At 49.3% G+C, this 71,689-nt stretch overlaps 2 protein-coding genes and 1 long non-coding RNA gene across 4 annotated transcripts; 2 read left to right on the top strand and 1 right to left on the bottom strand.

Moving 5' to 3' along the window:
• The first annotated feature begins 25,007 nt into the window (after window positions 1–25,007).
• On the top strand, window positions 25,008–43,044 carry LOC144093454 (protein argonaute-2-like). Of its 2 annotated transcripts, none has more exons than XM_077626852.1 (4): window positions 25,008–25,205; window positions 29,682–29,829; window positions 37,410–37,827; window positions 42,418–43,044. In XM_077626852.1, exon 4 carries the CDS (start codon window positions 42,537–42,539, stop codon window positions 42,921–42,923), a length of 387 nt encoding a protein of 128 aa, XP_077482978.1. In that variant the 5' UTR covers window positions 25,008–25,205; window positions 29,682–29,829; window positions 37,410–37,827; window positions 42,418–42,536; the 3' UTR covers window positions 42,924–43,044. The 2 variants fall into 2 exon arrangements, with proteins under 2 accessions (XP_077482978.1, XP_077482987.1); XM_077626861.1 differs by lacking the exon at window positions 25,008–25,205 and adding an exon at window positions 27,139–27,335 and having other exon boundaries at window positions 29,682–29,803.
• Window positions 43,045–44,845: 1,801 nt separating this feature from the next.
• On the bottom strand, window positions 44,846–50,917 carry LOC144093447 (uncharacterized). Its single transcript, XR_013306278.1, has 4 exons — window positions 50,572–50,917; window positions 49,323–49,450; window positions 47,388–47,567; window positions 44,846–45,000 (listed from the first exon to the last, which is right to left on the bottom strand). It is a non-coding gene; the product is annotated as an uncharacterized LOC144093447 (long non-coding RNA).
• Window positions 50,918–65,375: 14,458 nt separating this feature from the next.
• Window positions 65,376–69,554, top strand: LOC144093445 (protein argonaute-2-like). The gene is made up of 2 exons (XM_077626831.1): window positions 65,376–65,762; window positions 69,181–69,554. Exons 1-2 carry the CDS (start codon window positions 65,749–65,751, stop codon window positions 69,500–69,502), a joined length of 336 nt encoding a protein of 111 aa, XP_077482957.1. The 5' UTR covers window positions 65,376–65,748; the 3' UTR covers window positions 69,503–69,554.
• Window positions 69,555–71,689: the final 2,135 nt, after the last annotated feature.

The raw sequence follows: 71,689 nt of genomic DNA, 5'->3' as shown, positions 1-71,689 counted from the left end.
TTTAAGTGAGAAAACAATTTTGTAAGTGGAGTCCCTGCGTTTGAACATCTGACATTTCTCCGTGCCTTCTCCTCATTGCGACACATTTTTCTGCCGGCTGCAAATATACACACTACCAGACCCTCCACTACTCGAATACAATGGTATGCTGGGCTTCAATTCCGCCAGGTTCGGCAATACAGAAACCTGCAGAAGGGTAAATTTATAAAAAGTAAAAATGAAGTGGGCGGATGGCAGAACTGTTAATGTTTCCCAACACAAACAGCACTGAGCCGGGAAGCACATTTTGCGGTCTGACCAAGCAATCAGTTAAAAGCCTCTACTACCATGAAAATGATTTCAATTCTTTGAAATGAACTTTTCACCACATCACATGCGAAGAGTCCTTGTGACTGCACTGGAGGAACTGTGAGGCCATTGGCAGCAGCAGAAAGTACTCACAGGCCATTCAAAGGTAAAATACTGCTCTATGAGCTGTTTACATGGGTGAACGAAACTAGCAAATGTTTTGTAGCCCTCTGGGTGCTCCAACATATGATTGAAGAAAACGAAGGTGGACTCGCTAGGCGGTTTACAAGAGCACTACCATTAAGAGGAATACGCAAGTTTCACCATATAGAGCCTTTATATCTCTCTCAATGGTGCATGCTGGACTTACATCATGATCGAGTTGAAAGAGACAACATGTGAATGAACATGCCAGCGGACCTTTCAAATTGCAAATATGAGTAGCATCCACCCGGAGCACTGTGCAATGGTGGGATTGAACACAGGGACACAAATCGCAAATTTATTTCTTGCTTAAAACAAAAATTGTTCCAATTAAAGTTATAGAAATAAACCCCACTGCCATTAGAAAACAAATGAGGACTACGTCACCTTGTAACAGATGGCTGAATATGCCTCAAAACTTGATTTTTTTGCTGACATGGCTTACATTTTTTTTCATCTCTGAAACGTTTTTATCAGGTTCTTTGTCTTTTGTTGTTGTTGTGTTCGGTTTTATGTCAGATAGGAAACCGAGAACTTTGTGTGCCAAGGACAAGGTATTGTAAAAGTTTTTTGGTGATTGTTGGAGAAATATAAAAAAAAATCATCCACATATTTGGCACTTATTTGTTAATGCAGGGTTACAGGAACGTACGTTCAAGAACACACAAATTGGTTTGCAATAATCCTGCGCTGAGTACCAACTAGCAAGGATGTATACAAATGCATGAGGGCACAGTTTGGCTATGTACCGTGTTTCATGAAGCCGCTTGAAGAATAAAAGAAGGGAAAAGGACACAAAAGAGAACCTTACATACAAGATGAAAAAAAAAAGCTTGCTGAAAAACTTAAACGCACCTTTGCTTCCATACTGCTCATGAATATTTCTCAGTGGCAACAAGGTGAAAGCTGTGGGCTCCCATGTGGATGTTTCCACTGCAGACATCCATTTATTACCATCATGATTACAGACAGCCAAAATTTATTAACTATGTCACTCTGGCAAAAAATGAAATTTTAAGAATTTGCAAAAGCAAGCTAAATATACCTAGCTTGAACCGCACAGGATTCCTTAATCTGGGTGTCGCTCTAAAAACAACTAAAAACAAAAACAGATGGCAGCGTCACCAAATTGCATATGTGCCTGATGCACAAAACGACCGGCAGTCAGCACCTGTGCAGCAGGCAAAATTAAAAGTTTATCTCAGACGTCACGCTTACGCAATGCATTTTACGCAGAGATACGGCACAGTCCCTACACGCAGCTGCAAAAATCACCACGCACGAATAAACCGTAGGGCAAGAGATTTGACGAAATAGAATTAAACGGCTTTAAATTTTACAGAACACACATAGAGGAGCTCTTAGGGCGATTTCACACTTGTCCGAAAATCCGGCGAGTGAAGCGGATTCGCTCGCCGGGAAAACTAGGACCTGTTCTCATCTGTTGACGCCCGGGAGAGGCGGAACCGCCGCGCCGCTGCTGTTTGTCGCTTTTTCACACATTTACCGGCCACCACGTCACCGCTCGCGGCGTACACAGATATGGTTAGAAAAGAGCATAAATCGATGCTGTCTGTGTACCATAACCGTATGCACGCTTGCGTACGTAAACGCAGGCACATTCCCATTTTTAGTTCAGCGTATGGAAACAGACTCGCAACGAAATGCCCAGCGTAGTGGCGCCATCTGCTCGTCAGGACAGGAACAAGTGCTGTCAACAAAACCGGCGCTCCTCTTAAGCCTACTAGCGGCAGAATCGTCACTCTAAGTAAAAAATAATGCAAATTTATCACTTCTACTTTTGTTTATAGGTGAGGTGAGACGAAGCGATGTACCGGTGTCCGATTTATGGCCAGTGAACGCGCAGATAAAGGCCGCAACAACGACGAATTCATTCCGAGGTGAGGGGTACTACGTCGAAAAGCGCCGCCATGGTTTTCGCCGCCCCGGCGGCGAACGCGAAAAATTTGGGTCCAGCCCGATTGTCCTCGCCGCGCCGCTTTCCGCCTTACTCGGCGTCAAAAGCGGCTGAATCCGCTTCGCTCGCCGGATTTTTGGACAAGGGTGAACGTGTCTTAAGCAGCATGCGGCAGCACACTGCAACATTCGTCTCGTCAAAACAAAAACAGCTGTGTGCACAATTATTCTCGGCGAACTCTGTCCAGCGCTGCTTCTCTTCCTAGGATACAAGGAAAGAGCGGCCTTTTGCACTGCAGATCTTGGCAGTTAGGCACTTAGAAACGGCAAGCCCTGAGACCGCTCTTCCATAACATATCCTTTGTAAAATGGAAACCAGCATGCATGAAAAAATAGGATTGCTTACCATTCGAGGCAGGTGCGTGGTAGTGCCGAGCTGCTCTACGTCTCCGCATCACGGCAACGCTCGTCTTTTTCACTAACGTCGACTAAAGGACAACAATTGCTACATTGCAAATAAATTCTGGCGCATGAACACGCGCACATAATAACACTGCCCGTGCTTTCTGACTTCTGATCTTTACAATGTGATCTTTACACACACACACACACACACACACACACACACACACACACACACACACACACACACACACACACACACACACACACACACACACACACACACACACACACACACACACACACACACACACACACACACACACACACACACACACACACACACACACACACACACACACACACACACACACACACACACACACACACACACACACACACACACACACACACACACACACACACACACACACACACACACACACACACACACACACACACACACACACACACACACACACACACACACACACACACACACACGCACACACACACACACGCACACACACACACACACACGCACACACACACACACACACAAACACACAAACACACACACGCACACACACACACACGCACGCACGCACGCACGCACACACACACACACACACACACACACACACACACACACACACACACACACACACAAACACACACACACGCACACGCACACACACACGCACGCACATGCACGCACGCACACGCACGCACGCACGCACACGCACACACACAAGGCGGCGCAGCATACACAGCGATTGCTAACAGTTGCAGTTATGGAAAATAAAAAGCGATTAAACATGTTATATTTCTTCGGATTAAAAAGTTACCATGAACTGGCCTCCTTTCTGATTTTTTTTACTTTCACTCCACCAGCTGCATTTCGATGGTGGCAAAATATATAACAAAATTGTAGCCTATGTCATCGTCGAAAGAGGAGGGGAGAATAAAATGTATGGCAGGCAAAGCTTAGCATATTCTAGGACGGCTCCCTCCCGAACAGATATCCCGAAATGCTCCCGAAGAAGTTGGGACGTTGTCTTTGAGACCGGCTTGTTCACTAGTTCTACACATTCGGCGGCAGTGTTGACACGGGACAGGTGTAGTGTGGTCGTACGGCAGCGTTCGTGCGCACACGCGTAACATGGATCTGTGGCATGCACTCAGTGGCGGTGTTGTGTAGTATTTCATGGATGCGTCATGTCTGTTTGCTGTTTACCGCACGCGCCTTCTCAGCCTCCCGTCTGTACGCGCGTCGTCCTGGCGCCGCGGCTTTCGAGCGGAGAGATCGCTCGGCTTACGCGTTTGCGCTTGTAACCCGAGCAACCTTCGAAGGCCCGCGCAGGGACGGTGACAGGGCATTCGTGGTGAGGTGGTTCAGAGAGGCGGGAGAGGGGCTCGAGGGTGCCGTGTTGTATGGACATCCTTCACCCCGCGACGTCACGAAGATGCGGTGGCGCTGATGTTAGCAGCGACTTTCGCATGGTAGGCAAAACAGGTTCCGCTTGCCCGTGCCTACCGTAGCTGCCGCAGCTACCGGCGGCTGCTTCAAGCCTGTGCACTGCAGAAGCAGCATGTATTGACCAGCTGCGTCACTGCTGGATCAGCGTAGTAGCATAAAAAATATTAAATTAGCCTCGATAGGTTTCTCGCGCATAAATGCCGCATTCGGAAACTGGCTAACAGGCATTGGGCCATGGTAGTAAAGCGCGAAGTCTGGGAGTCGATAGGCACTGCCACTCAATGCACTTAATAGCATGCAAGTTACTGCGTTCATTAACCTGAACTTCAGTATAGTATGCTGATAATTGCTCAAGGAAAAAAAAAGACATATGCAGCTGCACACGTACTTATCACCTTGAGCCGGAGTGCACGGGGCGCCGACTAAGTTCACTCGCCCCCAAGGAATGCGTTTTTTTTTGTTAATAGCACACCATGTTTTAATGGCGCGTTTTATGACATTTAATATTCACTTGAAACTGTTTCTTGATATGACGACGTAATTATTTCATTCGAGTAGAAAGAAGTCTGGTAAGTTGTGTCAATCTTGCGCGGTCGTTGGTGTGCTTAGAATAGCGTACCTTAAGTGTGCTAAACGCCATATGCTTTTTCATTGCATCATGCATGTGTCATGTTTCATGAGGTAGTACATGATCGCGAAGCTTGTTTGGAAAGAAGCAGCCGCAGGCGTGCTACTAACAGACACGTGGCGAGATTGAGAGGGGACGCGGCAATGAAAAGTGTTTTCGTTTTTCCTGCATGCGATATGTAACTAAACTTGGTGCAGATGTGAAATTCCTACGCTAGTTTCAGTAATTCTTTTTATTTATAGCTATACCTGGTGCAGTTCTGGGTAATTATAATTAACACCGTCGTCAAGTCCCCCCAAGGTCTCAAATAATTGAGTAGATAGTGCGCAGTTTTTTTATGCCAGCATGTAGATAAAGCCCTGTTCTGTACGATGACGCGATTAGTTCTTTTTCTATATGATCAGTACTTATGCATGCATAGTTACATGAAAACTTTTCTTACAAGAAATAACTAACACAGTACTTACTGCACGTGTAGGGAAAAAAATCGAGAGATTTATTACGCTCCTCAACGTCTCAGGAATAGTTTGCGACAAATGGAATCATTTGATTTTCATGCGAATTACGAAGGTGAGTGATCCAGTCGCAGAAAATGTGAGAGGTCACAAAACGAACCTTAAAGTTTATTCCCTCGTTTATGGCATCTTCGCTTTCGTTTTGGTCAAAGAAATGCGGCACTGAAATCAAAGAAGTTACCTCACAATTTCTGACGACCACACTTCTAAAAAGCGTAATTTATAAATTTGTATTCAATATTTTGCTATAATTTTTCGTCACAAAACTAGACTTCAGGGCTAGGAAAGAAAATAATTCTAGAAATCTAAAATTTTCACCAAATCGACCAGCTTAACAAGAGGACAAGTCGGCCTGGCTGGTGCGTGGTCATGCGGCTAAAAACAGCGCTAAGCGAAACAGGAGATCAGGGACACGACGCTGTCCTCACTTTTCGCACAGCGCGACACGTACGTATGTCAGCAGACGATGAGCGCATGTCTGCTCCGACGAAACAAGGCCAGCGCTTCCCCTCACTATTGTCCGAGTGCAGAGTGCAAAACTAGTGCAGTGACACTAGTGCAGAGTGTCGAAACTTGTTTTATTCAATGCCTAGCGGATAAATAAACGGCAGGAACGCTTTCTACATGTTTACTACTAACCACATATACAATACATATACAATACAGTGGCAAACCATTTCTCTTTATAGGCCGCACGTGGCCAACGCGAGCTCGTGTACTTCAACAAATTACAAGTTGGAAGCATCGACCATTGCTATGATTCGCAGAAACTGGAAACGGGCCTACAAGCCTTGAAAACCCGCGCTCAACACCTATCCGCGACGCCACTCCCCGACCTTTTGCCTACCACGAGATCGCTAGCGACTGCAGCGCCACCTCGTTTGTTTACAAACATGCAGGAGGTCTATAGGCATAATGCCCCTAGGTCTGCAGCATTGCTCTTCATAAAATTAAATGAATCAACAAAACGCAGCGGTGATTGAGAGCAACACATACCGAAGAGAGGGCAGAATGCGGACTGCAGGGTCGGATCGAAACCATCGAAACGCTCGACAGATGCTTCTGCGGTCCAGTAGACCTTCGGCTCCCCTTGGCGCCCTCACGGCCCGCACAGCGTGCTTCCACTCGCAGCGCGCCGGTTCCGAATTCAGTGGGCGGATGGAAATGATCGCTTCAGGTTCTAGCAGTTCTAGCTCCGGTTATGTGCCCGGTGCGCTGCGATGCAAAGACCATGTTCGCGAGTTTGCCCAGAATGGGAGCTGAAAGCACTAAATGCCTAAAACGCCCATGTGTTGTGCAATGCAAGTGCACGTTAAAGGACTCCGGATTGCCGAGAATAGTATGGACCTTTCCCCTACAGCGTGTCTCCGATAGCCCAGGTTTAGCTTTCGGATATGAAACGCCGCATATCGCAGCATTTTCTTTTTAGGGGTTGCAAAGGCACCTCCTGCTACTCGTTCAGTCTTGGGGAGCTACGTACGTCGAGGCAAAATAAATTTTTTGTTTTTCCCACTATGCACTTAGGGTTTCTCAAGCCCTTCTCGGGACCTAATTAACTTCAGGTCTCAGCTGCCTTTCTTTCAATTGACACAGTAGTTGCTTCAAGAAATAGCTAAGTTTGGTCCTGTTTCTTGTGCGTGATTTGGTGTGTAAAGCAGAATGATTTGGCGCAGGCAATACTCCGATTGAAACATATTGTCGCAAGACTTCAGTGTAATGATTTCTCAATTCACTACGATGCAGTCGTAACTGCTTTGCCTAGATTGCATTCAGCACAGGACCACGCTATGATCTAAACAATCAATGAGCCCCCATATTCACGGCATAGGTATTATTACAACAATTTTTTTTACATTTGTTCACATTTTTTATGCTGCAAGTTAACCAAATTTTTCTTTCCGCTGCATGTATGTTCTCGGCTGCTAAATATTTAAACCATGCCTCAAACTGAAATCCTAACGAGCGCATACTATTGGCACCATCAGCGCGTTTGTATTGCTTTCATAATTAAGTTTTATCGCCATGTTGAATGGTGCAGTGGCGTGGAAGCATTAGTAAAACGTGGAAAGAATGCCGAACATGCATCTTACTGCTTCACATGGGCATGTGATGTTGTAGCAGGAACTACACTAGCATATTTTGTTCCGTAAAGCACATGAGCTAGGGCTGTATTTTCTGTTTTTCTTTCATTTTTTCTTCCTCATTTAGCCGGACATGCAGCACTGAGGTGAAGCCAGCTTTACATTTTTGATAGGAACACCCTTGCACCTCGACGGCACTACCAGGAGTATTATGGCCACATGCACCAGTCCATGCAAACTTCTAAAATTCATGGGTGCTGGATGGGAGCATGTGTTCCTTATTTGTGAGGTGTAAGGGTGCGCATGCAATTATGCTCCCTTTAAAGGTGTGACATTATATATATTTAAAGGTGTGACATATATATATATATATATATATATATATATATATATATATATATATATATATATATATATATAACATAATTCACCTGTTTTCTGATGTCTGCTAAAACTCGTGTTAAAATGCCGCAGAAGCATCTCAAAACGTGTTTTTTTATTTATTCTGGTTCACCTTCGCAGGAACAACAGGTGTAAAGATTCTCCTGCCTTTAAGGGGCCCTGAAACGTCTCTGAAATGACCACAGAATAGGTCTTGGTATAGTCTGATACAACTGCCCCTCAACAAATACAAGAAATGCCCCACAATTAAGGCGGCCAATAGCGTCGACCGATTGTCAAGATTCCGCTCTTCACTTGTGGTTAATCCCATGTCATGGTGGCGGACATGGGGGATTTACCTAGTGTGAAAGGGAATTAACCACGGATTATCCACGACGTCATGAGAACCAGCCAACACCATTAACTGGAGGGCCTCCTTTGTAGGGCATTTTCCGTTTCGTTCTTGCGCGTAAAACAGTCCCGAAATGTTTTTTAACGCACAGCACGAACGCAGAAATTAAATTTACAACATTTTCTTTTTGCAGTTCTCCACGCAAACTCCCTCGACGGCGTAGCTGGCAGCATTTTCTCAACGTGCCGGGCGATGAGCGACCAAAGGATGATTTCCTGGCTTCGGAGGGAGGCGACTGTCACTGAGCCCATGTTCTGGAGCAGCAGCTTTCCATGTGGAACACAAGGTTGTGTGTAAACCAACAAGAAGGTGAAACTGAACTGAAAATCGTTCCTTACGAAAAAGTCCCCTTCGCAACTGACAGGGCGAAGGCAAGTGCACGCCTTCTGTTACTGCTTCGCTGTGCAAGAAAGTGTGACGGGGCAGAAGGAAGGACAGAGCGGGTGGAGCTCATTGCCGGTATCCGCGAGCCAACAAACAGGAAGGAATAAAAAGCATTGCTTTGCGCTGCCTAAGATTCGGTCACCTGCACTCCCAGAATCGATCATGCATGTCCTCTGTTTAACTCACCAAGATCGTTGCCGTTGCCATTTCGTCACCGACACAAATCCCAACGTAGGCGCGTCGATCCCTGGCGACGTTTTCTCAAGTTTCTCCGGGGCATGGGGCATGTTGCCATGCGGAAAGCCCTCAGGCAAACATACCTCGACGATACTCGCGTCTCTGTCGTATACGGCTCCCAAACTGCAGCTACAGCAAGACCTGTCAGCGATCTTAAATGCGGTGTTTGCACTTAGAGTACATGGACGATGAGACCAGACTCCAGAATCTATGTTTTGATGTCAAGAACAATGACGGTTAATGTTCGCTTTCGCTAAGCAAAAAAAAAAACAGAAAAGGGCGAAATCAGCTTTCGGTACGTTCCCACATAAATATTGCTTTCCTTAATGTTTCGGTTCGGTTCGGTAAAAACGCTGCTATACTCAGCGCGCACGGTTGCCGTACGTCTAATTTCCCCGCCACCCTTAGAGTGACTCTAATCGCCCTCCTGCTTCTATATACAAGCGAACCAGGACGGCAAGTAGAGTCCTTGTAGAAAACGCCAGATGATTTGCTTATAAGACAGCAATGACAAAATCATTATGGCGAAAGAAAAGCGCGATAAGCCCACGTCATGCAAAACAGGAGCACGAACTTTTTTTTATCAAACGGAACAGTAACATGTGCAGGGTCGTCCACTGTTAGGGTGAACACGCGAGTGCGCGGCCGCGCTACTCGGAGCGCCAGCGCGTCCGTCGAAGCCGCGCATCGAAGAGGCAGACGACGCAGAGCCTCTCTTCAAGTCCCTCTTAGCCTGTGTCACCTTACTTTCATGCACGGCCGAGTTGAAGCGCGTAGCCGAGCACTCGCGTGTTCACCCTAAGAGTGCTAGCGCATTTTTGAAAAAAACATATTATAGCTCGAGCTTCGATCGTTGGTGAAGAGGCGAAGTCGACGAGATCAGCCGCCGCAAGACGGGGGAGAGTGCTAGTGTGAGTAATTGCAATTGCATGAAATGGTGAAAATGAACTTTCGACTTCACGTGTAGATGAAACAAATGCATTTTAAAATGTGATGATAGCGAGGACGACTAGCAACTTTCATACCGGCGCCTCCATGCTTCGGGTGACTAACGTACGAACGTTAGCGGAACAAGCACTCTTTTTCACGAAGTCACTGGCCTCCAATAGTTTTTCCGTCTTACTCTTCCGGACGGTGGTGCTTTCACAAAGGTCCTGGAATCGATCGATTTTAATCTATAAAAGTACCGAATTTTGCGGAATATGGTCCGCGGACTATGCATGTTTAAAAGGTGACATTTCGCGCTGTGCGGACTGTCTGTGGGAGCGGACTACACATGATATAATTTTTTAAGATCATTTGTCATATCAGAAAAACGCTAGCTTGGTTGTCGAAGTAAAAAAAAGAAAAAAAACGGACCCGACTGCAGCTGCGACATTTAGCCGTGCTAAATCGCATAGCGCAATCAGGACCAATATGCAATCAATTTCGATATACAAGCGAATGCTGCTGGCGGAACTGAGAGTGGCTACTTTCAGTGTTTGCATTTGTGGGCACACGCGAGAAACTTGTATGAATGACGTCGAAGGCGTCGAAGTCCTTCTTGTAGAATGGTTGCGGTGGCCACGAAAAGATGAATAGCCTTCCTGGCAGCATTCGAGCACAGTGTGGGGGAGCGTGCGCGAGCGGTAAAGTCGAACCGAGCAGGAGAGAAAGAGTCTGACGTCAATGAAATAAGACCACCGATGTAAGCTGCTTCTCAGTAAGACCTGAAAAAATACTTTGGCTGCTTCTTTGAAATATCCGCGGACAATATAAAAAACTTATTTTCAGCCGAAATTCGCCCCGAGTGCGGACTCCGAGTGCGGACTACCTAGGCAAAAGGTTTTTTATTTCAAGACAATATTTGCCCCTTCGGACACCGGGTGTAGACTATATAGTCCAGAAAATACGGCAAACCCGTGCGCTATGGCGTGCAGTAGTGGGGTGATCCCGAATAATTTCGACAACAAAGGACTGTCTTATCTGGACCTAAATCACGGCACTCTCCTCCGTCGAATTGTGGCCGTCGCAGACCGGATCGAACCTTCGACCTCGTGCTCAACAGCCGTAGAGGCATGCGTTTGCGTGTTCTTTTCTCTCTCCCCTCTCTCTCCCTCTTTTTTTCGCAGTGGATAATTAGAGCGTTCTTTTAATACGCCCTACACACTCGTACTTGTTTTCGTACTTAGGTTTCAAGTGTGGTAGCATGTAGAGACCGAAAATGTGCAGTTTGTGCAACGCTATTGCGGGCGTCGGTTGCTGCTGGTGTCACAGCACACGCGAAAAATGCCACTAGTTTGGTACAGCTATAACTGGAACTTTTCTAAACCGTGTATCGCAACAAAATATGCACATAAAAAACACCTACACTTTATTACCAAAACATGTCTCCTGCAGCGGGCGCGGACGGAGCGCTCGAGAAATGACAAGGGCACATGCGGTCATGTCCTTGCCCTTGCGTCAATGCAGAACAGATGGCGGCGCGCCAGGGAAGCACAATAGAACGTCGCTCGTGCTCGCTCAGTGGGCCAGAAATTCTTAGGAGCAATTTAAAGACGATCCGTTCGGGTGTGTGACTGATAGCGCTTTAGGTGGAACCACATTGTGGCGTCGTGGGCGCATGTGTTGCCACACCATGGGCGGAACCGTGAAAAACGGTGGAGGGTATATCGGCGATGCTGGCGCCGGCGAGGCGAGGGCGTCGGCGTCACAAGCGCCGGACTACCGTCGTGAGCATTGTGTGTGAGAGCATTGCAAAGAAAAATTACATCGCGTGCAGTGTCCTAGGTATTATCGTTAGAAAGGAGAGCCTGCGGCTTGTTCTTTTTTTCCACGTCAAAGTAAAGAAAGCGCTTAGCTATCAGCGCTGACCTTCAAGGAATATTGGTCGGAATCTCCCCATAACGAAACCATTCCAGCTTCACTTGAACGGTGCCATGGAGTACACCGGACGTGCACTGATGTGTTAGCGAAATAAACTTTCGATTAACTTGATACGGCAAACTGTGTGTGTGTCGAGTCGAAGTCCGAGGAGCCCGTTCGCGAGGGTAGGTAGGTAGGTAGGAAAAGCTTTATTGAAAATGCCGGCAACCGACGGTTTGACGCGTCGTGACATTGGCCAAGCGTCGACCCGAGGTTATGCCCTCCTCTGCACTACCCCCGTTCGGCCCGTTTGTGGTGGGTCGTGAGGCTTGTGCTTTTCGAGCGCACCCCGGGCCTGCTGGACGGCCCATAGTTGAATGTCCTTGTCTGCAGACTGCACTGCACTTTGAAGTTCGGGTGGGTATATCCTGGAGGTAGCCTCGGTCGGGAACCTGGCACAGTCCCACATGATGTGCCATTGGTCCGCCGGACCAGCTGCACAAACATTGCACACATCGCTCGGATAGAGTTCTGGGTGAAGTACGTGTAGCACTGCCGGGGCGAGGAGTGACCCGGTCTGTATCTGTCTTAGGATGACGGCCTCCTCCCGACTGAGTGCCGGGTGGGGAGGCGGAATTGTCCGTCGAGCTAGGCGGTAACACATGGTAACTTCGCCATAACTGGTTACGCGGTCCTTGGTTTCGAACCACCACACGGAACGGTCACTCTCGAGGGCGCGGAGGCATTAAAATCTGCGGTATGACGTGGTTATAATTCGAGTGTTAGCAGATTACCGCGCCACTCGTGGTCAATCACAGATAAATCAAACTTGTGAATGGGCGATCGAGGTATGGATCAGGGTAGCTGACAATATGATGGGAACTGTGGATGGCTGCTTTAGGCTCGCACGTTGGAAAAAATGACTGGAGGTTTAGAACTGCTAAGAACGAAATATTGAGCGAAAGCACGGTTTTTTTGCAAATTGACACCACCGCGCCACGTAACTCAAAGCATGACTTACGGGTCCACTGACCCAGGGAGTCGGTGTTATGGATTTTCTCACTATAAATGGAGCCTACAAAGTTAACGGCAGTGGCAATGAACGCCGGCGGCCTATTCAAAAATTAAAAATTGGTTTTTGAGGAAAGGAAATGGCGCAGTAATGGACTCACATATTAGTGGACACCCGAACCGCGTTAAAAAGAAATGACGGTGGGAATGACAGAAAGAAAGAGGTGCCGTATAGTGGGGGTGTAAGTCGTTTGTATTAAAATAAGGATAAAAAGGAAGGAAAAGATTTTTGCTAGCCCCGGCATCTGCAATCGATACTGAAGCACCTGAGCAGTGACAGCGAAAATAAAGGATAGCAGACAGAATGGAGAAATGAAATGAAAGAGGTCAGGAGACAGGAAGAGAGGATAGCGAAAGCGGTAATATACACAAACTGTTTACACAATAGGAAAAGTGTCTAGGTCATGCGTGTGATTAGCTCATGATGGATCAATAAAAACACGCGCACAGCACTATGTAGACTACAACTGGAGTGGGCCGTCCAATTGTTAATCGTCCAAGAGTTCCGATTTATTTTTGAGAGCAATGGATGCCTGCGTTTGCTAATTGGGTGAACCAGACCTAAACCACAGCCAATTTTGGGGGAATGGAAATGGCACAGTATCTGTCACCTCTCGGCGGACACCTGGACCGCACCGTAAGGCAAGGGATAAAGGAGGTACTGGGGAAAAAAAGGAAAAACGTGCGGTAGTGGAGGGTTCCGGAATAATTTCGACCACCTGGGGATCTTTAACGTGCACCGACATAGCACAGAACACAGGCGCCTGAGCGTCCGTGTGCTGTGCGAAATTATTCTGGAGCCCTCCACTCCAGGCCTAGAGCACCTCGTTCTGCATTCCTTCATTCAGTACCTCCACCCCGCCGCGGTGGCTCAGTGGTTAGGGTGCTCGACTACTGATCCGGAGTTCCCGGGTTCGAACCCGACCGCGGCGGCTGCGTTTTTATGGAGGAAAAACGCTAAGGCGCCCGTGTACTGATGTGCGATGTCAGTGCACGTTAAAGATCCTCAGGTGGTCGAAATTATTCCGGAGCCCTCCACCACGGCACATCTCTCTTCCTTTCTCCTTTCACTCCCTCCTTTACCCTTCCCTTACGGCGCGGTTCAGGTGTCCAACGATATATGAGACAGATACTGCGCCATTTCCTTTCCCCCAAAAACCAATTTAAAATTTTAAAATTCAGTCCCTCCTTTGTCCTTTCCCTTACTGCGCGGGTGACATGTGGGCTGCATGGATTAGCACCGACAACGTTGCGTTGTTGCGACTGCAGGAAGAATGCAAAGGGAAGTGCACTGGCCTGTTCACGGGCTCAAGCTGACAGACAGACAGAAAAACTTTATTCAGCAAGTGAGTTTTAGACCCAGCTGGGTCCCTGGGTCACTGCGCGGTCCCGCACTGCATCAAGTAGGTCATGCCGGGACATGACGTCGGCAGCCCGAGTCACCGCAGCAAGCTGCGATGTCGGGTCTGCAGACATAAGCAGGACCTCCCAGTCCTCCCAGCTCGAGATGGCATGCTGTCCCCGCGGGGGAGGGTCAGCAGGGCAGCCGAAAAGGATATGGGAGAGTGTGGCGTGGGGGTCACCACATAGGGAGCATGCAGGGGATGTGCCGCAATAGTGGGATAAAAGCTGAGGGGATGACAGAGAGCGGGTCTGGAGGCGTCTGAAGATGATCTGTTGGGAGTGCGTACGAGAGGGGTGGGGAGGAAGGTAAGTCCGACGGTTCAAACGGGGTATTTGCGTGAGCTCCGCAAAGGTGTGCGCCCGCTCCCTCGAGAATCCTGGATCGAGACTGTCCTGAGTCTGGCAAATCAGACCTCGGGCCAATTTATCGGGCCCCGCCGCGGTGGCTCAGTGGTTAGGGCGCTCGACTACTGATCCGGAGTTCCCGGGTTCGAACCCGACCGCGGCGGCTGCGTTTTTATGGAGGAAAAACGCCAAGGCGCCCGTGTGCTGTGCGATGTCAGTGCACGTTAAAGATCCCCAGGTGGTCGAAATTATTCCGGAGCCCTCCACTACGGCACCTCTCTCTTCCTTTCTTCTTTCACTCCCTCCCTTATCCCTTCCCTTACGGCGCGGTTCAGGTGTCCAAAGATATATGAGACAGATACTGCGCCATTTCCTTTCCCCCAAAACCAATAATTAAATTATTATCAATTTATCGGCAGCCTCGTTTCCAGGGTTCCCAGAGTGAGCCGGCACCCACTGAAGCTCTACCCTGCGCGGTAAATTTTGGGTAGGGGTGTTCAACAATTGCCAGGCAGGGGCGTGAATCCTGCCCCTGGCAAAGTGGGACAGAGCCGTTTTAGAGTCGCTGAAGATATATTGGGCGTCCGAATGTGCAAGGGCTAGGGCGATGGCGGTCTCCTCTGCCTCCTCAGGCGTAGAGCCCGAGGGAAGACGGTGAGTTAGGGGGTGAGGTAGGGTTGGATTGTGGGCAACTGCTACCGCTTCGTGCGCTGTACATGCGGCATCTACCCAAACGGCATCGTGGGCTTGCCCATAGTACTTATGGAGGGCATTAGCGCGAGCTACGCGGCGAGGGATGTGATATTGGGGATGGACGTTTCGAGGAAGGGCTTTCACAACGAGAGGTGTATGGATGTGTCGAGGGATGAGTATAAGGGTTGACTGGTTAGCGGGTATGTTGATGCGAAGGGAGGAGAGTATATGGCGGCCAGTGGCGCTCGTGGCAAGTCTAAGGTACTGTGTCTGAAGGTGCGCGTCAACTAGTTCCTGAATGGTGTTATGCATGCCTTGTGCAAAAAGTTTGGCTGTGCTAGTGCTACGAGGTAGGTTTAGGGCTGCCTTAGTCGCAAGGCGGATCATTGCGTTCACGCGTTCGGTTTCCGTGAAACACAATAGCTGCCATGTGCAGAGAGTAGGAGATTTGAAAGATAGGAGAGGATAGATTGAAAGAAAAGACGCGCGTCGCAACAACAGCGTCATCAGAAGCGACGACGACGGTTTAGCAACAGATACCCCCGGTGGAAAGGAGCCCTCGTAACATGTGCGTAACATGTGATCCTAGCCCCGTTACGCCAAGAAGCCACCACCGCGCGGTAGAAAGTGGGACTGCAGCAATAGCCGCGGTGGCTCAGTGGTTAGAGCGCTGGGCCAATAATAATAATATTTATTTTGGGGGAAAGGAAATTACACAGTATCTGTCTCATATATCGTTGGACACCTGAAACGCGCCGTAAGGGAAGGGATAAAGAAGGGAGTGAACGAATAAAGGAATAAAGGGGTGCCGTAGCGGAGGTCTACGGAATAATTTCGACCACCTGGGGATCTTTAACGTGTGCTGACATCGCACACTACACGGGCGCCTTACCGTTTTGCCTTCATAAAAACGCAACCGCCGCGTTCGGGTCCGAACTCGGGAACTCCGGATCAGAGCGCTGGGCTGCTAATCCGGAGTTCCCGGGTTCGAATACCACCGCGGTGGCGGCGCTTTTTATGGAAGCAAACTGCTAAGGGGCCTTGTGCTGTGCGATGTCAGTGCAAGTTAAAGATCCCCACGTGGTCGAAATTCTTCCGGAGCCCTCCACTACGGCAAATCTTTCTTCTTTTCTTATTTCACTCCCTCCTTTACCCTTCCCTTACGGCGCGGTTCAGGTGTCCAACGATATATGAGACAGATACTGCGCCATTTTCTTTCCCCCCAAAACCAATTATTATTATTATTATTTCGAACACCACCGCGGCGGCGGCGCTTTTTATGGAAGCAAAATGCTAAGGGGCCTTGTGCTGTGCAATGTCAGTGCAAGTTAAAGATCCCCACGTGGTCGAAATTCTTCCGGAGCCCTCCACTACGGCAAATCTTTCTTCTTTCACTCCCTCCTTTATCCCTTCCCTTACGGTGCGGTTCAGGTGTCCGCCGATATATGAGACAGATGCTGCGCCATTTTCTTTCTCCAAAAACCAATTATTATCATTAGCAATAGGCCGCGCGCAGCGTTCACTGTGTGACCAACCTCTCGTGATCAACCAATAATTTAACTGCCACCTGGTCGGGGGTAGGGTGGGCGAGCTGCCTATCGAGTGTGCGGAACGCACTCAACGTTACAGACACCTGATACACCAAAGCTTTCGCTCTGTAACCATATTAAGCAGTGGTTAAACCGCAAATAATTTTTTGCGTTTTTTGCGTTTTGCCTCCACCCGACCACGGCGGCTGCGTTTTTATGGAGGAAAAACGCTAAGGCGCCCGTGTGCTGTGCGATGTCAGTGCACGTTAAAGATCCCCAGGCGGTCGAAATTATTCCGGAGCCCTCCACTACGGGCGCATCTTCCTTCCTTTATCTTTCACTCCCTCCTTTATCCCTTCCCTTACGGCGCGGTTCAGGTGTCCAACGATATATGAGACAGATACCGCGCCATTTCCTTTCCCCAAAAAAACCGATTATTATTATTATTGCCTCCACCAAAACGCGACCGCCCTGGTCGGGTTCGAACCCAGGTGCTCCGGCTCAGTAGACAAGCGCCTTAACCACTGAGCCACCGCGGCGGGTTGGCATGAATGTCAGGTACTATTTCTTTATTTCTACACAGGAGTTTGAAATTTCCTCAAGCTATTCAGAATTAAGTTAGTTTATTCATTACTATTTGTAAGTGTTACGGGTTTCTGCGTAAAACCAACGTGCAGCTAGAACTTAAGCTTTAGCCAGAGTTCATGCCCTACGCGATAGCATAAGGAGCTCATCGGACTATTCTGCGCTCGCGCTTTGCTTTCGTACCGGAGCCTAAGCAGTGTAGGGTCATTTTTTTGCAATGTAGAAAAGTAGCTCCACCAAGCTACACAAACCTGTTTCTGAGACGCGTAGTGTAGATTGAGAGCTACATTTTATGCACCACTTTTTAAGCAGGGAAGAAGAAAGGGGATTTTTTTTATGAGCGAGGCAATTTATGGCGGCAGACTCCGTGAACGGTTGCAGCGCGGCTCTCTAGTCAGCAAATTTTCCACCGCCTGGACAACAGTAGCGATGCTGCGATGCACCCGCGCGTCGAAGGCAGCATTAGGATCGCTTACACGACTGAAAGTGCGCACTGGTGAACGCCACTGCGCGTTTTGATAAGCCGCGTTCATTCGGTCGGCATCGCTCGTGCCGAGTGGCGCACCTAAAAAATCCGCCGCGAAAACTGGGGATAGCAGACCGAGAATACTTATCTTAGTCTGTGAAATACCTTGGTGCGGCCTTTGTTTCCACTGTAGTGTTAATGAGGGCTCTGACTGCGAAGCGAGGGACGAATGCATATCTCAGCCGGCTTCCGCGATCCGTTGCACGACACCGTCGATTTTCAGCACTTAAGGTATAGCCTTGGAATGTCCGGTCATGTAAATCAAGGCCTTGTGAGGTGTCGGTAAAGGCTTTCTAATAATAAAATAACAGTAGAAAGAAAAGATGTTGCTGGCCGTGGCATATGCCATCGAAACCTGAAGCAGCTGAGCTGCGGTTAGCGGGAATAAAAGGACAGGGAGAGGGAAAGAAAGGGGGAGAGAGAGTAAGAAAGTATAGGGGGCAATGTACACTATGTATGTACTATCAGCATAGAATGAAACGCGAACAATTCACTCAGAGCCCAAGAGCGAAATAAGAAGCTCTGAGCCAGGGGAAGTGTTGTACTTGACGAGGGCGACTTCACTTCGAAAATGCAAGCACTCGTCAAAAGTGTCAACGTCTCGCATTTGCTTTCCAGGAGCTAATTGGTTGTTTGTTGTTAAGGAAAAGAAATGGCACAGTATCTGTCTCACATCTCGGCGGAAACCTGATCCGCGCCTTAATGGAAGGAATAAAGGAGGGAGTGAAAGAAGAAAGGAAGAAAAAGGTGCCGTAGTGGAGGGCTTGTTGCTGTTTTTTTTCTTGTTGCCACCTCAATTTTCTTGGCGTTTCAGTCGTTCCTGATAGTACAAATATAGGATAATAAATAAATGTTGGGTGCTGCAAAGGACGGTTCTGCAACGCAAACTCCCCACCAATATATGTATTTATGCAGTTGCGGATTCGCTCCGGCATACATTTTTGGTACATGCGGGGATGTTGAATCAATAGAACATTTTCTCCTCTTTCGGCGGTTCGCACTTCAGAGAAAGACATATCTGGAGGTCCTTATTTTGAGGTTAGGACTCCTTGTATTAGTCTCTTCTCTCCTTCGGTCACGAGCTTCAAGGGATTCGCGTTAAGGATTTGCGGAACCCTCGACGACAACATTATTGCAACTGGAAAGATATCTTGTTACCTCATTCAAAATTTCTCCCCATGTTTAAAAGTATGTTTTTTTAGCCCTGGAATATTAAAATTGCTTTATTTGTATTTTCTGCAATTCTTATGTCTTTTTCTAGTTTCAGCCATTTCAGTAATCTACTTTTCCTTCTTTTCCTCGCAATTACCCATGTTATAGACTGAGGCGATACGCAAAGGCGCCCGTGAGCTGTGCGATGTCAGTGCACATTAAAAATCCCCAGGTGGTTGAAGTTATTCCGGAGCCCTCTGCTACGACACCTCTTTCTTCTTTTCTTCTTTTAGTCCCTCCTTTGTTCCTTCCCTTATGGCGCGGTTCAGGTGTCCGCCGAGATGGATGGATGGATGGATGGAAAAACTTTATTTCTGACAAATGGAAAGTGTTTTTGACCCTTACGGGTCTCTGGGCGCCGTGGTCGATCCTTGGTCCAGGATACCGCACTTGACAGCTGCATCGTGGATCGGCGTACGAGAAATCGTTGCGCCCCGCCGCGGTGGCTCAGTGGTTAGGGCGCTCGACTACTGATCCGGAGTTCCCGGGTTCGAACCCGACCGCGGCGGCTGCGTTTTTATGGAGGAAAAACGCTAAGGCGCCCGTGTGCTGTGCGATGTCAGTGCACGTTAAAGATCCCCAGGTGGTCGAAATTATTCCGGAGCCCTCCATTACGGCACCTCTTTCTTCCTTTCTGCTTTCACTCCCTTCTTTATCCCTTCCCTTACGGCGCGGTTCAGGTGTCCAACGATATATGAAACAGATACTGCGCCATTTCCTTTCCCCCCAAAACCAATCATTAATTATTAATTAATCGTTGCGCTTACTCGTCCTGGCTGGCCAGCAAGTGCTCCCACTTCGTCACACTAGGGTGGTCTATTCTATGTTCTAAGTCTGCCTTAGGGCAGGTCCATTTGACATGCTCAAGTGTAGGTTTGCCCTGGCACCACGGTTGTTCGTCTACGTATTTTGTATTTGTGTAGAGAAAATCTTGTGCAGTTAGTGCAGGTGCGGTTAGGCACCGAATCCGCCGCGGTGGCTCAGGGGTTAGGGCACTCGGCTACTGATCTAGAGTTCCCGGGTTCGAACCCGACCGCGGCGGCTGCGTTTTTATGGAGGCAGAACGGTAAGGGGCCCGTGAGCTGTGCGATGTCAGTGCACGTTAAAGATCCCCAGGTGGTCGAAATTATTCCGGAGCCCTCCACTACGGCACCTCTCTCTTCCTTTCTTCTTTCACTCTCTCCTTTATCCCTTTTCTTACGGCGCAGTTCAGGTGTTCAACGATATATGAGACAGATACTGCGCCATTCCCTTTCCTCAAAAGATCAATTATTATTATTATTATTATTATTATTATTATTATTATTATTATTATTATTATTATTATTATTATTATTATTATTATTATTAGGCTCCCGTTTCTAGTCTGCGCCAGCCTACTGACTGACTGACTGATGTTGCTTAGAGGAAGCAGGAAAAACAAAGAGTACGGGCCTGCCTACGGGCTCAAGCCGAGCCACGCTCGCTGCCGCGTGAGGAAAGTAGGAGACTTGAAGGATCGTAGGCAAAAATAGCAAAGGCGCTGCGCGCTAATAGGCCCATAGGCCCCGGACCGATCTTGGAGGCAGTGCAATGATGGGCCGACCCGGGCCAGAGTGCGTCGAGCACTCTGCCATATTCCAAAAATAAGTTTATTATCTATGGTCCAAGGACCAGCAGCAGATATTAAATCAGGTATCAGGCGATGCGATAGTCTATCGCCTCCTCTTTGGTTAGCTTTTTGTGTGAGGCTGGGTAGCGTTTCCGATGACCCCTGTAATGATTGAGGGATGTGAGAGAGATACTGCGCCGTTTCCTCTCCCCCAAAATCGATTTTCAACCAATTTTTGTTTCCTTTCTTCTTTCACTCCCTCCTTTATCCCTTCCCTTACGGCGCGGTTCAGGTGTCCAACGACATATGAGACAGATACTGCGCCATTTCCTTTCCCCAAAAGACCAATTATTATTATTATTAACCAATGTTATTCTCCCTGTCATTCACCAACAACCCTTGGCCAATCGCCCCACGTGGGTAGGTGACAAGTGTGCTGAGGTCAAATAATATCGAAGCGAGGCTGCGCCTAGACGCCATCTCACCCACACACTGTTCACAGTTAATGGATGCAGTGAGCTCAAGGCGGCGGCGCTCAGCTTTTTTCGGTGGATCGGGGCGGGGGGGGGGGGGGGGGGTGCGAGAAAAAACTGAATTTTCAGCACAGGAAATGGTGCAGTAATTGTCTCATATCTAGGTGAACACCCGAACCACGCCGTAATGGTAGGAAGGGAGGTTGAAGTCAAGGAAGGAAGAGAGAGAGAGGTGCCGTAGGGGAGGTTTCCAGATTAATTTCGACCACCTGGGGACCTTTAACATGCACTGACATCGCACAGACAGTCGTTTCAAAATTGAAATTCGAAATTGGTTTTGGACCCGCCGCGGTGGCTCAGTGGTTAGGGCGCTCGGCTACTGATCCGGAGTTCCCCGGTTCGAACACGACCGCTGCGGCTGCGTTTTTATGGAGGAAAAACGCTAAGGCGCCCGTGTGCTGTGCAATGTCAGTGCTCGTTAAAGAACCCCAGGTGGTCGAAATTATTCCGGAGCCCTCCACTACGGCACCTCTTTCTTCCTTTCTTCTTTCACTCCCTCTTTTATCCCTTTCCTTACGGCGTGGTTCAGGTGTCCAACGATATACGGGACAGATACTGTGCCATTTCCTTTCCCCAAAAAACAATTATTATTATTATTATTATTATTATTATTATTATTATTATTATTATTATTATTATTATTATTATTATTATTATTATTATTATTATTATTATTATTATTGGTTTTGGGCATGATAACCACGCGCACAACCTGTGCACATTTCTTTTTGTATAAATAATTTGTGAATGTTACCTCTGCTCCTATCCTCTCTCCCTGTGCCTTACCTCTTTCATATAATTTCTTCATCCTGCCTGCCATCCATTACTTCCGCTGTCCCAGCTCAGGTGCTTCAGCATCGATGGCAGATGCCGGGGTCAGCAAAAAATTTTTCCGTCCTTTATTATTATGATTTATTAAAACTACTACAACAACTACTTTTGGGGAAAAGGAAATGGCTGAGTATCTGTTTTACATATCGGCTGACACCTGAACCGGGTCGTAAGGGAAGGGCTAAAGGAGGGGCTAAGGAAGAAATGGGTGCCGTAGTGGAGGGCTCCGAAATAATTTCGACCACCTGGGGATCTTTAACGTGCACTCATATCACGCAGCACACAGGTGCATTTGCATTTCGCCTCTTTTCGAAACGTTAAGGCGCCCGTGTGCTGTGCGATGTCAGTGCACGTTAAAGATCTCCAGGTGGTCGAAATTATTCCGGAGCCCTCCACTACGGCACCTCCTTCTTCCTTTCTTCTTTCACTCCCTTTCTTATCCCTTCCCTTACGGCGCGGTTCAGGTGTCCAACGATATATGAGACAGATACTGCGCCATTTCCTTTCCGAAAAAAACAATTAAAAAGTAAAAAAATTTCGAAACGCTGCTGCCGCGATCTGGTTCGATCCTGGGTACTCAGCTCCGCTTCGCGGGCGCCGCTGTCGGGTGTAAGACCAGGTACCTAAGCTCAGTACACGAGCGCCTTAACCGCTCCGCTACCGCGGCCCGTTTTAGAAAAGATTCTGGAAACGGTCAACCCACCGGTGGTGGCGGTGAAAACATTTATTAGGAAGGGACAGGAGGTATGTTTGGATCAGCCCGTAAAGGGAGCGATCCTTACAAGCACTTGGTAGAGGTCCCTATTTTGGGACCTCATTGGCGGTAGCCGCCACCCGGGCGCCCCCGACTAAGGCTTGTTGGCCCTGTAAGTCATGACAGCCGAGCAGGTTCGCCTCCCAGTCCTCTCTGGTTGGGTTGGGGATGGGAGGAATAGCAGGGTTGGAGGGGCAGGCCCCCACCATGAGATAGGTGTCCGAAGACACCGCTCCACAGTGCGGGCAGCTGCCGTTAAAGAAGTTAAAAATGTGTTAGTGCTGCCGGGCACAGCAATGTATTGGTGAGAAGGCCTAGAATGAGCCGCTCATCCGCCTTCTTGAGGCTTTTACATAGGTGATGGCAAAGGCGACGACTGTCTTAATAATAGGTTGCAACATCTTGGAAGGTATAGACCGGATTGAAAATGAAAATAAATGAAATCCCTTCCCTCATGTAACGATTAAGGGGCTCACCGAGAGCGATGTATAACCAACCAATCCTCTGCCGAATCCAGGCTGCTTTGGCACGTCGCCGACGCTATACCGTCGAGATCACGAGTAGATCGAAATAAATAATTCCGGAAACCTCCACAACGGCACCTCTTCCTTCCTTTATTCTTTCACCCCCTTGTTTATCCATTCCTATGCGGCGCGGTTCGGTGTCCACCGAAGTATGAGACCACCATTTCCTTTCCGCAAATACCATTTTTCAAATTTATCTTTTCTTTCATTTTTGCTATTATTTTATTTTAAAAAATCCACTACCACCACCACACCCGCAGCGGTGGCTCAGTGGTTAACGCACTCGGCTACTGATCTTGAGTACCCGGGTTCGAACCCAACCGCGGCGGCTGCGTTTTTATGGAAGCAAGACTCTAAGGCGCCCGTGTGCTCTGCGATGTCTGTGCACGGTAAAGATTACCAGGTGGTCGAAATTATTCCGGAGCCCTCCACTACGGCACCTCTTTCTTCTTTATTCTTTCACTCCCTCCTTTATCCCTTCCCTTACGGCGCGGTTCAGGTGTCCAACGATATATGAGACAGATGCTGCTCTAATTCTTTAACCCAAAAACCAATTATTATTAATTATTAGCCCACCGACGATGCTCACAGAGGGCCCGTGCTGGCTAAAGTTGTAAGGCTAGGGTGCCTCGATGCGCGCGCTCAGCTCCGCTGCCGAGCAGGGCGCGCGCATCGAGGCAAGCAATGTAAGGCACGTGCTCTCATCATCATCAAAACGTTTATTTCCACCGAAATGAAACTCCTTTTTGGACCCCCCGGCACGCAGGCCTAAGGGAGCCCTACTTAGGAGCCTCGCAAACTAAGGTCTGGTGAAGACACATTGTCGCTTCACGGCCTCAGCCGCCAGGCGGATGGCTTGTCGCTGCTTAGCGGGGTCCTCGCTCCGCAGCAAGGTCTCCCAGGCTTCTCTATCTTCTATCTTTTCCTCGGCGCCCGGGCTTCCAGGACATTCCCATATGACATGGTCGAGAGTGCCCCTCTCCCCGCACGTTATACAATATCGGCCTTTCTCCTCTTTGGAGATTGTGATGTATACCCAGAAGGGGCTTATATGATTCCCCCCTTGCAATCTTTTCCACGCAATTGCCTCCTCTGTTGCGAGGGAACGGTCGGGCGGCGGATAGACCCTCCTGCTCAGCTTATAATGTTCCGTGATCTCGTGGTATGAAATTAGGCCATCTTTCATGTCTATGCGAGAGGGCTGCTCTGCGGCCGCCCGGTCATAGAGAGCTCGGGCAAGCTCGTGTGCAGCCTCATTTCCTGCAATAGACTCATGCGCTGGGATCCATATTATCTCTATGTTACGTTCTATCGGCCTCGCCTCGAGGACGTGTTTGGCCTCTTCCGAGATTCTTCCTTTCGCGAAGTTTCTTACTGCAGTTTTGCTGTCACTTAAAATCGTCGTGGCCTTGGTACCGACGCAAGCGAGCGCTATCGCCAACTCTTCCGCCGCATTGGCATCTCTTGTGCGGCTCGAAGCCGCTACCGTTGGTACTCCTGCCCCGTCGACCACAGCGGATACAGCCGCCCCGTACCGCTCGAGCTATGACGTCAGCAGCATCGGAACATCTCCGCCAATGAAGGAGTGCCGCGTGGCTTGCGGTCGCGAGTGTTGCTTCAATGCCTATGTGGCCTCAGACGCGCCGCTGAGCGCCGTGGGAACAGTCGCTTTACGAAGGCTTGGTGTGGCTTCGCAGAAACGCTGGCCGCGCTCCGTTATCTTTCGGGCACGAGTGCGCCCTCAGTTACTAGCCGTGAGGAAGCAATCTTCGGCGTAGGCGGGAATCAGCGTTGTGTGCCAAGGGAAGAATCCAGCCACAACAAGCTGCCCAAGGTGAGTCTACCCGCCACGGTGGTTTGGTTGATACGGCGTTCGGCTCTTTAATCTAAGGTCGCGGAAACGAGGCCCAGTTCTGGCGGCTGCATTTCGGTGCAGGCGAGATGTAGAAGTGACCACGTCCGGCGGCATGTTAGCGAACGTGTACGAACAACCGCCGGTGGTAGAATTAGGTTCTGAGCACTCTACTTGGCGTCCCTCGTAATCCACGTAACCCCCCGGGAAAAATGAGTTTGGGCTAGGGTGGCGCTGGCATTGAGGAATCCTAGTTTGGGCCAAATGGGCACACGCTCTGTACATTGTGTTCTCCGAGGTTATGCAAACCTGCTGGTTTTCTTGGGGGGTCTATCCGCCGTAGCGGCTCAGCGGTTAGAGTGAACAGATACTGAGCCGGAGGATCTGGTTTGTCCCTGCCGTGGTGGCCGCGTTCGATAGAGGCCAATTGTAAAATCAAAAACAAAGCAATGCGATGTGCAATCCGATATTACGTGGCGGAATGCGTTCGCACGCGTTTTGAGGCGAGCGTTCCTAGTTGGGCCATGCGTTTTGACGCAGCTTGCATGCGAGTAGAGCCTAACTCCTTGTGCGTTCGTATGCAGCATCACATACGCTCACATATGCTTGCGTTTCTTGACGGTTCTACTACCCATGGATGGTTGGCGCAGTTCGCCACTGCAGATTTGGGCTACTTCTCGCGCATATTCGAACGCAACTGGTCACGCACTTCTGCGGCATGTTGGATTTCGTGCGGCGGAATAATAAATGCATGCGTTAATTCGCATGCATTTTGTGCCTTGAGCGTTCCTTGTTGGTTGATGCGATCGGACAGAGCTTCCGCAGGGCTGCGTCGAATTGCCCATGGTCGCTGCGTCTCTCTCGAAACGGCTCTTTGTGCGCTCTTCTGTTCTCTGACTTGCGCCCTCTCATTGGCCGATGAAGCAAGGCGTCCCCTGGAGCGATAATTTCAAAGCAAATTAAGACAGTCTTTGTATTGTCACTAAATGTTTGGTGCATTTTTTAACGACAGTAAGCATTACTGCTTGGTAGCTCATACCTCGCGGGATAGCCGTGGCGAAGATTGGAGGACGCTGTTAGCTTCGACTTTAAGAGTGGGACGCGACAGGGTGTTGCAGCGTTGCCAAGGGGTCCACGGAACTCCATCGCCCGTTAAGCGCGACGCCTTGCTTGTTGGACAGTTTAAGGAAGGGATATGACATGTCTCACACATATCGGTGGACACCCTAACCGCCCGGAAAGGGGAGGAATATTTGCGACGCGCGGTGCGGACATACTACTACGACGCCGACGGCTTCTAGACCGAACGAGCTGTATGTGCTGTCGAGTAATATATTGACTTAAATATGCAAGACGACTGTTTGCCATGATGTTCTAAGGCATGCTAAATGACCCAACTGGTCGGCGAAATTCATCTACAGGAATCCAAATACGGCGCCTCTTAACTCTCTTCCTTCTCTCTCGCCCTCTCAATCCCCTTCCTTATGTTGCGGCTAAGGTGCTCACCGAGAGTGACAACCAATAATTCCACTGCCGTACCTAGGTTGCTTAGGCGCGTCGCCGACGCTTTACCGTTGAGATCCCCAGGTGATCGAAACAATTCGGAAGCCCTCCACTACGGCAGCTCTTCCTCTGTACTTTCACTCGCTCCTTTGTCCTTTCCCTTACGGCACTTTTCGTGTGTCCGCCAGGATACGATAGTTGCTGCGCCATTTCCTTTCCCCCCAAAACCACTTTTCAGTTTTGACTGGGAGCCGACCGATGATTCTCACAGAGGGCGCGTGCTGGCTTGTAATTGATGTGCTTTTGCCGCTCGAGCTATGACGTCAGCAGCATCGGAACGACTCCGCCAATGAAAGGGCGGCGCGTGGCTTGCGCTCGTGAGTTTAGCTTCCGGTGAAACGCGAGTGGCTTCAGACGCGCCGCTGCTCGCCGTGGGAGAAGCAGTTTTCGACGGCTCGCTGTGGTTTCTGTGGAACGCTGGCCGCGCTCCATTATCTTTCGGGCACGAATTCGCCTGCATTCACTATCAGTGAGGAAGCATTCTTCGGCGTAGACGGGAATCAGCGTCGTGTGCCAAGGGAAGAGTCCGAGGATAACCTGCTGCCCGAGGTGAGTCTACCCGCCACTGTGGCTTTAGTTGATACGGCGTTCGGCTCTTGAGCCCATGATCGCGGAAAAAAGGCTCAGTTCTGGCAGCTTCATTTCGATGGAGGCAAAGTGTAGAAGTGCCCTTGTCCGGCACCATGTTAGCGAACTTGTACCAAGAACCGCCTGCGGTAGAAATAAGTTTGGAGCCATCTACCTGGCGTCCCTCGCAACCTATGTAACTCCCGCGGAAAAAAAAGCTTGAGCCAAATGTGCACACGCTCTCAACGGTATGTCCTCCGAGGTTATGCTCACCTGCTGGTCTTGCCGGGGGGGTCTTTATCCGCCATGGTGGCTCAGTGGTTAGAGTGAACGGATACTGAGCCGGATGGTCTGGTTTGTCCCTGCCGTGGTGGCCGCGTTCGATTGAGACCAATTGTAAAAACAAATGTGCTATGCGATGTCAGTGCATGTCAAAATATTACCCGCGCGTAATGCGTTCGCATGCGCTTTTGGGCTTGAGTGTTGCTATAGTTGGTGCAATCAGACGCAGCTTGCGTCCAAGTAGAGCCGCCTTGTGCGTCTGTATGCAGCATCACATACGCTTACCTATTTATGTGTTCCTTGACGGTTCTACTCACGATCGAATGGTTGGCGCAGGTTGCTACTTGAAGTTTTGTGCTACGTTCTCGCGCATATTGGAACACAACTGATCGCGCACTTTGTCGGCATTTTGTATTTTTTGTGGCGGAATTAGTTCACATGCATTCTGTGGCTTGAGCGTTCCCTGTTGGCCGACGCGTTCGGAAGCAGCTTCCGCAGAGCTGTGTCCAAGGTCGCTGCGTCTCTCTTGAATCATCTCTATTTTTTTTCTTTTTGAGGGTTGAGCCGTGCATACGCAAGAACGCTGGTGTGCGCGACGTTGTGCTGACTCCTCCACGGAACGCCCTGCACCACGCCCAAGCTTGGGTGACAGCAGACGTGCATTTGCCAAGGAGGGCGCGACGCAAACGCACAAATTCAAAAATTAGCTGCTGTTTACTGCTGAATCTGGTTAGAGAGCGTAAGCTGCGGTGTATCGGGGAAACAGACGCGGCCTTTCGTCTGTAACGTTGAGCGTGTGCCGCACACTGGATAGTCAAAGCGCCCGCCCTGCCACCCTGGCAGGTGGCGGTTAATAGTGGCAGCCTAATGCTGTAGTGCCGCCTGTCTGCCACAACATTTTCAGCACTAATGCATGCAGCCCACATCTCTCTCTCTCATTTTTGCCACGTACCTCGAAGCGTGATTGAGGCATCCACTGACCCAGGGAGCAAGTTATGCGCCCTTCTTTTCCTCAAAATCATCGGAGCGTAGAATGTTGTAAAAGCCACTGAACACAACGAACGCCGACGGCCGATAGAAACAGGCGAGCCCTCGGTTTCGGCGCGGGCTGAGCGAGTTCATAGCTGTCACGTGGTTTCTCCTCGGTTCAAGGGCAGATGAGATGAAATTTAGTGCCACGTGAAGAGCGGTTTTTCCAAGCGTAGTACAGCTTTCGCTTCAAAAGCATAAACGCAACTAGGTCCTCGACACGCCCAGTAGGCATAATCATTTCAGTTTTTAAGGCGAAAGCCTTCAATGGCTCATACTCGCGGCTATGAATCTGTCCGGCGTCCGTTACATCCAGCAACTAACGAAAGCTTTTTCCTTCATTTACGGCGCGGTTCGGGTGTCTGAGACATGTGAAACAGGCGTAATTTCCTTTTCTTAAATTGTCCAACGAGCAAGGCGTCGCGCCGAGGGGAAGCTTGCGTTCCGTGGACTCCTTGGCAACGCCGCAACACTGTCGCTTCCCAATCCAGACGCCTCCGCAACGCCGGTCTTGGAGGATGTCGCCTAAATGCTGTTTGCAGTATAGTTTCTTAATCAACATCTTCACCACACGTCAGCGACACAAGCAGCAACCCCGCGGCAAAGGCTTTCGCCTCACCACACTTTAGGCCAATAAAGTGACCTGAATTTTTTAATGCCATGACACAGAAAGCGCGTCGGACAATTTTGCGTTCACGCCTGATGTCACACCTTGGGCTATGCAGTGTGTAGTTGTGTTTTGATGTATGGGAGTGTGGCCATGCTGTGATGTGGCAACTGTGTATATATGCACAAGTCATGACTCATGACATATGTGTCAAGCCACGCCACCGTCCTGGAAGGAACGTCAACAGACGGGGAAGCTGTCTCGCAGAGGCGCCAAGTACCGCTACGCTGTCGCGTCACATACGTAGAGAGTTAAGTGTCCCTCGCAATTTTTTATTGCTCAGCGGAAGAATCATCACCTGTGGAGCGCGGGCTCTGGCGTGATCTGTCCGACGCGTCTTCTCGTTGCAGGTGGCCGCCTTTCTCGAGAAGAGACTCGATCGTTTCCAGAGGGTCCCCCCTGGGAATCGGCCAGAGGCAAAAAAGCCGCACCAAGGACGACACCGTGACAGCAAACCATAGCGTGAAAGCAGGTGGGGCCGCTGCATCCTGTGACCCGGTGAGGGTGCGCTCTTTTGATTAGAACTGTTCAATTTTGAGACAGCTTGCGTAAAGCTTTCTAGGATTGCCTTTAGAGCACGGCAGGGACTATTAAGTGCCCACTCTAAAGGCTCCGCCACAAGAGCATGGGAAGGAACAGGGACGCGAAAAAAAAACACATGCAGACCATCTTCGTTAAGCATACGTATGCTCAAATGCAGTGTGGCGAGATCTTGACGGGAGATTGCGCGACATTTTCTTCGAGTTTTGGCTGAAGCGACCATACTTAGATACCCGCGCCTGCTGCTATTCAGAGCACTAGAGCTTAGGGCGAAGGTTCCCACCTTGTGCGTAGTCATCATGCAGATGAGCAGTACTCGTTTGCACGGGCTAACGCGTGAGCTTGCCCTTCACCCTTTTGTTCGTACATTGTGCAAGCAGTACGTGTGGGCGCAGTCGTCATAAGGCGCATTCCTGGGGCAATTTCGCGTTCACAAAGTAAGCGCGAGATAGAGTACTTTTATCTCTAATAGGGTACATTTATCTTTAAGCACACTGTTACGAACAGGCGAGTTATAGTCATAAAAAGCAGAACAGAGCCAGCGGCACACAGCCTCGGGAGAGAAGCGATAGCGCATTGCGGTGGGCGACGCGTTATATGTTCGCGTTAGATTCACATCGGTGTGACACTCGGGTTTATCGTTCTCAACCATCGATCCAAGCCCGAACAGCGTGGTGCACGACTCCACGCGGTTGATTTCACACGCTCGTACGCGCGCACCCACGGGCGGACATCAACGCTGTCATCACAGACGTGCATGCACACATTCTCACGTAGTACACAGCACACACTGCCCACTTCGACCGCGACGCATCTCAGAGGGCCCGATAACAACTCTTATCTCCAGGTTCCGCTGCTTTCCCAGAAAGAAAAAAAAAACACTCACTATAGGTGCGTCTGCGTTTCCCCGTAACACTGCTTCCGCCATTGGGCTTGTCTCGCAACGGAGCCTGCGCATTTGGACTGGCCACTCGACGGCGTCTGGTTCTCTCCCCCCGCGCCTCGGGAGTGCCCTTTCCCCGAATGGATACGCGGCGGTAATGGCGGAATATCGGCGAATGCGAGGCACGATCGAGAAAACTGCTCCAGCGGTCATTCAAGTGGTCGTGCTTCGCATTCGTGAGGAAGTTGGAAGGGGAGATAAACAGAAGCGAGACAGAGGCGGCCGGAAACGAGGCCGCTGAATATTTTCGGCACAGAGCTCGGAAGCGATTCTGGCGAAACTGGCCTAGTGGTCACTGAAAACATGAGTCCGGCTAGCTGACTTTAGCGTGCGATAGGATAGGCGGTCACTTATAATTACAATTCAGCCCAGCAGCAGGCTTTCTGCAGAACGCAGCCGGCCAAGTAGACGTGCGTTCGCCGAGAGCGGCGAGCACTCTCAAATGTGCCCTATTTCGTCACCATCGCATGGCTTCAGAATAGTGGATTGCGTTTCACAGATCGTCATCATCGCTATACATGCGTTATCCCACGTGATCGAGTGCGAAGCTTCCGAAGACGAAAATGGCTTGAGTGGTTTGGCTGCGAATGGCATTGCAAAGAGGATGGATTGCAGAGCAGATGTCGTCGGCTTACTATCGCGGCATACTGACGCCATTTATGCATATCGCAAGGCATAGTCTCAACCTGTCTCGGTCCACTTACAGAACGAATATTTTCTAGGAAAGTCATTGGCGAATCAGCCCGCCGCTGACAACCCGCCGCGGTGGCTCAGTGGTTAGAGCGCTCGGCTACTGATTCGGAGTTCCCGGGTTCGAACCCGACCGCGGCGGCTGCGTTTTTATGGAGGAAAAACGCTAAGGCTCCCGTGTGCTGGGCGTTGTCAGTGCACGTTAATGATCCCCAGGTGGTCGAAATTATTCCGGAGGCTTCCACTACGGCACCTCTTTCTTCCTTTCTTCTTTCATTCCCTCCTTTATCCCTTCCCTTACGGCGCCTTTCAGGTGTCCAACGATATATGAGACAAATACTGCACCATTTCCTTTCCCCGAAAATCAATTATTATTATTGCATTCCGCGCACTGGATGCCAGCGCGCCCTCCCTGCCACCCTGGGAAAGTGGCATGCAGTTAATGGTTGATCGCGAAAGATTGATCACCAAATGAACGCTGCGGCCTAGCTATTGCGGCAGTGCCGCATGTCAGCCACTATGCTGTCAGCGCTAATGCATTCAGGCCATGTCTCTCTCTTACCACCGCCTCATCTATCAAATCACGTATGAGGCGTCTGCATATACAGGGAGCCAGTTATGCTCCCTTCCTTTCCTCAAAGCCATCGCCGTCTAGAACATTGTCAACGACAAAACCACTCAACACAGTGAACGTCGACATCTTTCGCTTTGTATATCCTGGATGAATGAGCTATTCCACATTATTTTTTTTAAAGGAGGAAGAAAAATAAGTGAGACTAAGGCTGACAGGGAATGTATAATATGAAGTGATTATGAAGCACGTGCTGCTACTATATTCTACATAGCGGCCAGATTAATTTAAGCTCGAACTTACGCACAACCACCAAATCTAGGCGTGTTTAAAAGGATGGCATCCCAGTAGCGTTGTTTCATGCAGTCTAACTCAAAATTAGGGTGGTGGTGGTGGTGAAAAACTTTATAAAGTAGAGCAAGCCTTAATTGTTACATCCTAGTGATGGGATTGCTCTTGGATGCGTGTCGTGGCCGGAAGGTGATGCTTCTCAGCGACTACCAAAGCCCAGTGTACTAGCTGCCGTTGGGCAGCCGGGTCAGAACTGGACACCGCAGCCTCCCATCGCTCGAGGTCTGTGAATTGCCAATCGGCTGGTGGAAGGAGATCAGAGCAAGAATAAAGAATGTGTGCAAAATCCGCTTTCGGAGCGCCGCAGAGGGTGCATACTGGCGTGAACAGTCCCGGGTGAACAAGGGCTAAGTGGGCAGGGGAGAGGAAGGTGCGGGATTGTAGCTGTCGCCACGTCACCTGCTGCAATTTAGTGAGAGACTTGTGCGGAGGGGGATACGTTAGCCCTTGCTCACGGTAGTGTAGAGTGATCTCGTGAAACGCGACCATTCGATCTCGAGCGTCTCCCCAGGCGTCGGCGGCTCCTGCTCGGCTAAAGAAACCTCGAGCTAAAAAATGACCCGCCTCGTTACCTGGGTGGCCGGCGTGGGCCGGGACGCAGAGAAGTTGAATAGGTCGGGTAGGGGCGGGAGACCGGCTTAGAAGCCGGAAAGCGGGTTCGGAGATGCGGCCTTTCGCACAGTTACGGACCGCGGTCTTTGAGTCGCTGAAAATGTGGGTCGCCGATGTAGTAGCGATGGCTAAGGCTTCGGCTGCCTCCTCCGCTTCCGCAGGAGTGGAGGCAATGACAGTGCCTGCCGTAATAGGGGTGTACGAATTGGACACTACCGCCAGGGCAAAGGTGTAAGAGGAGGTGTAAGAGGCTGCGTCGACGTAGACGCTCTCCGGCTGTGCGCCATAGTGTTTGTGTAGGGCTGCGGCCCGAGCAGCACGATGAGCCGCGTGATGCTCGGGATGCATGTTCTTGGGGATGGGGTGAATGGTGATGAGGTCCCGTGTGCGGTGTGGGAGGGAGAAGGTGTGGGTATAATAGCCAGGGGGGTGTAGGCCAATGGCGTCAAGAATGTGACGGCCGGCTAGGGTGGAGGAGAGCCGATCAAGTTGGGCAGATCGATGGGCCTCGGTGAGCTCGGCGAGGGTGTTGTGTACGCCCATCTTAAGAAGGCGTTACTGCGGCCGGCAACCGTTGGGCTATCGTTGCGGTTGATCATCTCACGAGATATGCCGAAATCGCTGCTCTTCCGTCTGCCACAGCGACAGACGTTGCCTCCTTCCTTTTGCGACGTTTCGTCCTTCGTCACGGTGCACCTCGTGAACTGCTTAGCGACCGCGGACGTGTCTTTTTGTCCGATGTCGTCACCGCCCTGCTCCGCCAGTGCAACATAATCCATTGTACCACCTCCGCCTATCATCCGCAGACCAACGGCCTCACCGAGCCATTTAACCGCACCCTCGGGGACATGCTCTCTATGTACGTCGCATCCAACCACTCGAATTGGGATCTCTTCCTCCCTTATGTGACTTTCGCCTACAACACCGCCCAACAGTCTACTACTGGCTTCTCTCCCTTCTTTCTTATTTACGGCCGTCATCCATCTGCTACCATAGACACCATTCTGCCTTACCAACCTGACGCCTCCGAATATACCCCTGTTTCCGAAGCCGCGCAACGCGCAGAAGATTGTCCCCAAATCGCCCGCTCACTAACATCTGACGCCCAGTATCGCCAGAAATTCCGCCACGACAACTCTCACACCACATCGCACTTCTCTCCTCGTGCGCTTGTGTGGCTCTGGATACCATCAAGTACTCCTGGACTCTCCTCGAAATTTCTCGCCAAGTATCACGGCCCCTACCGTGTCCTGGAGCGCACAGCTCCTGTTAATTACGTCGTCGGACCCCTCACGCCATCTCCCGCTCTCCGCCGCCGCGGATGCGAGACAGTTCACGATATCGGTGCACATTAAAGATGCCCAGGTGGTCGAAATCATTGCGGACCCGTGCACTATGGCACCTCTTTTTTTCCTTTCTGCTCTACGTCCTTCTAACCCTTCCCTTACGGCGTGGTACAGGTGTCCACCGAGATATGCGATACGGTAACTGCGTCATTTTCTTTCCTAAAAACCAATTTTCAATTTTCAGCTAATGTCTATCTTTCCACGGATTGTGGTCGCTATTTGTCGCGACTGCGTGTGTTTTGCTCCTAGGTAAGAGTGTGCACTCTATGGGGCTGCCGGGTGAAATCAGGCCGGCTTAACAACTTGGCGTCCCGCTGTGTGGCGCGATGAGTGGCAGGGTTTTGTTGTTGTTGCGACTGAGGGAAGAATGAAAAGTTCACGGCCCCGCCCACTAGCTGAAGCCAATCCACAATAGCTGCCACTTGCAGATAATCTCTGCCAGGGGCAGACAGTAGGAGAGACATATGATAGGAAAGACTGAAAGAAAGGACGCGCGTCGCAACAACCGCGTCATCTGAAGCGACAGCGACGGTTTAGCAACAGGTATCCCCGGTGACAAGCAGCCCTCGCGACATGTGCGAGAGCTCCTACCTCGCAGCTCAGCAGGGCCAGGCAGCCACCTCCTCGTCCCCTTCCCGTGAAGTGAAGGCTTTACTGCTACCCTCCGTAGCTGCTTCGCCGTGTACGCTAGTTTGACCTTGAACCTCACGTGACAGCTATGACGTTACTCAGCCGTCACCGTCGTGTTCATTGTGATCATTGGCATTGGCGTTGACGATGTTCTGGACTCCGTCGATTTTGAGGAAAGGAAGGAAATTGGGGAAACGTCTCCCACAACCAGCATGTGCTGACATTCTCCGTGACAGCTAGCGTTGTCCGAGGTAAGAAAGGTCCATTCTTTTGGCCCGATATATAAATGAGTAAAAAATAAATATGCATCAGCCGAGCTAATCCAGGATATATAAAGTGAAAAACGAGATAGAGGTCTCCACTGACCCACTGAGTTTTGCGCCTTTCACTTCGTGAAATTGAACGGAGTTTGCAATGTGTTCAACCCCAATGAACTCTATGAACGCCGTCGGCTCCCATGTTTTGTTTGGTTTTTGATCCTTTTGCCACCGTTGAGCAAGGGGTGCTTCTCGTGATTCTGTCGTTTCTGCCAATTGTCTAGCCTTGCACTTTTCATATCTTCGCTGCTTTTGAGCCAACTCCCACGCTACCACTTCTGGGTCTTCTCCTCCTTCCATGGCGAAAGGTCAGACGACGGAGGCAGCGCGCGGTGGCTACGATGGCTGCGGCAGCAGCGACCACCTGCGCACCGCGTGACGTCACTCGGTTTCGCACTTGCGCAGCTGTGGCAAACCTGTAGTGTGGCTCACGCGAAGCCCGGTGTTGACGAACCTAGTGAAGCTTTTCGCTTCAAAAATTGAAGGCCGACTGCGACAGACGTTAATTCGGAATTTGAGCGCAGCTCTTCGAAAGCCGCCGGCTAACGCTTGGCAGGTGTCGTGTTACATTGCTAGCCCCCTCTGGAATAGTCCCGTAGCAGCCGCCTTCTGGCTGTCCATTCCTCTCGCCATGCCAGGTGGCGCTTCGCTCTGCCACTACCTGCCAAGATGTCACCTGTCACACTCCGTAACACGTCACCTGTCAGGTAGCATGTTACACCGACTACGACGTGGTACGCAGGAACGGGCGAGCTGCGCTCTAAAAGGAATGAAACTAAAGAAGTCACTGCAGTTGAACACGAAGCAAAAAGCTTCACCACGTTTGGCAAAGCAGTCGTCGCATAGGCCGGAGAATAACCTTGAATGACCTTCACCCAACCACGTTTGCCACGTATGAGCATACGCCGTGCAGTTACGGCGTCGAACTCTTGGCTCCTGACCTCGACCCATGACATTTTGTTGACCTCTTATCTTTGACCTTTGACATTGGGTGGCATTTGGGTTCACCTTTGACCTCAAACACATTCGATGGAGGTGTAAGACCATGCGATACTACGTCTAAGCCATGTGGTCGTGTGGGTATATACTATCGAACGGCTGTTCATCAAGGCGCTGGCATGGACGAGACTGAGACGCTTAGCAAGCGTCCTTGCTTTTCGCTGAATTCCAGGGTTAGCGAAGTTAATTTGAAAATTGTTTTTCTTTTCTCAAGTACACAACTAGACGGAAAGGGTGCGCGTCTGTCATAAATATATTGAATGCGCGGCGGGGCTTGTCGCTTCTTCGTTGCTGTGGGGGGAGGGCTGATTATGTTTGTGTGAAAATTCGACCCTGCGCGACAGCTAGGCCTCGCACTCAGTTCTTCAGTGCTAACGGTGTACGACATTGTTTGGGGGCGCTGCGTGCTTAGTCGTGTTTAGTCACGGTCCATGCCACTATCGGCTTGCACAGCTGTCAGCGTTGGGACGGCTGTTGAGACGTATGCTCTCGGCCACAGTATACTGAATTTTCGGTCACTGACATGTCAAATATTTTAATTGCATTCAGCTGACCACTTTAACATGGTCAATAAACCGAAGATTCATTCTGCTGACCTGACCAGATGGTATTCCGTCAAACCCTCGACTAAGTACTCTACACCAGCTGTCTTTTCCCGTTGAGCAGACAAGGTAAGAGAAAAGAGGTGCCCGTTAAGACATACATGACTCAAGCCAGCAGTGACCGAACCAAGAAGCATAGGGGATGTTTTTATAAAATAATTTGTGCAGTTCATCAGTGGGGGCTTAATAGGGCAATAACTTATTAAGGAGTCTCTTTGCGACGTTAAACCCCCATAAGAAACGAAACTTTTTAAAGAGAATTGATTATAAAGCAAAAGAGAAACCATTTGCCGCCGGTGGGATCCGAAAGCCACGAGCTCTGAAATTCGCGTCCGGTGCTCTACCAACCGAGCTAGAGCAACTGCTGTCCAGTCTTCTGCTTTCGGCGGTGTACATATGCGTGTCGTAACGATCGCTATGATCGAAAACGCAGCAGATATATCAAGCCGACGTCAAATGGGCATTTTCGGCTCGCAGCGGTGCCTTCGGCCAGCGGTGGCAACCAAGCCACCGCTCCTGCTCCGTCGCCCTCCGGTCCGTCGCGGGTTTCGTTCGAGCAAGCACTGCAGCAGGGCGGCGCGGCCAGCCAGCAGCCGCAGCCGACAGCGACCGCCAGACCCCTGCCGCGGAGCGCAGCGCTCAGCCCACCGTGGCGCACAGCACGGAGCCCAGCGGCTCGCGACCCAGCTACGGGGCCGCCGCCGCCGCCGCTGGTGCCGCCAACGTAGCTGCCAGCAGTCCCCGGCCTGCATCCGCAGCAGCCGCCGTGAGTGGCAGTCAGCCGGCGGCAGCTGCCCTACCACCGTCGCCGCCGTGCACGCCGCCCGTTACGGTGACAGAGCACACCCCCGAAGCTGGCGACCGGGCCACTCCCGGCGACGATGTCAAGATCAAGGTGCGTACTGTTTGTCGAAAAGGGCTTCACCTCGAGCCATGCCATGCAGCTCGTTTAACGTCGTTATAACAAAAGAGAAAGTTCGTTCCTGGCCGTTGCTTCGTTATATGCAGTGTTGACCAAGCTTCCGAGGGAAATCGTAATTCCTTCGTTACATCCATTATTTCGTTATAATCCATGCTGTACAGCTCGTTATGCCAGCGGTTCATGTTCAGTAGCACCTCTCTACAACGAAGTTGGTTTCCGGCGATTACTTCGCTATAGCTGTAGCTTCGTTATAGCCCCTATTTACCGAGATTTCACGTGCACACATAATTTCTTCGTTATGTCAGTTGTTTCGTTATAAACCGCTTCGTTACAAAGAGGTTCAACTGTTACCTTCAAGGCTAGAGGAAACCTCACCTCTCCAAAACATCGACTTACACGGAAGGTATAAAAACCGAACCCCGGTATAATACAACTCAAGAACGAAGCGGCGTGTGCCTTTCGAAAGAAGCCCTCCAGCCAATTTCGTCGACTGGTTCTCATGATGTCATGATTAGTCAATCGTCTTGGACCTGTGTGACAACTCAGAGAGTTGCAGATGAAAGAAGATGAATCACCGTATGATCAGATAGACAGCGGCATCCGCAGAATCGGCCGACGGCGTTGGCTGCAAAGCGTCCTTTGTAGGGCATCTGTCGCTTCTTTCAGGAGTTGCAGCCGACTATGCAGTGCTTAGTTTTTACTACTGAAAAGTGCTGTGGGTAGCAAGCATCGTGGTAGTGCATGACGTATAGGGCGCTCTGGAAGTGAAACATAGGATTTAGCCGCTGACAAAGTCAAGATCAAGAACAACGTTTCGGAACCGCTACGGGTTCCTTGGTCAACAAGACGAGGACAAGGCGAGTGGGTGAAATATAAAAGCGAAGTTTGTGAAGTAACGACTGTATTTAGATGAGTGGTTCGAACCCGACCGCGGCGGCTGCGTTTCAATGGAGGCGAAGCGCTAAGGCGCCCGTGTGCTGTGCGAAGTCAGTGTACATTAACGATCCCCAGGTGGTCGAATTTATTCCGGAGCCCTCCACTACGGTACCTCTTTCTTCCTTTTCTCTTTCACTCCTTCCTTGTCCCTTTCTCTTACGGCGCGTTTCAGGTGTCCGCCGATATGTGAGAAAGATACAGCGCCATTTCTTTTCCCCGAAAACCAATTTTCAAATTTCACAGCTTCTTCCGTGAGGTTCAGGGCCTGATTCGTCGCCTGGATAAAGGCTGGCTCAAGCAATAGGTGCATCGTCATGTTTGGCCATTGGGTTGAGTACTTACACACCGGCAGCCGAGCGTTGTGTTAACAACGTGAGATTGTTTTTAAAGCGAAAGCTTTACTGGCCACAGGTTGAGCAGTTTCGCGATTCCTGAAGAGCCGTGCTGCGCATGCACGAGGAGCAGTGACGACACGGGGCGCATTTCTCTTTCTCGCTCCGTACTCACTACTGCGCCACTAGTAGCACCGAGCCACAGGTGTTCTGCCGCTGCGCACCTCTGCGCCTTTCCTCAAAATCCAACTTTTTTGTTTTCTCTTTCCTCTTTCCCTGCCTCCTTTATCCCTTCCTTCACGACGCGGTACGGGTGTCCACCGAGGTGGGAGACGGTTACTGCGCCATTTCCTTTCCTCAAAAACCAAACAAAACAAGTGAGCCTAGGCGTTCATAGGGTTCATTGGCGTTGACAACTTTGCAAAGACCGTTCATTTTCACGAAAAGAAAGGCGCACAACCGCCTCCGTGGGTCAGTGGAGACCTCAACCTCGTTTTGTATATCCTGGATTAGCGATGGATCAGTGGTTAGCGCGCTCGGATACTGATCCGCAGTCCCCTGGTTCGAACCCGACCGCGGCGGCTGCGCTTCTATGAAGGCAAAACGCTAAGGCGCCCGTGTGCTGCGCGATATCAGTGCACGTTTAAGATCTCCAGGTGGTTGAAATTATTCTGGAGCCCTCCACTACGGCACATTTCTTCTTTCAATCCCTCCTTTATCCCTTCCCTTACCGCGCGGTTCACGTGTCCAACGATATATGAGACATACTGCGCCATTTCCTTTCCCTAAAAAAAAGTTATAAATATTATTGGGATACTGCACATTTCTTGGTGGGCGGGGGAAGGAAATGCCGCAGTACCTCTCTCATATCTCGGCGGACACCCGTACCGCGCAGCAAGGGAAGGGAAAAGCGTGGTGGAGTGAAAGAGGAAAGGAATAAGTGCCGTAGTGGAGGGCTCCGGAATAAGTTCGACAATCTGGGGATCTTTAACATGCTCTGACATCAACAGCACACGGGCGCCTTAGCGTTTCGCCTCCATCGAAACGCAGCCGCCTCAGTCGGGTTCCAACCTGGGAACACCGGATCAGCAACCGGGCGCCTTAACCACTGAGCCACCGCTATGAGTTTATTGTCTTTTCTCATCATGCGTTAAATGCGCTTTTACTGCAAGTGAAAATGGTGCACCGCCGGGCCCAAACATACACTCTGGCGAAATGATGTTTCCTTGGCCTGTAGCTGTTGATTCTTTTAAATTACGCGTCTGCACATTCTCATTTCACAGAAAGATTCCTGTTTGTTATTCATCTTTCGCTGTTAATGGGCGCCTGCGGCGTCTTTCCGACCTCCACAAATGTCGAAATTTCCACGGTAGTTTCCTGTGCCGATCTTCGCCACCGGGCGCCGGTTTAATAATAATTGTTTTTTTAGGGAAAGGAAATGGCGCAGTATCTGTCTCACATCTCGGCGGACACCCGAACCGCGCCGTAAGGAAAGGGATAAAGGAGGGAGTGAAAGAAGAAAGGAAGAAAGAGGTGCCGTAGTGGAGGGCTCCGGAATAATTTCGATCACCAGGGGATCTTTAACGTGCACTGACATCGCACAGCACACGGGCGCCTTAGCGTTTTTCCTCCATAAAAACGCAGCCGGCGCGGTCGGGTTCGAACCCGGGAACTCCGGATCAGTAGTCGAGCGCCGTAACCACTGAGCCACCGCGGCGGGGCGCGCCAGTTTGTTCCATCACGAACAATTAAATTTTTCAAATTTTTTCGTCCCAATCGGAACGATTTCTGTGGGCGACATTGGACGTGTGACGTCACCAGCTGCGTGCCCTTCGATATTTGCTCGGAGGTTGCTCAAGAAGAAAATTAAGACCTTTGTTTTTGGTCATTTCACACAAACAGTGGTCTGTTGCTTACAGTGTCCAGTTTAGTCAGTCAACGCGCCGAGAGGTTCTGTGACAGTGCATGACGACAAGCGTCTATCTTGACGCCATTCTTTAGGAGAAACCCAGTTTTGGTTTCCGCGTTCCTTGTTTTTGCTGTTTTATAGGGCTTCTACTCAGGATTTTGAAAGGCGGTTTTTGAGGCACAGAGAAGAGACTCTTAAGGGATGTGAGATGCGAATGGGAACACAATACCACGTCTAAACACATTCAAAACACCCACAGTTGCCCTTTGAGTGGTTCAAAAACTTTGCAAGAAATGATTCCACAGCCATGGCGCCACCATGGCCTTGGTTCCCTGAATAAATAAATTAAGGCAGAGAAAGAAGAAGTAATTACTCTCTCGCTTTTGATGAAGACCCTGACCACGCAGTGCAGTTTCCTTATTTTGCAATTTCCCTGTCATAGGTGCTCAAGATGGCACAAGGCTCTGAAATACCTTCCGAGGAAAGTACAGGGTCGGTCAGAAGTTTTCAGGCCATAGGGTTTGTTTTTGAGCTGCATAATCAGGCAGACATGACACCCCCAAAGACTCAAATTATCCGTAGAGGGCGGAAGAGGTATATCGTTCTATACTCTGCGAACCCTGATAGCTTTATTGGCAACAATGCAACAATATGCCGATTCTCAAAGCAAACCCTATGGCCCCTGAACTCTTGTCCAACCCTGTACATAGCCTCGCTCAACCACTACGTTCTCTCGTCACGAACACCTGAACCAAATATTTCTACATGGATAACAGTACCCACAATCCTGAGCGAAGTTTGCCGAGTTCTTTCCAGCCACTTTTTCACGCCCGCGCATTTCCCCGCTTCGCTCTCGTGCGTATTTCTGTTCAGATCCGTCTGTCGGTTAGATTCAAAAGTAAGGCAGCTACTATGGCCGGTGCCAGTAATAAGCTTCGGTTCAGCGGGTCAGGAAGCCCCCCCCCCCCCCCCCACACACACACACCGGGGGAATCCCCGAACGGGTCAGCAGCCGATGGTGGGGCCGAGTGGGTAGGGCTGGCTGAAAAGTGCCGACCAGTGAGCAAGAAACGATTAACGAAAGAAGCTGGAAAGGCTCGAAGACTCTGAAATTTAAATTTTGACTACAGGTAAATTCGCTTGCGCAAAAGATTTAAAACCTTCTCACTGGAGGATGTTCAGGAAGTTCCGTCCTTTAGCGGACTCGCTACAACACACAGAATGCAGGAGGCTTTTCCCGTTAAGAATCCCCGGAACCAGTCCTGCACTGTAGTGTAGATCGAAGACCATTCGGCCAAACTTATGTGATGCTCAACACACGAGACAATGCGTGTGTGCATACTTAAAGTTTGTGCCGTGCTCTCATTACCACCAATGATGTTGCAGGAGCTCGGGCGCACTGTGGCCTCTCAGTTCCCGTGGCGGCCCGCCCACGGCCATCTTTGCCATCCTACTTATTGCCAACCACTTCAACATTGGGATACCAACCGGCAGCGTCTACCACTATGTCGTCGGCATCTTCTCGGAGACTGCCAAGGAGACGAAGCCGATGCATCAGCACGAAGATCAACAGGATAGTCATCGAGCTCCTAGTAAAGAAGTACCGGCAAGACCTGGCAAACTGCATCCCGGCTTTCGAAGGCCGTAAAAACCTTTACATGCGCTACCACCTCAACTTCCGCGAGCGGACATTCACAGTGAACCTTGAGGAAGACCAGAGAATCCAGTTCATCATCAACATCCAGTACGCGGCTACCATGAATCTGGACGCCCTGCATTGCGTCTTCCAAAATTGCGTAAACATTGTGCCCCAGGCCATCGACATCGTCTTGAGGCACGCCTCCTCGATCAAGCTGGCGCCGGTTGGACGATCGTTCTTCAGACCACCGTGACCTAACGAGCACAATATTAATATTAATATGATTCTTATGTATATATAATTAATTACACAAATTCCGACCTACATTTAATTAAACGCTTATTGACTTTCGGCAATAAATTGTTTTGCGATACAATTGAGAACTTACAGACATTTTCTTTAGTTACAATTTAAAATTGGCCACCGTATTCTAATTGACTGTTTATTAAATCAACTCGATAGATCCAAATCGAGGTTTTATCGACTGGCTATACGCATTTAACTGAATGCTTATAAACCTGCAGTTCACATTTATATGCATGTCTATTAACACCTAATTCATGTTAAATTGCCTGTAAGTTAACATTTATTCGCCAGTTTATTACTTGCCATTTTTATTTAATTGATCTGCAGTTCACATTTAATTGACTGTTTATGGAAAGGTCTAAATACATTCGGTCGATAGTTTATTGGGTGTTTATTACCTTGCCACAGTGTTCCAAGCTATATAAATAGTGCGTCCACTGTGTGCGTGTGGTGATCTTAAAATTACAATACTGTGATACTCTTGCAGAAAAGAAAATTGGCATTTATCGTGTCTTGTGTTGCAAGACCGGGATTTCATACATGGGTTCTGTGACGTGGTGTAGTGTGTTCTCATCTGGTGTGGCCGGGACCTGGCCGGCTCATACAAGCTCTGGCGAGCTTTCGTTTACTGTTTCCTGGTGTGGTCGGTGTACCATTTCGGAGATGTCTAAGCAAGCAAGCATCCAGAAAGGAAATTGTTACCTAATATGTCTTTAGAGTCATTCTCAATGTTTGGACATACCATCATGAACAAAATTAATGGGACTGTACAATGAAAAAGTCGCTTGTAAATGTTTTTAATGCTTAGAAATGATGCTAACAAGCATTCACACCAAGTATGAGTCTTCGGAACTGAGCCGGCAATTTATTATGAATTTTTAAAAACCGTGTTTTTTTTTTAAATTCGCGGGCCGATTGGTGTGCTCGTAGTGACCGATTTTAAAACTAAAATCGTGAAAAAAGACGTCACTGTACCCATGACGTCGCAAGGCCACCACAGGCTCTCATTCGCTGGAGCCACGGCCGCCACGACGTCCCGGGCACACTTCCGGTAGCCGAGAAAATCGTCTGCTCGGGCCCCCGCGCGACCCTCTCGGGCATGCGCGAGCCAGGGCATTACCTTCGCACATATGTTTTCAATTTTCCTCCGCCGCCTCCTACTGTCGGGAGTTCCGGAGCCACTCGCAGTGGCTCGCCGAGTCGCTACTGTCGTCGCTGGCGGTCACCCGTAGGGCTCGATGCCCATCGCGGCCGTAAGAGCAAGCAGTCGCGCCTCGAGGTCCGGGTCCATCAGACGAAGGGCAAAGAAACCCGACGTGCGAGGCAATCACGCCTTCGACGATGCTGCTAGTGTGCTAGGAGCGACAACCGGAAGTTGCAAAAGGAACGTCAGCGGATGGCGTATTCATGGGCGGGGCCCAGTCCCAGAGCTATTTTCTTTATTTTTGTCTGGTGCCCCGCGTGTACGAGTTGAGGGGGAAGAGAAGCTTAATTTTTAATCGTCTATATCTTCGTTCTTAATGATGCTAGCTCAACAATTCTTGCGTTGGGGTGACGAGTAATGAAATGCCTTTCTCTCGTCTGCTTTATGTAACCTCAATTAATTTATTGCATAGTCCCTTTAAGAGACCACCACAAGTGTATGCTGAAACGTGCCAAGTTGCATATAGGCGTCGGTCTCGCCAACAGGACTGCTTCGTCAGGCGGCACCCGCATGCAGTTTGGCATAGTTTGGTACCCGCTCACAGAGGTCTCTTAATTTTGAGCACAAAAGAAGATAGGAGCATGCACATAATTACGTGATTCATGCTCTTGCCAAGCATGAAGAGCAAGCATGTATTGAAGGAAGAAAAAAAAACGCTCACATTTGCCCAAGAGCACCCTTAGCTTTATTGGTATATGAAAGCAGTGGCTGAGTCATGCTGGAGGCCCCGTGTGTCATAGCGTGCATCTTTTCCTAGAAAGTGAAATGTCTTTCATTGTCTTGATGGCAGATTGAATCCAGCTGTGTGTAGCCACTATGCCTGAAGATTGAGACAAAAATTATGTTTATTATGAAATACACCACTATAGTGATCTCAGTGCAAAGGTAAATAGCAAGTGCTACCATTAAATTTAGTGCAGTGATGCAAAAATGCACTCCGCACTCAATATGACTGAACCGATTAAATATGAGTACGAACAGACTGAGCCTTCGGCTTCATAGTAAATCAACGCTTCTCACGTAATGCACCCAACTTAATTTCAGTGTGCTTTTTTCTTTGCAATCACAGCTAATTTCATATATTTACAGGCTCTCACTGATTCGGGATTTGAGCTTCTGCCATATTTATGATGTTGCAACTCATATTGAAAGGTTTTTGAGACAATGGAAAATATTCTAGCATATGATTTATTTCATTCACTACCAAGCCTACAGCGTCGAATGCTTTGTAACCTGCAAGAATAAACGGACAACATAAAAAAACAGCTGCGCAGGACATTAAATTTGGGAGAAATTGCAGAAATGATTATAAGACACTCATAAAGATGCTCACAAATCGGCATATGCTGTAGTTCGTGTTAAGACAGATTTCATACGAGTACAATTCATAACGAGAAAATCCATGAACTGACACTTTTTGCATCTGCACATGGCCCTGAACAGTAAAGTGCTGGCTGGCTGTTTCTAATAGAAGACCATTCTTCTTCATTGCTATTCTGGCAGAGATGCATAAAGAATTGACTAGAGGAATATGGAAGTAAAGTCGTGCAAATTTATATCAAGCATTGTGCCACACTCAAAGCAACAAGGCTAGAATGTTAAGCAGTGAAAAGGAAACCTTGCTTCTACGCAACTGAATGCACATTGAACAAGCCGCTCTGAACCCTGACACTCGGAAAACCACAGCAGATGTACAAACCAAATCTGACAGATTATTTTTTACGAAGACTATATGCAACCCAAAGCTGCCTGAGCAATCCAGTTTTTTTAGGCATAGCCTGTTGTACAGATCAAGAGCCTCTTGGGCAGTTCATTGCACAGTACCTGCAGGCACTTGCACACATACAAAACCTCACAAAAGAGTATGCTTACTGGACACTATCCGCTATGGAGCCTGGCAATCCCTGCCTTGCGGCAAGATGAACTTCTGTTGGCCCATCCATGTGTTAACGCTTGAGCTATAAAAAATGTCTGAGTAGACTAAACTTATATGAATAACCTTAACATGGTGACTGACTGGTTCTGAGCAGGCAGATCACTTGCACGAGGGCACATCCTGCAGCAAGGCTGATAGTAAAACTGCGAATTGCGTCGCTTTGGGACCCATGTGTTTTTACTGTCATGCTAAGTACATGACGCAAAAGTAGCATTACCCCCCACCATATACATGAGGTATCCCAAGCGCTTTGCAGCTGATTCTCTACAGAACCAAGCTGCGACGTCCCTGCTAAGTGTAGCACAAAGTGGCCAAGATATGTTGCCATATATGATGGCGAAAACTATTTTACAAAGCGCGCAGCAGAACTAGCTATACTCGCAGACAGCTTTTTGTGGGTATGCAGCCAAAGTAGCCAGGAAAGGGAAGGAGACGCACCTTTGTCCACGAACTGTGGAGGTGGGTTGGAGAATGTGGCCAAAGCTGAGATAGGCCACTCTCCATGACAATGGAACAACGCCCCGTCCCTCTCCTTACATGCCTAGCCACAAATAGCTGTCCTGAAGTATAGCAAGCAACTGCTCGAGCACGAATATGCTTGAGTAAAATCTAGCCGCATATTTTTTGACATATAAGCTGAAGTAGCCCAAGGTAATTAGAACATGAATTGCAACAATGCACGTATAAGAGCTAGATAATAGGCCAGCCAACATCCATTTCAAGCTAATTTTCTTGGAAAATGCTCTTAGTGATAGCTACAAATTGTACGGTTTACACATTTTTGTCACAGATTAAGTGCAAACAACTGGAGCACTTAAGCAAGATGGTCAATGTGACAAAACCTATGATTGCCCACACAGAATCAGAATCCCTTAGGTCTCAATGCTTCTAAAATCCCAAGCTTCATAGCACATGACTGTCAAGCCTTCTTTCTAAAGCATGACAGCTAAGTGTTCATGAAAAGTTAATTCCTGGCTAATTAGACTGCTCATGCACTGCCCAATTGCTCTCAGAGCCTCATCCTTTAAGCTGTTTATATTATCCTTCACACGAGCTACCAATTGTGCCCATCAATTAACCTCCTGCGCACAAACCTATACATGACATACCTACAATGAATTAGTCACTAGCTCCTGCCCCATATGTTGCTCGTCATTCTTTGTCTTGTGCTTCCTAATAAACCACTAACAAAACCTGAGTTGCAATGCTGGAATACATTGAAGGAGTGAATATATACTTCTTTGCTAAATCTAGCTAAAACCAGTTATCACCTGTGAGTGCATCCATTTTCACTTGAGTGAGTGCCTTGTGCAGAGCCTCTTCCTTGCCTTGCAATGTCGCCCTCCTGAGCAGTTGCCAATGAAGCTGCGTTGCGGCACTGCTTATTTTGACCAGACCATTGTGGTGGCCCTCTTGAGAAATACTGCATCTGCAGTATTGTAACATGAAACCTGTAATGTAAATGTAAATGAATGTAAATGAAACCTGCAGTAATGTAACATGACCTCGATATGCTAGCCACTTGTGAATATTTGTAGAAAAAAAGAGAAAAGGGACACAGAAATGGAAAAGTGGAACGGTGCACTATGCGACACAATGAAATAAAACACACATGAAAACAAGATACAAAGAATGCATTAAAACTGACCAACCTAAAGACAGAAAGCAGCAATTAACACTGCTGTTTTTGTAAGTTGATAACACTGAAATGTGAAATACATAAAAAAATTTAAATTTGATAAAGCAGAACCTGTAACACAAATGAAATACTAATAGGCAGAGGAAGTAGAAATAGTAATGCAATAACCAGCGCTACAGCACATTGGCAATCAGAACAAAACATGATGGCCTTAGTCACGTCAAGGTGCAGAACTTGTTGAGCTAGTTCGTAAACTATGATCTCAGAAGAACCTTCGCAAAAAGGACAACTGAAAGACAGAAGAAGGATGACACGGAGAGAGGCGCTGAACTTTCAACATTCAAAGTTGAAAGTTTAGCGGCTCTGTCTGTGTCGTCCTCCTTCTCTATCTTGTCTGTTGTTCTTTTAGCGCTGGTTCTTCTGAGATCAAGATGCAGAGCAAGCAAGACAAGGCAGTTTCTTAGTGCGGCAGAAGCACACCTATACTCTAGCATTCCTAAAAACGTGTCCATGTTACAAGTCAAATGATTCGATATTGCTATGCCATTTTTCACTACGACCATTGCCGCTAGGTGCATGAGAAAAACAGGTAATATATTAGCATGTTTTTTTTTCGGTTTGTTTTTCTTTGTACATGGCTCTATTCTATTTCTGACTATATGAAATAGAACCCATATATTAGGGAAAACTGATAATGTAAACAGTTATGAGTGCAGCATGCATTCATGCCTTATATGCTATTCTTTTCGAGTTTTGTTTAACCATGCCATCAGGTAGCAAGCCAAAAAGCTGAGCAAACGCGGCCACTACAAGCTTCTTGTGGAATGTATGTGTATTTGAACAAGTATACTCACTGAAATAGTAAAAGAAGCACTAAACCTCACTGAGGGAATGTTTTGAGGCGAACATGCAGAGTGATGCAAGTATGACTACTTAGCATGCACCATTTTCCATTTACCACATTTAGCGTCTCTGTGCATTGACTGCTCGACAGAAGACAGTACTTCACACTCAGATCTGGGGCAGTAAAGATATTGCAAATACAGTAAGAGGCCATATATAGTAGCCAGAATAAAATCTGTGGCCCGTTACGAGAGAAGTTGTCAGCAAAGCGGGTCCGAGTAAGGCTTATAGTTGAATTACTTTTTTGGCTGCCTATGATGCCTTTCATTTTTTGCCCCTCAAGTGAAATCAGATGCTTTGTTGGAAAGGTCTCTGAGGAGTGCCATGTGAAACTGACGTTATAGTAGAAGGATGGCAGTTATCCTACTGCTACAGCTGTTTAGGAGGAGTGCTATGTGACACAGGTATTATAGTAGAACGATGACAAGGTTGTCCTCCTGCTGTAATATCGCCTTACAACGCTGCTCTGCAGCCCATCACTTCATACTGAACATAAAAGTTGTAAGATTTGATGTCGCCCTATTGAGAAGAAACGCATGTATATTATTTAAAAAGGGAATGCCAACATATGCAGTCAACGCTCTGGTTCAAGACAGACTAGTGAAACACATTGATCTCAACATCGCGGCCTAGAAGAACACACTTTAGAAAACTCAATACATACATGTGCTCTGCAATCCACGTTGAACGGGCACAGACAAGGAGAACAGCCCCACATTTGGGCAGCGGAGACATCTTCTTCAGTGACAGCCCATTTCAGGACTCTTCGCTATTGCACAGCAGGCACTTCACCTGAATAACATAATTTCAATTTCAGTCTGTGTATTCTCTGGAAGATGAAGTACCCACAATGACTTGCACTTATGGGTAAGGATTCATACTGCTGGCCTTTCACATAAACACAAGGCAAATTTTATACAGAGGAGAGTTCACTTGCTCACACTAGTCTCCACGATAAGCTCTGCAGTGTTTAGGGTTCTTCAAAAATAACTTGAAAGGGCCGTATGAAAAGGCTACAGTGCGCACCTATTTTTGGGCACTAAATTCTCTATGTCCAAAAATGATTTTTTTTCTTTACGGTCGCCTGCCACTAGCATTTCACAGCTACACTGATAATCGAATAGGCAGTTTTCTTGTTGGGGAAGCCGCATCACTCCTCCATTTACGCAAATACGTGTCCATATAGCCTGTTACTGTAAGCGGCTTCTTGAGCTTGTAAAACATCACTGCGAGGCGATTGCACTAACTGTCCAGCCTTTGGTGCGATGTGTTGATTTTGTTTTTCATTCCAACACGACTAACCGCCCGCCACAGTGCCATGTCGCTTGGCCTGGTGTTGCACAATCCGCTGCAGCGGACACGAGTCGAAGTCGTGTCTACCAGAGTACATCGGATGTCAAGCCCTGTGACGCGTACTCATGCAGCGTCAGAGACCGAATGGCGCGCGCTACCGGCAACCAAGCCGGGCGGTTAGCTCAGCTCCACAGCCGGTAATCATCTCGCAGAGGTGTGTTAAAATCTCACTAAGCCACATTATGAAACTATATCGATGCGTATACGCGCAGCACATAATGCAACGCTAAACAGGCCAAGCGGCGTGCGCTATCGGCAAACCGCTGCGAGCGGATAATGAAGAAAAACATGCATGCAGGCAGCAGTGGACAGCCACGCCGAACACTGATTTTAAGTTATTTTCAAGGCGTTCGCGTCGAAACCGGAACATACATTATGAACACAGATTGGCCAGGTAGTTAGTGACTAAGTGTAGAGTGCATTTTGCCACCGCAGAAATAACCGTGCACAATGTCGACGGGTTTGCAAACGCGACAGCGCCTCAACCTTTCCGTTCTCTCCTTAGTTAATTTGCGCGGAGGCAAATTGCGCGCATTTTTGCGCAGCATTATGGGACTTACCTGAAAACGAAGAATCAACGCCTTCCAGTTTCCGCTTCTTTTGTAAGGTGGTTCCCGTAAGACAAAAGACGCAGCGGCTTCCATTGTCGAGGTCCAACGTACTACGTACTACAGTCAAGACAAAAAGGCAGCAGGCTTCCCGGCGCGGTCACTTTTTCACGAAGTACACGAAGGGCTGGAGGTGGTTCTTCAAGTGGCGCTGAAAACTACCATCACCAGCCAACACAAACACGAGCTTCAAGAAGCGATTTTGAAACCAATAACAGAAAACCACCTCCGAATGTCAGAACACAAACGGCACAGCAGCACGCCTGAACGGACGGCGCGGTCGCGTAGTAGCCGGATAAGACGCGAAAAGCCACGTGACCCGCCAGACTGCGCGCTTGATTTAAACGGCGTAAGTGGCTTAGTAGAGTGGAGAGCTGGGCGAGTCGGTACATGATTGAAGAAGGAAACTAGCGCAAAAGACGAAGACACAGGAACAAGGAACACAGGACACCGCTGGACTATCGACTGTATTTATTTGAGAAACGATCACATTTATACCCTTCAGTTATCAAGCAAGCTTGCGCACACATGACAGATTAACAAGACAAGGTAAATAGCAGCATCACATACAACCGCGTGAGTTCATAAATCTAATTTCTTTATCAAATAGACTAACCGTCGTGTCACTTACACATAGATGTCTTTGATTAACGATATGGTATGCCTCTAGAATTTCACGTTGGCTCTTAGTTTTACCGCGTCCAAAAATCGTAGTCTTCTTGAAGAGCGGAATGCATTTGTGCTTTCTGCAATGTTTTGGCAAATTCGCCCCGTCATCTGTGGAAAGCAATCTTTCATGTTCTCTGAGCCGGGTGTTAAGACAGCGGCCAGTCTGCCCGATATACACATTCCCGCAGGATAAAGGTAAGCAGTACACTACCTGGGTGGCACAGGTGACATATTTGAATTCTTGCTTGATCTTGCACTTTGAAGTTGTACTTTTCTTTTCGTCAATCCTTCTGCACAAACTGGCCAGTTTTCGCGGGGCTGAGAAGACTACATCAACACCGTGCCTACTTGCGACCTTCTTTATATTGTGTGAAAGTGCGTGCAAGTAAGGCATCACTTCACACTTGCTTTTGTCCTTCCTTCCTTCTGTCAATTTAGGTTTGGCTTTCATTTTTTTGAGAAGCTTTTCAGACACCTTTCATAACATGCGTAGGAAAGCCTGCTTCTATTAGTCTCTTCTGTTGTTGCAGAAAGCTTTCTTGTACTGTATGGAAGCAGCTTTTCTCCAGCGCGTTACTGAGGCATAAGGTTGCAATAGCCCTCTTGGGTAAGTTTGGAGTGGCAGGAGCTGTAAGGGAGTAAGATTTTCTTAGTTCGTGGAGCATAGGTCCAGCAAAGGTGGTTATTGCACTTAAAAGTTAAAACAAGGTCTAAAAATCTAATACGATTGTCGTCCGGTAATTCATGGGTAAACGTCAATGAACTAGAGCACGAAATAAAGCGATCTAAGTGGCGTTAGGAGGTCCGTGAGGTGCAGTCGCGGGGTACATGTTGGAGTAGGTATGCTGCATATTGGTTGCAGTAGGTATGCTGCATACTGGTCTCTCAATTGGTGTGCTGAATATTGGTCTCTCGAGGCATTTTGACATTATGTATATTTTTACACCATGCACCAATCAAGATGATGCCATCATACCAGGTGTTTCAGAGAAGATTCAAAAATTTTCAAATAGAAGTTTTTGGAGAAAAACTATTGCTCTTGCTGCATAGTATTACCGGTGGCGGGGACAACGAAAGCTGGCGAATTGTTTTGAGAAGTAAGCTGGTAACTAATTTCTGATAACTAACTTTTTAGCTATCTCAGATAGGCAACTGGTTGCAATTAGATATTTGTAACTGGTCGATAGTGAGAGCGATATAAGTTTTTAGAATTTAGAAAACGCAATTACCCTCGCCGCTGTTTCTGGAAAAAATTCGGCTGCATTGTGCGAAAATACGTGCGCTTTCGAAAGCATGCAGGCAAAGCAACCCTCCAGTGCACGTAACTTATCGAAAAAGCCAAATTTTGTCGAGCCGCAGCGCCAAGGGTAATCGCGTTTCCGAAATTTTAAAAACAGATATGGCTATTACTAACGACCAGTTACAAATATCTAATTGCAGCTAGACACCTAGCTCTACTAAAATTACTTATGGTGACTTCCAATCGCAGAGTTGGAGCTCTTCGGGAGCAACGATTTCTGCTCTTTTCGGAGCAACTGTATTCCAAACGCAGATCTGAGGCACAGATCGCGTCTTCAAATCGTAGACAGGGAGCGGTTGCCGAGCCGAGATTGCTCCATGGAGCAGTCGGGACGGCTCCGCCGAATTCGGCGGATTCGACCGGAAGTTTGCGTGACGTTCTTTTTCAGCGGCGATAGCGGCGCCCTACATGCTCTGGCCAGAGCAAGTGTACTCCAATCGCAATTTCAGGCCGCGCGCTCTGCGCCGGATTCAGGCGCTGATATAACATAGCTCCCATAGCTGATATAACATGAATAAAATCTTTTCAGCTGAAATGGGAATCATTTCAGCTGTGGTTGCGGTTGGTTCCATAATCAGTAAGAAATCGGCTGTAATTTTGATTTTTGTTGCTTAGCTTCAATTAAGGTGCAGTCAATTATTTTTGTACTAGGTCATATAAGTCAAGAACATATTCACTGTATAATGATCATCTGTGAGAAACTGGCTGCGAATTGATTTTTCTTGCTTCAGTTTTAATTATATTCTGGTAAATTCCCTTTCTATCAGCCATATTGAGTACACCGCGGCATTCCACAACTGGTACAAGTCCACTATAGCACGCAACGCTTGCTCCAGCTCGGACTTCACAACACGCTTACCGAAATCGCCGAGGCGCAGCGCACTTCACAAGTAGAAAAATTAACGGGCACGAGAGCAGGACGCCAGATCATGGAAAGTGTCGGCATCCGTTACCATGCACAACATTGCCAGAAAGTCGTTGTTCCGGACGCGATCAGACAAACCCTAAGAGTCGACCCGATTCCACGGAACGTCCTCCCAGAACACAACCGTTGAAGAAGAGTGGCCAGGGCCAGAGCTCTCCTTCACAGCCACGGAGACGAAACGGGGACAAGGTTCGTTGACGCCGCGGAATACACAGAACGCTCGCGATTCGCGGTTGCGGTCGTCGATTCGAGTGGCGAAACACGCATAACGGCAAGTGTAGCGTGCGAGCGCGCAGAAGCGGAGGAAGCGGCGGTGGCCCTCGCCCTCACGGATCCGACGTGCACCACAGTCCTCTGCGACTCGCGACAAACGGTCAAAAACTTCGCCAAAGGATGGATCTCACAGACAGCGGCCCGAATCCTGAGCAATCGAAAAGTCCAGTGGGAGGAAGCTTTTCAATCCAGAATCCAGTGGTTCCCGGCGCACATGAGAGCAGTATCGAACACATATCGTAACCGAAACCAGACGGCACACGCCAAGGCGCGCGAGCTCGCGAACCGTGACGGCGGCCGTCGTCCATGGGACAGCACCAAAGACTGTTTGACCAGCTACAACGAAATTACCGAGGCCCTCTGCCTTGTCCGCCGAACCTTCCCTCCGCCCAACGACAAGCTGGACAGGGCGCACGCGGTGCCCTCAGACAACTGCAGACGCTCACGTCCAACCCGGCACAATACCATGCACATACTCTACCCCGGAACATAACCAACGAACGTATGCAAGGTCTGCCATACTGCTATAGCAACTTTACCCCACATGCTCTGAGACTGTAGCAAAAACCCTGACGGTGCTAACTCCGGAACCCTCCCGCCGCGGTGGGCCGCTGCTTTGCGCAGCCCCAGCCTCGGTGACCAACTCTCTGCCGTCCAGCAGGCCCGCGAGGCGACGGCGAGGCAACACCTCGACGTCCCCACGTGGGAGACCTAAGGCTTCGTCGGCGAAAGCTCTGTAGGACTTTTAAATAGAGTTGTTACCAACCAACTAAACGCTTGTAGTTACCTCGTGTTCGGGACAGAGGCGATGCTGGGTTCAACACTGCTGCGGACCACAGCAACGTTGTTGTTGTTAGCCTATCAAAAGACGCACATACCCACACTGGGGGATCGGCCAAGAATCGGGTGGCTATTCACCTGTATTCAGTTAATAAAAAAGAAAAAAAAACACGGGAACTCAACACCGGTGGATTCTAGCTCAAGAACAGAAAAAAGCCCGTGCTTCTTCCACCGGAAGCGCAGGAAGTGCACAGCAACGCCAGCTCCAAGAATGCTCGTCGCGATATGCTTGCGAACTATAGGGCGCTGGGCATAGTACCAGACTCCCTCAAGACGCTATTGTGGCCGCAGGGCAGTGCGTGTACCCGTGAGCGAACCTTGGTGAGCCTCTGTGCGTTCCTCGAACAAACGGGCTTGAAGTCCCGTCTGTTCTCCGCCAGGTAGTTACACGCAGTGACCGAACGCTCCGCTAGTTCCACTTTGGACGATTCACAACTGGACGCCCTACTCCAGTTGTATAGTCAACATGTGTGCGCGTGTTTCTATAGCTCCAACTAATCACGCTCACAACCTGAACACATTTCTTATTGTGTAAATAGTTTGTGTATATTACGTCTCCTCCTATCCTCTCTTTCTTTCCCCTCACCTCTTTCATTTTATTTCTCCATTGTGCCTTCTATCCTTTATTTCCTCTGCCCCGTTCAGGTGCCTCAGTATCGATGGCAGATGCCGAAAGTAGCAGAAATCTTTTCCTTAATTTTTATTATTATTTTAATAAAAACCACTTACTACTACTAAGGAAGCGCCACGTTACGACGTTTTCTTTCTCTTTATTAGATGTTAGGAACGCTAGATGATGGTGGAACTCCATTCAGTTTTTGGTAAATCCTCTCGCTCAATTAGGTCTGCCGTTTACTCTTCCCGTCCACCTCTCATTCGGTGCAACCGTCAGAGGGCATGCCATTTGGCAAGTGTGTCAGATACTCCACAAGTATATCATTGCAACCGGGAGATTTTTGTGTTAACCTCTCGTTACCTCTTCGTCTCTCTCAAAATTATTTGCTTTCTTATCAAACCTCAAAATTCAATTATTCTACTCGCACCGCTTGTTTCCTTGATTTTCAATTCGATTTCTTCATGCTCAATCTAATTAAGGATTTGGCGTTCATTACGAGCACGCATGTTGCACAACACACGAGATTTTTCGCGATATAAAGGTCCCCTGAGGTGTCTGGAATAAACAGAGCTACTCGATTGAGCAGCGTAACAATCCAAGGTCCGCCTATGCAATGGATACCAACGCAGCGCTGATGTTCTAAATGTACTACGCTACAGCTGCGTCGGGCATGGATAGAGGAGGGGTGAAAAAGAGCATCTTTTGCTGAAACAGCCATCGTCGGTTCTGCGGACGCAGTTGATGCAACGCCCCATTCTCCTTTCAGTAGTTAACCTCAAACCTCTTTGAACTGTCCTTTGCACGCGGCAGTGATTAAGCATAGCTGGAGCCCATCGGCAGGCCCGTGCACTTTCCTCTATCGTCCTGTAATCGCAACAACATGAATAGCTTAGGGAATGTATAACTTCGGACATGGATGTCTGTGATCATCTTACAATACCACCAAACGCCAGCGTTGGAGATTGCCAGCGAGACGCGTATCAGATATTCCGACTGAGCTCAGCCTAGGCTAAGGTCGCCGACGTTTTTTTTGTCGCCTCGCAAACACGGAGACGTCAAAGTTTGGCGGCTCCTCTTTACCGAGCGAGTGCTATGGTTGTGACCAGCCAACCGTGCCTCGAGACCTTCATCGAGAGCAATGGCCACCGCAATGACAGGACATAAACTCTGAAAATGGCGTCCGTGTGCTGCGCGATGTCAGTGCAAGTTAGAGATCCCCAGGTCGTCCAAGTTATTCCGGAGCCCTCCACTACGGCACCTTTTTCTTCCTTCATTATCTTAGTACCTGCTTTATTCCTTCCCTTACGGCGCGGTTCAGGGGTCTGCAGATATGTGAGACAGATACTGCGCATTTCGTTTGCCCAAAAACCAATTATTCAGACTGTCGCCTCACATGTGGGCAGCGAAACACACTCCTTACTCCGAGACTTAACCACGCTAGCAAGTGGCGATAAAATGAATTAAACGGATGCATTAACAAATACATAAAGACATGAATAAAAGCCAGAAATGTTGAGAAATCGCTACAGTTCTTTATTTGCTGCTTTCTGGTGGCTCAGTCATCTGGAGCTCTGAACGAAAACCACGGACTTGGACAAAATGGGAAATGAATGGTAGTAGCATTCGTCCCATTTTCTCACTTTGTACGGCCGGAGCCCTGTACTACGGCACCTCTTTCTTCCTTTGTTCTTTCATTATCTCCTTTATCCCTTCTCTTACGGCGCGGTTCAGGTGTCCAGCGATATACGAGACAGATATTGCGCCATTTCCTTTCCCACAAAACCAATTATTATTACTATTACCTCCCTGACCTTGGCATGCGCCTCTGTATTTTCCGAACTAGTCTCTCTCAGCAAAGTAGCCTCTATAGGACTTGTTGAATTTCGAAGCGGAGTTACCCTCCACTTGCAGTCTTCGAGTTCCACAGCGCGCGTGCTCGAGACGCGTCGGGGCTTTCCGTTCCCATAAGGAGCAGTAATAATGCGGTCTCATAAGAGAATTCCATTTGGTTCTATACAGCTTTTTTTTATGCGTTCTTGGAATCAGTTCGAAGCGCCGGCACGCGCATGACGTCTCCAAGAGCAGCCAATGACGACGAAACACGCGTCGCATATGGGCCAATCGCAGAGCGGAGAAGGTCACTATGAAAGAGTAACAGCGCAGCATTTCTACCATTCTCCAGGGGCACGGCAAGAAGTCAAGTGATACCTCTGCTCCCGTGAATGTTAGGTGTGCTTGGGCAAAGGAATGCGCAAAGACAAGAAGAAAGGCGACTCAGCTGGTGGGAGTCCAGGTGCGTAGCGAATTTCCTTTCGGTTCTGTGGCCTTCGCCGCAGTCAGGTTTGTGTGCTCCCTTTGTTCACCTGCCATCACTTGGTGGCCGCTTTAGGCCTATCCTAGTAGGCTATGATGATTGTGTTCTAAAGCATTATATTTTTGCGAGAGGGGTGAACGAAATACATGAGCTTGGCTAGCCGGTTTGTTTCTCTATTATGCACCGTCGTTTTTATGTTAGCGTGAGTGACCGTGACTCGAGAGAAAAAACTTGGTTTTGTTGAGCCGAAGCGACCTCGCCAGCCTTTAAATCGCGTTGAGGTCGGTTCACGTGCAAGCAACTGAGCGAATATAGCGATTGAGCGGCGCGTTGCAGCAAAAAATGTGCACATTTTTGGATCCTCTTCACTCTGGCCGCTTGATCCGCCGCGACGGCCCGAAACGACTTCGTGCGCCGCGGCGGGAGAAATTGCTAGCGTTTTCGCTTGTATGTGAAGTGGCCTTTGGACTGAGTACGTCGCTCGAGCTTATGGCTCACGCGACTCTTTGCGCGTCTCCGGTCCTCGTGCTTCGTAGTGTCGCCATATGCAACGCCGGTAATGGGCGCGCTGCCCTCGGGCTGCGAAGAGCCTTGCTTTGTTCGAACAAAGCGCGCACGCTTAGTGAAATGGCAAACCCCTCAGCTTGCTCAATCTCGAACCTGCGTTGTGGACAGTGCACTTTTTCGATATCATTAATATTCGTCTCTCTTGTTAGAACCAACTACGTTTTGCATTGACGCTGCAGTCTCGGGAATATATGATCTAGCGGTAGCATTGCTATACGACAGAATGTATGCGGAATGAACTAAATTACTTAATTATATGGATGCTACGAACATCATTGTTAACGGGTACGTGAAGTCCCTAACCGAAACGCAAATCCAATGCAAAGGATCGCGTCGCTTCGCTTCACGTCATGTTCTTTTTTAATTTTTTCTGAGAGGACCAATAAGAGGGGGTCATGCCCAGCCGCGTATTTGTGACCGGCGGCGCGTTCCTGCCGTGAATGCCTTGTCGAACTTTCGCCTTGCGCATGCGCACTGTGCGCCTCGCCGCTCCTCGAGCACGCACTTCTGCACGCGTCGCCCGTGCGCCTGTGTGGTCTGCCCATGCGGCTGACCTGACACGGGGCGGGTGCTGTGGAACCCTCTTCCGCTTGGTCAGTGCCTTGACCCACGGAGCGCTGCTCTGCTCTCTCGTTTTAGTCTGTTCTTCTTGATGCATAGCAACCCTTCCGCAGCTCCGCACCCCAATCCCCTAAGCGCATTTACGATTTCGTTACGGCTTATTTGAGTTTAATGTCCCAAAGCGACTAACGCTATGAGGGACGCCGTAGAGAAGGGCTCCGGAAATTTCGGCCACCTGGGAATTCTTTAACGTGCGCTGACATCGCACAGAACACGGGCCTCTAGCATTGCGCTTCCATCAAACTTCGACCGCCGCGGTCGGGATCGAACCCGCGTCTTTCGTGTATCGTGTTTCAGCGTCCTTACTCTGTTTCTGCTGCATTATACACCGCGGTGGCTCAGTGATTAAGGCGCTCGGCTACTGAACCGGAGTACGCGAGTTCTAACCCGACTGCGGCGGCCGCGTTTCGATGGATGCGAAACGCAAAGGTGCCCGTGTGCTGTGCGATATCGGTGCACATTAAAGATGCCCAGGTGGTCGAAATCATTGCGGACCCGTCCACTACGGCACCTCTTTTTTTTTCCTTTCTGCTCTACGTCCTTCTAGCCTTTCCCTTACGGCGTGGTACAGGTGTCCACCGAGATATGCGAGACGGTTACTGCGTGATTTTCTTTCCTAAAAACCAATTTTCAATTTACAGCTAATGTCTATCTTTCCCCGGATTGTGGTCGCTATTTATCGCGACTGCGTGTGTTTTGCTCCTAGGTAAGAGTGTGCACTCTATGGGACTGCGGGGTGAGATCAAGCCGGCTTAACAACTTTGCGTCCCGCTGTGTCGCGCGATGAGTGGCAGCGTTTTGTAGTTGTTGCGACTGAGGGAATAATGAAAAGTTCACGGCCCCACCCACTGGCAGAAGCCGATCCACAACAGCTGCCACTTGCAGATAATCTCTGCCACGGGCAGACAGTAGGAGAGATATATGATAGGAAAGATTGGAAGAAAGGACGCGCGTCGCAACAACCGCGTCATCTGAAGCGACAGCGACGGTTTAGCAACAGGTACCCCCGGTGACAAGCAGCCCTCGCGACATGTGCGAGAGCTCCTACATCGAGCTCAGTAGGGCCAGGCAGCCACCACCTCGTCCCCTTCCCGTGAAGTGAAGGCTTCACTACTACCCTCCGTAGCTTCTTCGCCGTGTACGCGAGTTTGACCTTGAACCTCACGTGACAGCTATGACGTCACTCAGCCGTCACCGTCGCGTTCATTGTGATCATTCGCATTGGCGTTCACGATGTACTGGACTCCGTCGATTTTGAGGAAAGGAAGGAAATTGGGGAAACGTCTCTCACAACCAGCATGTGCTGACATTCTCTGTGATAGCAAGCGTTGTCCGTGGTAAGAAAGGTCCATATATATATGGACCATTCTTACCGGGGAAGATATATAAAGCGGGAGATATATAAATGAAAAAAAAATGAATTGGCCGAGCTAGCCCAGGATATACAAAGCGAAAAGCGAGATGGAGGTCTCCACTGACCCACGGAGCCAGTTTTGCGCCTTTCATATCGTTAAAATGAACGGAGGTTGCTGTTTTCTACGCCAATGAACTCTATGAACGCCGTCGGCTTCCTTGTTTTGTCTGATTTTTGATCCTTTTGCCGCCGTTTAGCAAAGCGTGCTTCTCGTAATTCTGTCGTTTCAGCCGATTGTCTAGCCTTGCACTTTTCATATCTTCGCTGATTTTGAGCCAACTCCCAAAATACCACTTCTGGGTCTTCTCCTCCTTCCATGGCGAAAGGTCAGACGACGGAGGCAGCGCACGTTGGCTACGACGGCTGCGGCAGCAGCGACCACTTGCGCAACGCGTGACGTCACTCGGTTTCGCGCTTGCGCAGCTGTGGCAAACCTGTAGTGTGGCTCACGCGAAGCCCGGTGTTGACGAGCCTAGTGAAGCTTTTCGCATCAAAAATTGAAGGCCGATTACGACAGACGCTCATTCGGAATTTGAGCGCAGCTCTTCGAAAGGCGCCTGCTACCGCTTGGCAGGTGTCGTGTTACATTGCTAGCCACCCCCCGGAATCGTCCCGTAGCAGCCGCCTTCTGGCTGTCCATTCCTCTCGCTATGTCAGGTGGCGCTTCGCTCTGCTACTACCTGCCAATATGTCACCTGTCACACTCCGTAACACGTCACCTGTCAGGTAGCATGTTACACCGACTACGACGCGGTACGCAGGAACGGGCGAGCTGCGCTCTAAAAGGAATGAAACTAAAGAAGTCACTGCAGTTGAACACGAAGTGAAAAGCTTCACCACGTTTGGCAAAGCAGTCGTCGCATAGGCCGGAGAATAACCTTGAATGACATTGAGCCCAACTACGTTAGCCGCGTATGACCATACCCGGTACAGTTCTGGCGTCGAACTCTTCGCTCCTGACGTCGACCCATGACCTTTTGTTGACCTCTTATCTTTGACCTTTAACATTGGGTGACATTTGGGTTCACCTTTGACCTTAAACAAATTCGATGGATGTGTAAGACCATGTGATACTACGTCTAAGCCATGTGGCCGTGTGGGTATATACTATAGAACGGCTGTCCATCCAGGCGCTGCCATGGACGAGACGGAGACGCTTAGCAAGCGTCCTTGCTTTTCGCTGAACTCCAGGGTTATCGAAGTTAATTTGAAAATTGTTTTTCTTTTCTCAAGTATACAACTAGACGGAAAACGTGCGCGTCTGTCATAAATATATTGAATGCGCGGCGGGGCTTGTCGCTTCTTCGTTGCTGGGTGTGGAGGGCTGATCACGTTTGTGTGAAAATAAGACCCTGCGCGACAGCTAGGCCTCGCACTCAGTTCTTCAGTGCTAAGGGTGTACGACGTTGTTTGGGTGCGCTGCGTGCTCAGTCGTCTTTAGTCACGGTGCATGCCACTATCGGCTTGCACAGCTGTGTGTTTGGACGGCTGTTGCAACGTAAGCTCTCGACCACAGTATACTGAATTTTCGGTCACTGACGTCAAATATTTTAATTGCAGTCAGCTGACCACTTTCACATGGTCAGTAAACCGATGATTCATTCTGCTGACCTGACCAGATGGCATTCCGTCAAACCCTCGACTAAGTACTCTACACCAGCTGTCTTTTCCCGTTGAGCAGACAAGGGAAGGGAAAAGAGGTGCTCGTTGTGACATACGTGACTCAAGCCAACAGTGACCGAACCAAGAAGCATAGGGGATGTTTTTATAAAATAATTGGTGGTGTCTATCACTGGGGGCTTATATCTTATTAAAGAGTCTTTTGGCGACGTTAAACCCCCATAAAAAAACGAAACTTTTTAAAGAGGATTGATTAGAAAGCAAAAGAAAAACCATTTGCCGCCGGTGGGATCCGAAAGCTACGAGCTCTGAATTTTGCGTCCGGTGCTCTACCAACTGAGCTAGAGCGACTGCTGTCCAGTCTTCTGCTTTCGGCGGTGTACATATGCGTGTCGTAACGATCGCTATGATCGAAAACGCAGCAGATATATCAAGCCGACGCCAAATGGGCATTTTCGGCTCGCAGCGGTGCCTTCGGCGAGCGGTGGCAACCAAGCCACCGCTCCTGCTCCGTCGCCCTCCGGTCCGTCGGGGATTTCGTTCGAGCAAGCACTGCAGCAGGGCGTCGCGGCTAGCCAGCAGCCGAGCGCCGACAGCGACAGCCAGAGCCCTGCCGCGGAGCGCATCGCTCAGCCCACCGTGGCGCACAGCGCGGAGCCCAGCGGCTCCCGCCACAGCCACGGGGCCGCCGCCGCCGCCACTGGTGCCGCCAACGTAGCTGCCAGCAGTCCCCGGCCTGCATCCGCAGCAGCCACCGTGAGTGGCAGTCAGCCGGCAGCAGCTGCCCTACCACCGTCGCCGCCGTGCACGCCGCCCGTTGCGGTGACAGAGCACACCCCCGAAGCTGGCGACCAGGCCACGCCCGGCGACGATGTCAAGATGAAGGTGCGTACTGTTTGCCGAAAAGGGCTTCACCTCGAGCCATGCCATGTAGCTCGTTTAACCTCGTTATAACATGGAGAAAGTTCGTTCCTGGCTGTTGCTTCGTTATATGCAGTGTTGACCAAGCTTCCGAGTGAAATCGTAATTCCGTCGTTACATCCATTATTTCGTTATAACCCATGCTGTACAGCTCGTTATACCAGCGGTCCTTGTTCAGTAGCACCTCTCTACAACGAAGTTGAAGGTTTCCGGCGATTACTTCGCTATAGCTGCAGCTTCGTTATAGCCCCTGTTTATCAAGCTTTCACGTGCAAACATAATTTCTTGGCTATATCAGTTGTTTCGTTATAAACCGCTTCGTTACAAAGAGATTCAACTGTTACCTTCAAGGCTAGAGAAAACCTTGATTGTGATCATTGGCATTGGCGTTGAAGAACTCCGTCGATTTTGAGGAAAGGAAGGAAATTGGGGAAACGTCTCTCACAACCAGCATGTGCTGACAATCTGGGCGACAGCAAGCGTTGTCCATGGTAAGCAAGGTCCATATATATATGGACCTTTCTTACCGCGGAAGATATAAAAAGCGGGAGATATATCAATGAGAAAAAATATGGATTAGCCGAGCTAACCCAGGATATACAAAGCGATAAGCGAGATTGAGGTCTCCACTGACCCACGGAACCAGTTTTGCGCCTTTCACTTCGTGAAAATGAACGGAGTTTGCTATATTGTCAACCCCAACGAACTCTATGAATGCCGTCGGCTCCATTGTTTTGTTTGGTTTTTGATTCTTTTGCCGCCGTTTAGCAAGGCATGCTTCTCGTGATTCTGGCGTTTAAGCCAATTGTCTACCCTTGCACTTTTCATATCTTCGCTGCTTTTGAGCCAGCTCACACGCTACCACTTCTGGGTTTTCTCCTCCTTCCATGGCGAAAGGTCAGACGACGGAGGCAACGCGTGGTGGCTAAGACGGCTGCGGCAGCAGCGACCACCTGCGCACCGCGTGACGTCACTCGGTTTCGCGCTTGCGCAGCTGTGGCAAACCTGTAGTGTAGCTCACGCGAAGCCCAGTGTTGACGAGCCTAGTGAAGCTTTTCGCTTCAAAAATTGAAGGCCGATTACGACAGACGGTAATTCGGAATTTGAGCGCAGCTCTTCGCAAGCCGCCTGCTACCGCTTGGCAGGTGTTGTGTTACATTGCTTGCCACCCTCCGGAATAGTCCCGTAGGAGCCGCCTTCTGGCTATCCATTCCTCTCGCCGTGTCAGGTGGCGCTTCGCTATGCTACTACCTGCCAACGTGTCACCCGTCACACTCCCTAACACGTCACCTATCAGGTAGCATGTTACACCGACTACGACGCGGAACGCAGGAACGGGCGAGCTGCGCTCTAAAAGGGATGAAACTAACGAAGTCACTTCAGTTGAACACGAAGCGAAAAGCTTCACCACGTTTGGCAAAGCAGTCGTCGCATAGGCCGGAGAATAACCTTGAATGACATTCAGCCCTACCACGTTAGCCGTGTATGACCATACGCGGTACAGTTATGGCGTAGAACTCTTGGCTCCTGACCTCGACCCATGACCTTTTGTTGACCTCTGATATTTGACCTTTGACTTTGGGTGACATTTTGGTTCACCTTTGACCTTAAACACATTCGATGGAGGTGTAACACAATGTGATACTACGTCTAAGCCATTTTGTCGTGTGGGTATATACTATAGAACGGCTTTCCATCCAGGCGCTGCCATGGACGAGACGGAGACGCTTAGCAAGCGTCCTTGCTTTTCGCTGAATTCCAGGGTTATCGAAGTTAATTTGAAAATTGTTTTTCTTTTCTCAAGTATACAACTAGACGGAAAGCGTGCGCGTCTGTCATAAATATATTGAGTGCGCGGCGGGGCTTGTCGCTTCTTCGTTGCTGTGGGGGGAGGGCTGATCACGTTTGTGTGAAAATAAGACCCTGCGCGACAGCTAGGCCTCGCACTCAGTTCTTCAGTGCTAAGGGTGTACGACGTTGTTTGGGTGCGCTGCGTGCTCAGTCGTGTTTAGTCAAGGTGCATGCCGCTATTGGCTTGCACAGCTGTGTGTTGGGGCGGCGGTTGCGACGTATGCTCTCGACCACAGTATACTGAATTTTCGGTCACTGACATGTCAAATATTTTAATTCCAGTCAGCTGGCTGACCACTGTTACATGGGCAGTAAACCGAAGATTCATTCTGCTGACCTGACCAGATGGCATTCCATCAAACCCTCGACTAAGTACTCTACACCAGCTGTCATTTCCCGTTGAGCAGACAAGGGAAGGGAGAAGAGGTGCTCGTTATGACATTCATGACTCAAGACAACAGTGACCGAACCAAGAAGCATAGGGGATGTTTTTATAATATAATTCGTGGTGTTCATTAGTGGGCGCTTAATAGGGGAATAACTTATTAATGAGTCTCTTTGCGACGTTAAACCCCCATAAAAACGAAGATGATTGATTAGAAAGGAAAAGAAAAACCATTTGCCGCCGGTGGGATCCGAAAGCCCCGAGCTCTGAATTTCGCGTCCGGTGCTCTACCAATTGAGCTAGAGCGACTGCTGTCCAGTCATCTGCTTTCGACGGAGTACATATGCGTGTCGTAACGATCGCTATGATCGAAAATGCAGCAGATATATCAAGCCGACGTCAAATGGGCATTTTCGGCTCGCAGCGGTGGCAACCAAGCCACCGCTCCTGCTCCGTCGCCCTCCGGTACGTCGCGGGTTTCGTTCGAGCAAGCACTGCAGCAGGGCGTCGCGGCCAGCCAGCAGCCGAGCGCCGACAGCGACAGCCAGACCCCTGCCGCGGAGCGCAGCGCTCAGCCCACCGTGGCGCACAGCGCGGAGCCCAGCGGCTCCCGACCCAGCTACGGGGCCGCCGCCGCCGCCCCTGGTGCCGCCAACGTAGCTGCCAGCAGTCCCCGGCCTGCATCCGCAGCAGCCGCCGTGAGTGGCGATCAGCCGGCAGCAGCTGCCCTACCACCGTCGCCGCCGTGCACGCCGCCCGTTGCGGTGACAGAGCACATCCCCGAAGCTGGCGACCAGGCCACGCCCGGCGACGATGTCAAGATCAAGGTGCGTACTGTTCGTCGAAAAGGGCTTCACCTCGAGCCATGCCATGCAGCTCGTTTAACCTCGTTATAACAAAGGAGAAAGTTCGTTCCTGGCTGTTGCTTCGTTATATGCAGTGTTGACCAAGCTTCCGAGGGAAATCGTAATTCCTTCGTTACATCCATTATTTCGTTATAACCCATGCTGTACAGCTCGTTATGCCAGCGGTCCATGTTCAGTAGCACCTCTCTACAAGGAAGTTGAAGGTTTCCAGCGATTACTTCGCTATAGCTGTAGCTTCGTTATAGCCCCTATTTACCGAGACTTCACGTGAAAACAAAATTTCTTCGTTATATCAGTTGTTTCGTTATAAACCGCTTCGTTACAAAGAGGTTCAGTAGTTACCTTCAAGGCTAGAGGAAACCTCACCTCTCCAAAACATCGACTTACACGTAAGGCACGAAAACCGAACCCCGGTATAATACAACTCAAGAACGAAGCGGCATGTGCCTCTCGAAGAAGCCCTCCAGCCAATGGCGTCGACTGGTTCTCATGATGTCATGATTAGTCAATCGTCTTGGATGTGTGTGACATCTCAGAGTGTGGCAGATGAAAGATGAACTACCGTTTGATGAGATTGACAGGGCCGTTGGCTGGAAAGCGTCCTTCGTAGGCCATCCGTCGCTTCTTTCAGGAGTTGACGCTGACTATGCAGGGCTTAGTTTTTACTAATGAAAAGTGCTGTGGGTAGCAAGCATCGTGGTAGTGCATGGCGTATAGGGCGCTCTGGAAGTGAAACATATGATTTAGCCGCTGACAAAGTCAAGATCAAGAACAACGTTTCGGAACCGCTACGGGTTCCTTGGTCAACAATGACAAGGCGAGTGGGTGAAATTTAAAAGCGAAGTTTGTGAAGTAACGACCGTATTTAGATGAGTGGTTCGAACCCGACCGCGGCGGCTGCGTTTCGATGGAGGCGAAGCGCTAAAGCGCCCGTGTGCTGCGCAATGTCAGTGTACGTTAAAGATCCCCAGGTGGTCGAAATTATTCCGGAGCCCTCCACTACGGCACCTCTTTCTTCCTTTCCTCTTTCACTCCCTCCTTTTTCCCTTCCCTTACGGCGCGTTTCAGGTGTCCGCCGATATGTGAGAAAGAAACTGCGCCATTTCCTTCCCTTAAAAGTTATAACTATTGTTAGGCTAATGCACATTAATTTTTTGGGGCGGGGGAAGGAAATGCCGCAGTACCTCTCTCACATATCGGCGGAAACACGTACTGCGCCGCAAGGGAAGGGACAAGGGTGGGGGAGTGAAAGAGTAAAGGAAGAAGTGCCGTAGTGGAGGGCTCCGGAATAAGTTCGACCACCTGGGGATCTTTAACATGCTCTGACATCGAACAGCACACGGGTGCCTTAGCGTTTCGCCTCCATCGAAACGCAGCCGCCGCAGTGAGGAAAGGGAGAGAGTGCCAGAACCCTGGAGACGCGCCCTCGGGGTCCGACCCCTTCCCCGCAACATGTCCAGTGAAGACCATAGCGGTCGTCGCCAGGCGCGCGCGGAAGCGTTGGCGCGATACTATGGTAACCAAGAACATGTGTATTACGTAGACGTTGCCGGCCCACACCACGGGGATGGTACACGGCCGCAGTCGTACACAACACAAACACAGTTAACGGGCTCACTTTCAAAGCCTACAGCGCAACACACGCGGAGGAGATTGCCATTGCTCTGGCTCTCACGAATCCCAAGTCAAAACACATCATCACCGACTCGCGAGGGGCCTGTCGGAACTACGAGTTGGGCTGGGCTCCCCCGCTTGCCTGGCGCATACTGGAATATAGCTGTCGATCTGAAGATCCAACTCCACGCAACCTGGTTTGGGCCTTCGATCACCAGGGCCTCCAGGGAAACGAACAGGCCGATCAGGCCGCCCGCGCACTCTCTCCCCGGGCTATCTCCCTGTCCTTGAAAGGGTGCTCCCAATCAGACAATCTGGCCATTACATTCAAACAAATCACCGATTACTACAAGGAGGTGCACCGGCGCTACCCGGCCCCTTGTAAGGGTCTGGATCGCGCTGACGAGCGCCTCCTCATCAAAATTCTCACTAACACTGTACTGTGCCCGGCGGTGCTTAAACACTTCAATACATCCTTTGATGGCACGTGCCAGTTCTGTGGGGAGGTGTCTGACACCTTCCACATGGTTTGGGCGTGTCAATCTAACCCATCTATCCCCCCCAACCCCAACCCCACCAGAGAGGACTGGGAGGCGGATCTGCTCGGCTGTCAAGACCTGAAGAGCCAAAAGGCTTTGGTTCAACGGACGCGGGCGGCGTTGCTTGCCAATGGGGCCCCGGAATAGGGGCTCCACCTAGTACTGTGAGGGGAAAGGGCCAATAGGGTCCTACCCCAATCACCTTTCTGTAAAAATTTAATTGCTTATAAATGTTTTTCACCACCACCACCACAGTCGGGTTCCAACCTGGGAACACCGGATCAGCAGCCGGGCGCCTTAACCACTGAGCCACCGCTATGAGTGTATTGTCTTTTTTCATCATGCGTTAAATGCGTTTTTAGTCCAAGCGAATTGGTGCACCGCCGGGCCCAAACATACACTCTGGCGAAGTGATGTTTCCTTGGCCTGTAGCTGTTGATTCTTTTAAATTACGCGTCTGCACATTCTCATTTCACAGAAATATTCCTGTTTGTTATTCATCTTTCGCTGTTAATGGGCGCCTGCGGCGTCTTTCCGACCTCCACGAATGCCGAAATTTCCACGGTAGTTACTTTTGCCGATCTTCGCCGCCGGGCGCCGGTTTGTTTCATCACGAATAATAATTTTTCACATTTTTTTTGCCCCAATCGGAACGATTTCTGTGGGCGACCTTGGACGTGTGACGTCACCAGCTGCGTGCCCTTCGAAAGTTGCTCGGAGTTTCCTCAAGAACAAAATTAAGACCTTTGTTTTTGGTCATTTCACACAAACAGTAGTCTGTCGCTTACAGTGTCCAGTTTAGTCAGTCAACGCGCCGAGAGGTTCTGTGACAGTATGCATGACGACAAGCTTCTTTCTTGACGGCATTCTTTAGGAGAAACCCAGTTTTGGTTTCCGCGTTCCTTGTTTTTGCTGTTTTAAAGGGCTTCTACTCAGGATTTTGAAAAACGGTTTTTGAGGCACAGAGAAAGGACTCTTAACGGATGTGAGATGCGAATGGGAACACAATACCGCGTCTAAACACATTCAAAATCGCCCACAGTGTCCCTTTGAGTGGTTCAGAAACTTCGCAAGAAATGCTTCTACAGCCGTGGCGCCATCATGGCCTTGGTTCCCTGAATAAATAAGTTAAGGCAGAAAAAGAACTAGTAATTACTCTCTCGCTTTTGATGAACACCCTGAACACGCAGTGCGGTTTCCTAACTTTGCTATCGTCCCTGTCATAGGTGCTCAAGAAGGCACAAGGATGGCCGTAAGAACCTGTACACGTGCTGCCAGCTCAACTTCCGCGAGCGGACATTCACAGTGGACGTTGAGGAAGACCAGAGAATTCAGTTCATCATCAAGATCCAGTCCGCGGCTACCGTGAACCTGGACGCCCTGCATGGCGTCTTCCAAAAGCGCGTAAAAACTGGGCCCCAGGAAGTCACCCAGGCCATCGACATCGTTTGGAGGCACGGCTCCTCGATCAAGCTGGCGCCGGTTGGACGCTCGTTCTTCAGACCACCGGGACCCAACGAGCACAATATTAATATAATGATAATATAAATAATTCCAAAATTTCTATCGTTTTAATTAAACGCTTATCGAGTTTCGGCAATAAATTCTTTTGCGATACAATTCAGAACTTGTAGACTTTTTTTAGTTACAATTTACAATTGGCCACCGTATTCAAATTGACTGTTTATTAACTCAGCTCGATAGATCCAAATCGAGATTTTATCGACTGGCAATACGCATTTAAGTGACTGTTTATAAACCTGCTGTGCACATTTAATTGCATGTCTATTAACACTCAATTCATGTTAAATTGCCTGTAAGTTAATATTTATTTGCCAGTTTATTACTTGCCATTTATATTTATTTGACCTGCAGTTCACATTTAATTGACTGTTTATGGAAAGGGGTAAATACATCTGGTCGATAGTTTATTGGGTGTTTATTACCTTGCTACAGTGTTCCAAGCTATATAAATAGTGCATCCACTGTGTGCGTGTGGTGACCCTAAAATTACAATACTGTGGTACTCTTGCACAAAAGAAAATTGGCATTTATCGTGTCTAGTGTTGCAAGACCGGGATTTCATACATGGGTTCTGTGACGTGGTGTAGTGTGTTCTCATCTGGTGTGGCCGGGACCTGGCCGGCTCATACAAGCTCTGGCGTGCTTTCGTTTACTGTTTCCTGGTGTGGTCATTGTACCATTTCAGTGATGATGTCTAAGGAAGCAAGCATCCAGAAATATGTTACCTAATATGAATTTAGAGTGATGCTGAGTGTTTGGACATACCTTCGTGAGCAAAATTAATGGGACCATGCAATGAAAAAGTCGCTTGTAAATGTTTTCAATGCTTAGAAATGATGCTAAAAAGCATTCACACCAAGTATGAGTCTTCGAAACTGAGCCGGCAGTTTATTGTAAATTTTTAAAAACCATGTTTTTTTTTAAATTCGCGGACCGATTGGTGTGCTCGTAGTGACCGATCTTAAAACTAAAATCGTGATAAAAGACGTCACTGTACCCATGACGTCGCCAGGCCACCACACGCTCTCATTCGCTGGAGCCACGGCCGCCACGATGTCCCGGGCACACTTCCGGTAGCCGTGAAAATCGTCTGCTCGTGCCGCCGCGCGACCCTCTCGGGCAAGCGCGAGCCAGGGCATTGCCTTCGCGCATATGGTTTCAATTTTCCTCCGCCGCCTCCTTCTGTCTGGAGCCACTCGCAGTGGCTCGCCGAGTCGCTACTGTCGTCGCTGGCGTTCAGCCGGTACGGCGTGAACGCATATTGTTCGATGCCCATCGCGGCCGTAAGAGCAAGCAGTCGTGCCTCGAGGTCCGGGTCCATCAGACGACAAGCAAAGAAATTGCCTTCGCGCATATGGTTTCAATTTTCCTCCGCCGCCTCCTTCTGTCTGGAGCCACTCGCAGTGGCTCGCCGAGTCGCTACTGTCGTCGCTGGCGTTCAGCCGGCACGGCGTGAACGCATAGGGTTCGATGCCCATCGCGGCCGTAAGAGCAAGCAGTCGTGCCTCGAGGTCCGGGTCCATCAGACGACAAGCAAAGAAACCCGACGTGTGCGGCAATCACGCCACCGACGATGCTGCTGGGGTGCTAGGAGCGACAACCGGAAGTTGCAAAAGGAACGTCAGCGGAAGGCGTATTCATGGGCGGGGCCCAGTCCCAGAGCTATGTTTTTATTTTTGTCTGGTGCCCCGCGTGTACGAGTTGAGGGGAACAGAAGCGTAATTTTTAATCGTCTATATCTTCGTTGTTAATGAGGCCAGCTCAAAACTTCTTGCGTTGGGGTGACGAGTAATAAAATTCCTCTCTCGTCTGCTTTATGTAACTTCAATTAATTTATTGCATAGTCCTTTTAAGAGACCACCACAAGTGTATGCTGAAACGTGCCAAATTGCATATGGGTGTCGGTCTCGCCAACAAGACTGCTTCGTCAGGCGGCACCCGCATGCAGTTTGGCATAGTTTGGTACGTGCTCACAGAGGTCTCTTAATTTTGAGCACAATAGTAGATAGGAACATGCACATAATTACGTGATTCATGCTCTTGCCAAGCATGAAGAGCAAGCATGTATTGAAAGAAGAAAAAAAAACGCTCACATTTGCCCAAGAGCACCCTTAGCTTTATTGGTATATGAAAGCAGTGGCTGAGTCATGCTGGAGGCCCCTTGTGTCATAGTGTGTATCTTTTCCTAGAAAGTGAAATGTCTTCTATTGT

This window comes from Amblyomma americanum, chromosome 1 (genome assembly GCF_052857255.1).
Source record: "Amblyomma americanum isolate KBUSLIRL-KWMA chromosome 1, ASM5285725v1, whole genome shotgun sequence".
Taxonomy (NCBI): Eukaryota; Metazoa; Arthropoda; class Arachnida; order Ixodida; family Ixodidae; genus Amblyomma; species Amblyomma americanum.
The sequence above is the reverse complement of the archived record's forward strand: the minus strand, read 5'-3'. Positions and strand labels throughout refer to the sequence as shown.

What these genes read in the sequence shown, in the direction of transcription:
- LOC144093454 (XM_077626852.1), top strand. Translation starts at nt 42,537, where the DNA reads ATGTCGTCGGCATCTTCTCGGAGACTGCCAAGGAGACGAAGCCGATGC.